At 40.2% G+C, this 56,819-nt stretch overlaps 1 protein-coding gene across 3 annotated transcripts; it reads right to left on the bottom strand.

Moving 5' to 3' along the window:
* Positions 1–2,348: 2,348 nt before the first annotated feature.
* Positions 2,349–56,210, bottom strand: slc8a2a (solute carrier family 8 member 2a). 3 transcript variants are annotated; one of them, XM_036580081.1, is made up of 14 exons: positions 56,062–56,210; positions 28,397–28,726; positions 26,895–27,032; positions 22,343–22,570; positions 21,118–21,399; positions 18,817–19,260; positions 16,730–17,076; positions 11,247–11,350; positions 9,313–9,330; positions 8,986–9,098; positions 8,353–8,436; positions 6,339–6,438; positions 5,827–6,099; positions 2,349–4,080 (listed from the first exon to the last, which is right to left on the bottom strand). In XM_036580081.1, exons 1-14 carry the CDS (start codon positions 56,164–56,166, stop codon positions 3,704–3,706), a joined length of 2,943 nt encoding a protein of 980 aa, XP_036435974.1. In that variant the 5' UTR covers positions 56,167–56,210; the 3' UTR covers positions 2,349–3,703. The 3 variants fall into 3 exon arrangements, with proteins under 3 accessions (XP_036435974.1, XP_036435977.1, XP_036435978.1); XM_036580084.1 differs by lacking the exon at positions 9,313–9,330; XM_036580085.1 differs by lacking the exons at positions 8,353–8,436; positions 9,313–9,330.
* Between the last annotated feature and the right edge of the window lie 609 nt (positions 56,211–56,819).

The following is a 56,819-nucleotide window of genomic DNA, read 5'->3' as shown; positions in this document are numbered from 1 at the left end:
TTTTATCGCAGTTGTCTTATTTCTGATTTTTTGTTATTTTTTAATGCAGACTTTTATCGCAGTTGTCTTATTTCTGATTTTTTGTTATTTTTTAATGCAGACTTTTATCGCAGTTGTCTTATTTCTGATTTTTTGTTATTTTTTAATGCAGACTTTTATCGCAGTTGTCTTATTTCTGATTTTTGTTATTTTTTAATGCAGAGTTTTATCGCAGTTAACTTATTTCTGATTTTTTGTTATTTTTTAATGCAGACTTTTATCACAGTTGTCTTATTTCTGATTTTTTGTTATTTTTAAATGTAGACTTTTATCACAGTTGTTTTGTTTCAGATTTGTTTTATTTTTAATGCAGACTTTTACTGCAGTTGTTTTGTTTTTGACTTTCATCACTCTGTTTTGTCAATTATTTTGAATTCCTTTTTTTCATTTTGAATTTTCAATTCATGTAAAAGGTTTCAGCAAATTACAAACACTGAACAAAAATAGGAAGTGTGTTTTGGCTTTTTAAATGAGTTGATATCACAGTGTAAAGGATCCTAATGTTAATGGTGACCAATGGCTGATTCTAAATACAGTAGATGGCTTCCTAATGGGATCTAAAGATGTCCTACAGAAAACTAGGAGTCTCTATTGGAAACCATTAAGCCAATTACCATTTTAAAAGGCAAAACCATTAGGTTTTAATCCTAATGGTTTCTACTGGGTTTTTTTTTCAGCAGAGGAGAAACTTAATACTTAAAAACTCAGGCATTAGACAGAGAGTCTAGAGTCTAGAACCTATATACATGCTTACTTTCTGTGAGGGAGCTTTTACAGTCATTAAACTCTTCTGATGTCTGGTTCCTATCAGCACCACTGTGAACTATTCTGACTCACTAAGTTTCTCAACAGCAGAGCATTTCATACCAAACTACTCTGAATGACTTTTTACAGGTCAATGACTGAAATATAGATATATATTTTGAAAAATCAGTGAAAATTGATGTTAATGTGGTATTTTATGGAAATTTTTTTGATGCCACTAGAATGCTTTACCTATTGGCCTAACACAGTTGTAAACGTGCAGATGGTAGAAAACACAGGACTCATTCACATCGTACATCACTATCGTTTATGAATTTATTATGAAACATCTGTCATGTCTTTCATTTTAAATGAAATGAAAAGTACAGTCAGGATTTTTATCTTGGCTGTCTGAATTACCTGAATATGCCTGTGGATATAACAGCTATAAGAAGAGACAAGCTTACTTCTGTGAATGTTTTTACTCAGTAGATCCATTAATGTCGACACATTTACAGTGATACATTCATTTAATCAAATAAATATTATAATTATACCACATCAGGAGTGTCAATAATGGAATAAATAATCATTTTTTTGAGTCTTCATGTCACGAGTCCTCAGTGACAGCAGCAGTGTTCAGATTTAAAAGTCATTTGAATGAAATGTCTGGTGGTTCCTGTGGAGATGCGTACAGCTGACCGTGTCCAGGTACAGCAGGCTATAAAACAGTGAGTGTGAGTGTCCGTATGGATGGGGTGAAGGATTAAAGTCAAAGTTCAGAGCTGACAGTTCATCACCCCACAGTTTCACTGAGGAAAGCAGACACAGTTTGCCTGAAAGCTCCTCCTTCTCTCTCATCACTGTGTGCAAAACCTTCTGTCCATATTTTCCAGCAAACCTTACAGACATACAGTCACATGCAAAAGTTTGAACAGGCCTGGTCAAATAGCACGTTTTGTTGATTTTCTAAGCATAAACAACTTAAATATGGCATTTACAGCTCACAATTCACAAGTATTTATATTTAGTTTCGCATATGGGAAAAAAAAAACATAAAATACATAACGTGCCATGACTTTTACACAGGCCATGTTATATTTTATTTTTTATTAGGCCAATAAAGAGTTTTGTGCAGTAAAGTGTGCTGTACAGTGTGCACAGGCATGTTCTCTGTAGAAGGTGTTTTAACTTATTTTCACTCAAAAATCAACAAATCAATGAATGGGACCGGGGGCGCTTAAACTTTTGCACACAATATAGTGTAAAAATGTTTCACAAACATTAACGCTGATTATATTCTTCTTCTTTCTGTTTTTGTATTTATGTGTTAGTGCACTGTGTTAGTGTGAGTGCAAGCATGACGTGAGGATTCGAGAGGATGTACAGTATGTGTGAATATAGTGTATATATAATACAGGTGCACTGGGGCTCTAATGTTAATTGTTTTGGCTTCTGCATTACTGATACTGCTGAAGGCTGCAATATGCAAATGAGCCCTCTAATCAGTCAGAGATAGTGTGTTAGAGTGTTGTGAGCATCCTGACCAATCACAGCTCCAGATGAGTCAAAGCAATGCAGGCCATTGTTTAATCACAGGATGGGTTTTTACTGTATTGCAAGGCATATTGTGGTATGTAGCAATATAATGGCTATAGTATTGCAATAATACTGAGGCAAGAAAATGGGTGCGTGTTATTTAGGCTAGTATTTCCTCAGCATTATTTTTAGGTTTATTTCTGGAAGGACTCTTATTGTAAAGGTGGAACTAACCTTTACGGGGGCTGATGGCTTAGGAGGCAGGACGTTACACATAAGGAATGTAAGGCAAGCTGTAGCCACATACAGCAGTGAGTAAAGCCCAAAATGTATGCGGAAACAGTGTGTTCCTTCGTCGTAGCGGAAAAATGTAAAATCTTTTGCTTTTCTATACTAGTACTTTACTAGTAATTGTAAAGATGCTCTGTCCATGTTGTTCAGGTCTAAACGTGTGCATCTGATATTCCATTTTGCAGTCATACTGTTATTGAGATCATTCCGCCAGCGGAATGGAAAATGACTCACATATACTTAATGCATGTAATCAAAAAATATTTGCTATAACTCTGCTAATAGATTAACTAGGATACTGTTGTCTCTCTGTGTGTGAAATGTGGCTCTGTGTTGAGCTGCTAGTGAGCAATGAGGGTAGAAAGGGAGAACCACAATTGTACATTTCTTCATATGAAACAATTGTGTACAAGAGCCGCAATAAATAACAGTATTTAAACACAATAAAAACACATTTATAAATGTTGCTTTCGCACTAAAAAGATGGAAATCCAGTTCGAAATATATTCCATCAACGTTACTGAGGAACAAAACTGAGAGACCTTCATAACAGGTGGAAACTGGATTTTATAGCTATTGTGAAAAGAGTTAATGTGGTCCAACAACCATAAATCATTTTTGGGTCAAAATAAAGCAAGTCAGTGTTTAACCACATCAAGTATTCACCAGGGCGTTTGAATATACTGTAAGGTATACAGGTATACAGTTTGCTAAGTGAAACAACATAAGTGCTATATAATCACACTATGGTGCTTTATCCAGATGTAGATACGGTAATTGTGATAATAGATTAAAACATACTGGTGAACCCTTGAGGTTATATGGTAAATGATCAGCCTGCATTATTTTGATCAAAATTATTTACATGCGATGGATCATGTAAATGCCTTAATTCATAAAAAACACCCAAAGCAACTCTGTGATTGGTCTAGACGTTCACAGCATTTAAGAAACACTGCACTGACTGATTCCAGGGCTCAGTTCTATATGCAATATCAGCACTGCAGTCCTGAAATATCAGCACTGCCAATAACACCATAACAATGAACACATGCCGTACTGTGTAGCCCTAATATTCCCGCGTGTTTCCTCAGAAGCCTGTGATGTGACAGTACGCCTCCAGGCTGGAGAAGGTGATGTAGAGCAACCACAGGCCGAAAAAGAGCATGGTGGTCAGAATCTTCAGGGCTTTGGGCCCGCCCAGTTCTCCGCCCACTGAGGGCCGTCGCCGCAGCATCAAAACGCCCATGTTGATGAAGGCACAGATGGTGAAGAGTGTGACTGAGAAGGCCAGCGAGCCGGGGTCCACCTTAAACGCCTGACCTTTGAACTCCCAGTACACGGCGGAGATGGACCAGGCCACTCCGATCCCCAGGAAGACGTTAACGGCGTTGCTACCAGTTACATTCCCCACCGAAGCGTCTGCGTACTGATCCTGAACCGCAGCCACTTTACTCGCAAAGGTGTCTGAGAGACAAAAGGAGGTGAGGAAGGAAAAGGGTGTGAGAGAGAAAGAGAGAGATGTAGGCAGAGGGAGGAATAAAGAGAGGGTATGGAAGCAAGGTGGATGAAGAGAGAGAGAAAAACAAGGGAAAAAGGACAAAGGAAAGAAAGAAATGAGGGCAAAATGGTCAGAAAAAACGAGAGCAAGAAACATAATTAGGTTTTTTCTCTCCATTAAAGAGGCAGTCAAACAAAAAGTCACATTTATTTTCTCATTACCCCAAATATGTAGCTAACAATTAAAGCAAGTTTTAGTTTCGCAACTCCGGCGTCTGCCTATCAAAGAATCGGGGGGTGTTTCGTCGCTCAGTGTTGCCAAGAAGTACTTTGGCAGGAAGGGGCTGTTTGACCAACATGCAAAATAACCAGCTACAGACGTTTTTGCATGATGTGTAGGTGCAGGTGATTGTCAACAATGTGCTAGAACAGAAATAAGATTTTCCCCCTAATTTAGTCGTATCCAATTCCACCCACTAGTTAGGACTCCCCAGTCACACAATATCACCAGCACTAGGAGGGCTAAAGCTAGCACAGACTTTCTCCGAGGCCTGTTGTGAAGAGCCACCACACTTTTTTGAACTGCCGTTAACGCAACGCCATTGGACAGCCGAATACGCTTGGAAAAAAGCGCCAAGCGCCAGTTCTGTTACGTCAGCTAACAGATGCCTGTGCTGGCTAGCATCATGATGAGTGATGGAGGGAGATGAGGGCCCATGCTACCCACCTAGAGAGCGAGGCCAATTGTGCTGTCTTGGACTCCCAGCCGTGGTTTGCTTTAGCATCACCAGGGATCAAACTCATGATCTCCTGATAACAGGGCTAACGCTCAAGTGCCTCTCAAGAGCCCAGCTAAAACTTTTGAACAAGAACTTTTAACATATTCTCCTTTCACTATTCCAAAATGGAAACTAGCTAAAATTCCACAAACACATGTTGGGGGCTCCCGAGTGGCGCAACCGTCTAAGCGTTGACTCTATCATCAGGAGGTTGCGAATTGGATCCCTGGTGATGCTACAGCCATCCGTGGCTGGGAGTCCAAGAGACCACAATCGGCCTCGCTCTCTCTGGGTGGGTAGGATGGCCCCTCCTTCTCCCTCCATCACTTAACTTGATGCTAGTCAGCGCAGGCGTCTGTTAGCTGATGTAACAGATCTGGCGGTTGGCGCTTTCCTCCGAGCGCGTTCAGCTGTCCAGTGACGTTGCGTTAGCGGCAGTTCGAAAAGATGCGGTGGTGCTTCACAGGCCTCGGAGGAAGCTTGTTTTAGCCTTCACCCCCCCTAGCGTTGATACGATGTGGGGTAGTCCTAACTAGTGGGTGGAATTGGAGACAACTAAATGAGAAGAAAAATTGGTTAAAAAAAAAAAAAAACGTCATAAACACAAATAAAAAAAAATGGTGTCTGAATTGTTGTTAAACCCCACCAATTAGCATGAAGTTAATTGCATTCCTAATTCACTGAACACTTGTTTCAAAGTAGTTTAGTAATCTCTAATTGAATTGCTACAGTGGTGGCTAACACTGTATGACACACTGTTATCAATAAACATGGACCAAAGTACAAGTTTGAGGCAAGTCAGTACTGGTGGGGTCTAAACTTCCCCCACCTTCTTTAAAACTAAAGAGACAAACTTCAGATACCAAACAGGTCTTAGTTCATTTTTGGCCAGTCTATTACTTTAATCCCCACAGGCACAATCTCAAACCCACACCTGGTATGGAGGTCCCCAGGGCGACGAACACCACGGCAGTGACGGTGTCTTTGAGGCCGACGGTGCAGCCGAAGTGCGAGGCCAGGTCCCCGATGACGGCCGTGAGGAAACCGATGACCAGGATGGACACAACGAAACACGCCCAGCCGTTCCAGTACTCCGTCGGAGGAACGAACGCGAACAGAACCTTCCAGAACACCGTCATCACGTGCATAAAGTAATCACAGCAGGACGGCTGCCGGGGCTCCGCCCCCTCCTCCTCATCCTCCTCTCCTGTGAGTTTACATGATAAATCCATCTGATCATTTAACTCACTTTCAGCTGCAACCAGTATGAAAAGTGCTCTATAAATAAAGTTAGAACTACTGTTATTATTACTATGTAATTAGATTTCATATGAATAGGCTACATTTAATTTAAATACATATTTAAACTGAACGCAGCCCATAGTAAACAACAAAATAACTGTAGACTAGAACAGCCACATAAACAAACATGCAAAACACGTTTACCTGCACTGACAGTCACAGCTTCAATGAACTGCTCTTTCCATGAGTGTGTGCCGATCACTTCAGCCAGGTTAGTGTCCTTTATCAGGCGATCTACAGTGTTCTACTCACACACACACACACACACACACACACACACACACACACATTAGTGTTGAGTGATCACCCTGATTTAACCTACTCACTTTGATAGGTGAATCATTTAACACAAATTAAAGTGTCTGAGCACCGACAGACGACTGAAAGAAAACACACCCACACAGCCTGAAGAATTCTGGAGAATAAACGGATCAGTGAGAAACTGAATGGAGGGATGAATGAAAGACATTAGCAGAAGTGAATCCTGTCATTGAAACCAGAAAGAATGAAAGAAGAGTGTCATAGGTCGATCAGCACTTTTCACACCAGTAAACACTTCACTCTCAAAAACGATGTGTTCGTTAACAACACAGTTTTAGTGTTATCGCTGTTTTAGTTCTGGTCAGGCTTTTTTTGTTCTTCTGCTGCTAAATATTTACACCTGACAGGTAGATCTGCTTCACCTACCAGACACTGTAGCTGGTTACCCGACATTAAAGCAACACTGTGTAAGATTTGGGGATTTGGAGACCTCTCTGGTGGAAATGTGTAATTGCACGCAACTTGTGGAAGAACGTTTTGTAGTGTTGGCTGTGCTTTGGGGCCCCACAAGTGGACGAATCCAACTCTTATGAGTGAGTTTAAAAGAGGAGTTGAAGAGAACTCAGTCAAAACTTTGTGACAGATGTGTCTTCTGAGGATGTGGGTGAATTATCTATGATTGTCATCATCATCATCTTCATCACCAGTACAATGTTGATTTAGCATTTGAGACCTAAACATCAATTCAGACCCTCTTTTTGTGCCTGTGTGTGTGACGTTAATACATGAAGATATAAATGTGGTCTGAAAAATGCCCCCCCAGATTATTTCAAGCTTTAGAGCGGCACACGCAAAACATACTTCAGTGTTCTTTTTTCTCTACACTCAGTAATGCTACTTATTTCAGTTTTAACCTGAAATTGTACACAGCGCTGCTTTAACTCCTTAAAATCAGCTTTGACTGATGAGAACGATGTTTAAGGCAAAAACAGAGCCTTACATTTCAGAGGAAACATTCAAACAAAAACCTAATGCACATTGGGTTGTAATTAACTGTAATTTTGCTATAAATAACTTTAAATATTATTCTAATTTAGACCGATAGTCAAATCTGCCTTTGTGGATTCATTAAGGGCACAGCAGTTAAAATCAACAAATGAATAGAATTATCAAACAAATCCATTAAAAACACAGCTTTATCAGCACTTCACCTGCAGTAACATTCCACAGGAAGGCCCATGCTATCATAATAAGAGTCCCATATAGTTCTACTATTAAATGTAAGTTTACTGTATTTCATTAAACACTACAATATGTAAACACTTTGCATATTAAACTATATTTTTATACTACTATTACTATTAATACTATACTAATACTACTACTACTACTACCTTTAAAAATAATAACAACAAATTATTATTATTATTATAATCGCTAACTGTAGTAGTCTGTGGTAACAAGACTTTTATAGTACTATTACTATTAATGCTATACTAATATTACTCAATAATAATTATAATAACAATAATAATAATCATAATAATAATAATTATAATATTTTTTAACCGGTCCCCCTTTGAAGAAGACCACTTTGCTGGTGGCTCCCAGATAATTTGAGTTTAAAACCCCTATGTTAAAACATCAAACCTGACCAGAACAACACAGCATATCTCCGTCAGAGACTCCATCACTGGAACATATATATGACTGAGTTTATAGTAACAGAAAATGTTTTGGCCGAACTATCACTTTAACTGGACACACATCTGTTTTGAGAGTGAGTTGAGGACTCTGATTGGTTGGTGCTTTAATCTGACAGTCCAATCACAATGTGTTGCAGCCGCAGGTGTGACTCGAAAGCATCCAATCAAACAGAGTGACATCAAGATCTGACCAATCCATGAACACTTCTCATGCTGAGGGGCGGAGCCTCCTGTACCGGGTCTAACGTGCCGTTGGGTGCCATTCCCTGACGGATCTACAGGAGAGGACGACGAGGTTTTGTTAGCACTAACAAACATTCAGATGACAATGACACACACACACACTAAACACACACACACACACACACACACACACACACACACAAACACAGACACACACAAACACACACGCACACACACACACACACACACACACACACACACACACACAAACACACACACACACTCACACACACACACACACACACAAACACACACTCACACACTCACACACACACACACACACACTCACACACACATTATACACACATGCCAAAAGACTAAAATGAGTTATAACTTCTTGAACTCATGGACAAAAAACAGTACTATTTGAAATAATAACCAGATTTTCATGGTTTCATTAGTTTTCAGTTATTTGGTTCTGATTTAGCGGCACAGCAGAGACCTCTTGAGTCCACACCAGCACAGAACTTGGCTCTACAGTGGAAAAGAGGTCTTTGTTTTACAGGGTGGTTGCCAGATCTCTCCTATCTCGACTGCAGACTTCACTATGAGACACGACTTATATTTGTGTGTGTTTGTACCTTAAAGGCCATGCTCTCCTCTATAATGACCTCCAGTCTGCTGTTCTCACCCAGAACAGGCTTCCCCATCTCAGCTATTCTCCTCGCCTCCTCCTGCTCAGGAGGAGGAGCACCTGCGAGAGAAAGTGATTGAGAGAACGACAGATTTGAAAAACAGAAAGATTCCGTAACTGTAACATACCAAAAATATAACTATCTTATTAATCTTGTCATTATTGTTACTACAGTGTGTGTTAAAATAGACACTAAGGGCTAAAACGAATAGTGTAGTACGAGTGAGGAAGTGAGTGAGGTTAGTTTATCGGTAAAGGTTAGTGATCGTCTTACCCTGATTCAACAGCAAATCTGCAGCAAAACACAAACCAAGCAATAAAGCAATGAATCAATTAATCAGTGAGTTGATTAATTAATCAATCAACCAATCATTAAGCATTTAGAGTTCTGATTAAACATGCAATACATACACACACACAAATACACACACACAAATACACAACACACACAAACACATACACACACAAACACACATGCAAATACACAAACACATCCACACCAATACACACACAAACACACACATAGAAACACACCTGCTCACATACAAACACACACACACACACAAACACACAATCATATACAAACACACAAATATACACATACAAACACACCCACTCCTATACACAAGCACCCACACAAACACATACACATAGAAACGCACCTGCACGCACACACACACATACACACACACACACACACACACACACACATGCAAACACACTCACCTGCACACACACACACAAAAAACACATCCACACCAGTATACACACACACACACACATAGAAACACACATACACACATTTAAACACACACCTACACAAACACACATGCAAACACACAAACACATCTACACCAACACACACAGACAAACATATACACATTCAAACACACACACACACACACACACACACAAAATACAATAACAAAAACAAATACTAGCAGTGAGAAAATGTACTAATTGTCAAAAAATGTCAGTTTTCAATGTTACAAAAACAAAATCAAACCTATAATCTTTGACACAACAAGAAAAAAACAAAGTAGTGTTCATGTTGTGTAAGCAGCACAGCAGAACGGTCACCATTACTCCTGTAAACTCCAGGTGAACCTTCCTGCAGCTCCTCTGCTGTCATATGGGGGTTTTGCTTTGCCTTTCTGCCCAGCATGTGAGCAGTTCTGCCTGAGACTCTTCTTGCTTTTTAGATCTTGCCTTGATTTTCACAGTTACCCTTAACTGCCATTTCTTACTGACAGTCCAGACAGTGGAAACTGCTTTGATATCTTTTTAGCATTTTTCAGCTCATGGTTCTTCAGTGTTAGGACAGGATTTGAAGAGTCAGAGAATTTATTGACATCAGCTGATAATTCCTAATGACAATTAAGGCTCAATGAGTTAATTAAGTTCTGAGAACTGGAGGGGTGTCTAAAATGTTTTGTGCACTGCACAATTAGTGTTTGTTTTTTTCTTTTTTTATTAAGTCAAATATAAAGTAACTGTTCCATGGCCGAGAGTCCAAGACAGCACAATTGGCTTCGCTCTCTCTGGGTGGGTAGGATGGCGCCGCGTCTCCCCCACATCACTCAATATGATACTAGCCAGTGCAGGCGTCTGTTAGCTGATGTAATAGAATTGGTGGTTGGCGCTTTCCTTCGAGCGCGTTTGGCTGTCCAATGACTTTCGAAAAGATGCAGTGGCGCTTCACATGAGGAGGAGGCCTGTGTTAGCCTTCGCCCTCCAAGTGTGAAGGTGGTTTCAAGTGATTGGAGGAGTCGTAATTAGTGGGTCGAGCTGGATACGATTAAATTGGGGAGAAAATTTGGGAAAAATCCAAAAAACAAAAAAGGAATTGCGCATTAACAAATTAAATGCTGCAGAGGTTGTGTTTGCTTCTTTTTGCTTCGAAAAACAACAAAATATGTCATTTGGCCAGAGGGGTGCAAACTTTGGCAGACAACAGAACCACAAACACACATGGATGTGCACGTGTGAAGCACGTTTGCAGTTCAGCTGTGCAGTTTTACTTCTGAAACTCGAGACAGCAGACAGATAAGTGTGTGAGCGGAGTGAGTGAAAGGTTGCAACATGAAGCTCTCGACAAATTAAATCTCACTCACACACTCGTCCATCAGGAGATTTCAGTCTCTCTCCCTTACCACACACACACACACACACACACACACACACACACACACACACACACACACAGACCTGAAATTCCTCTCTTGAGCCACTTTGGTTCTTCCAGAACGATGTAGAAGTTTTCCTTTTTCTCATATTCCTGGATGTTGATGATGCGCACCTGTAACGTCTTACTGCGCACACACACACACACACACACACACACACACGCACACACACACACACACACACAGAGGCAAGTGCTTATTTCCTCAGAGCGTAACCCCTGAAATATTAACTGAGACCCTGCCACTTAAATCACATCACAGCTGAACCTGCATCAATACTTAACAACACAGACGGTGAATAATTTAAACGCACACATACACACACACACACACACACACGTGCACACACACACACACACACACACACGTGCACACACACACACACACACACGTGGGCATGTAACAGTACGATGCAAACACTGTAATTGTTCACGTTGCCAATTAATATTAGTAAAGCTGCGGCACAGAATGTGGGTAAAACTTTCCTATAAGAGCTTCTCCATAGAGCAAACTTATGCAATGCCAGATTGGCCAGTATTTATCCAGGAACCCATCATGGCCTCGCTGGGGTAAAGAACCTGCCCGCCTGCTACATGTTTTCGGCCTGCATGAAGTTTTTGGGCAGCTGTTTTTACCTCATAATATAAATCCCTGCCCACTGCTAACAATATTTGGGGTCCCAGGAGAATCCCTCTTCTGTAGGCCCGAGATGGCTGACGTAATTATCTGTGCTCTCCTCTTGGCTAAGAGAAGGATTCTTTCCAGGTGGAAATCTGCCACCCAAACTCACATGCTCCTGAGATTTGAGCTCTCAGAAGATTATATTCACCCTGAGAGGAACTGAAGACATGTTTGACTGCGTCTGGCAACCATTTATGATCTATTTTAAACAACATGTCCAGTTTAACCCTTTAAAATCCTGGGCTTATGAAATACTTAGGCTTATTACTCAGTAACTACAGGCACTCACCTTGTCTTGGTGAGTCACACATGTATGACATGTACCATACTAAACAGACCAGACAGCACATAGACTATTAACAAGTACTGAGCTAAGGAAAAAGTAAAATACATTAAAAAGAACAAAGAATAAATAATAATAATAAAAAAAAACAGCCAATGTGAAAGGAGCTCAGGAAATATACATATAAGATCTGTACATATGCAGATATACACTGAATATTGCAGAATATGAATATAAACATGGCCCAGGCCATTTAAGGGGTTAATTTGCTATATTGTTATTTTATTTTTACTTGTTTTTTTAAGCAGTGGAATATGCAGAGACTGGGGTGGGGGGCATCTCAGGGATTGTAGAGGGAGGGGTAAATGGTGTGAAGCTATTAGGGCATCGATACTATTGTAATGTTTAAAATTGATGAATAAAAAATGTCTGTAGAAAAGTCAATTCATGAATTTATTTTGCTCTGAGCTCATCTAGTTGAACTTTAGTTTCACAAAACAGACGACCGCCTATCGTAAAAGAATCTGGCACATTTAGTTGCTTAACGTGGGCCAAAATCCACCTACTCTGACAACAAAGGTAATTTGCTTGGCTGTTTATTCTGTGTTTAGGAATTTTGCCAATGAAAACTAAAATTTTATCAAGATGAACCCTTTATCAAGATCGAGCTGAAAAGCTAAACTAAAGCCTTTACACTATCACATGAACCGCTCCAAAGAATGATGCCACACACCTGACTTCAAGAACCCTTCCTGTCCTATTTATCTGTACGCTAAGAGCAGCTGCCTCCTGGTTTTCAAGTCTATTGGTAGAGAAAACGTGCGAAATGATTCATCTCTGTGCAATTTTTCACGGCCGATCAGGGCCGTATTAAAGAAAATCCTGTAAAGTCTGAGATCATATCTTATCTGCAGTGTTGTCATGGCAACTTTCAGTTAAGACTGAAGTTAGGACAGAAGCCATTACAGAACAACAGTTCTTAAGTCAATAATCTTATTTCCAGATAAGAAAACGGTATTGCAGAAACATCCTAAGTTGCCAAAATATCCTAAATATTTTTTAACTTTAAGATAAACTCGGAGCAACTTAACTTCTGTTTTAACTGTGTTTCTATTGTTTTATGCAGTGATGGGCAGCACAGTCTACTATAACCAGCATAATGACACTACATTTATCTACACTGAAAACGGTGATTTGAGTTGTGTTCGTGTGTTAATGTTGATGAAAACTAGTCAGATAAAATATTACAGTGATGGTGGTGAATAATGAGGAGACAGAGCTGAACGGGTGTCTGTTTATTAGGAGGAATAATGTTAGCACGCTCCGCTTAAGCATTTAGGAAACTGAAACTGAAACTGCAGAGCGGAAATGCTCTGAAAAACAACACAAAGCGCTGAAACAATATTCTTAACTTTCAGTTTAACACGCTTTAGTTTAATTTGACTTTCTTTACACCAATAATGGTAGCTGACGTTAGCTGGCTGACGAACTAACTTGATTACGTGTTTACGTTTCAGCTGTGTGCATATGGTCGGTTGCTAGGTAACAGACACGACAGTTGATTGTCGACCTCAATCGAGTAAGTTAAGATTTCCTAACTTGAGATAGGAAAAGATGCTGTAAGATAAGATTCTTAAATTAAGATCAGATTTGCTTCTGTAATATGAATTTGTGAAAAATCTTATCTTGACCTGTCAAATCTTAAGCTAAGACAAAAACATAAGAATTTTCCGTAATACGGCCCCAGAACTGTTCTTCTGTAATAGCTTCAGTCCTAACTTTAGTCTTAACTGAAGTTGCCATGACAACAAAGCAGATAAGATATGATTTCAGACTTAAGAATTTTCTGTAATATGCTTCTCAAACTGCTGTAAACTCCAGCCTTCATACCTAACACCCCTAACCACTAACTTTGCTCAGCAATGCTACACTGCAAACACTGCTAGCTAGCTTTCTAGGTAAAAATGTGTGCATTTGAGAACATTTAGGAACAGATATTTAGCCAAATGGCAGACTAAACATCATAGTTATGCAAGGCTGTCAAATTCAGTAAAAGCCCATATACATGGAAACGGCCTACTGTATGAACAAATATTTGACTTCGCTTCCTCAGTCGTGACAGCTGTATCTGGCCATGCAAACCTGGCTAGCTACCTCTGCAACCAAATGCTTTAAATTGCGAAACAGTAAAAAATCTAGGCTACTTGTTGAGCTAATAAACCTATTTAGCAAATTAAAACATTGTGAAACAGCAGAAAGGAACATGTGAGAACAATGCAATGACTGTATTTGAAATGATTAATATAAGTTACAGCAGTTTGCCTTTCACCTGATCCAAAGGTGCCAGACCAGCCCATTTAACCCCAGATTACTGATGCAATAAAATGAATAAAATGCATACATATTTAAGCACAGAAGCCCAGTGTCACCTAAACATTCTGCTCTTCAGGACTGTAATAGATACAAATATAAATATAATTTCAAATTATCTGCTAAAACTAAACATCTGTCTAATGCCGATAATTAAGTTGGCCTCAGTAAGTGAACTTTCTGTTCTTGGTTTATTCTACATTTTTGTACTGTTTTCACTGGTCACAGTTTTTGAGCTAGAACCTCAAAATTTTGTAGCAACGTTAAGAGGGCATTTGTGCTTTATTTGGACCGATTGTATGTTCGGTCTTCATACAGTATTTGTTCAAGCACAACTTTTTTCCATATGCAATGAATGGTGGATTGTTGAGAAAATTGCCACAAAATGCCCACAAATGATGGCCACAAAGGACACCTCACACATTGGCCTACCTTTACTTTAGCAACCACCTGAGATACTATAGCAATGGCCAAGCAACACATTAGCAACCACCTGGGATACCATAGCTATAGCAAAGCAACACCTTACCAACTACCTGGGATACCAGAACAACAGCCAGAGCAACACCTTAGCAACCACCTGGGATACCACAGCAATGACTAAGTAACACATTAGCAACCACCTAAGATACCATAGCAATAGCCAAGCAAAACCTTAGCAACCACCTGGGATACCAAAGCAATGGCCAAGCAATATGTTAGCAACGACCTGGGGTACCATAGCAATAGCCTAGCAAACACCTTAGCAACAAGATTTCATAGTATAAGCTTTGTTGAGCCAACTTAAAGTTCATCCATGAACTTTCCCATTCTAGCTTTTTTAAAGCCATTTTCTGACACAGATATGATTCCGATGTCATTGTGCATCCCAAAAACACACCCTATGCAGATCTACCAGCTAAAACAGTGTATCCATCAGCAGGGAGGCGCTGACAGTCATACATGACTACGTGAATGAAAGCTAAACACATTATAAAAGCAGTAAAGGGAACAGGATGTTATGGTTTCTAATGTATTGTAATGGCTCCATTACTGAGAGAAAGTTTAACAAGGCTGCTGCTTTCAGTGTTTGCATCTTTAATGGGAAGAAAATCCGTCCCACCCTAGACGCTACACCATCAATAAAACACACACACACACCGAACAAACTCTCTCACTCACTTTCTTTCACTGTCCATTACACATACAGGAAAGACCTCTATGCACTTACGCAAATGTGTATTATGTTATAATTTTGTCATTTTTGACTGAACCTGAGAGATAGAATCATAGACAATGTGGAAACATGAGCAGCTCATATTCTTACACAAAACTAAATCACTAAATCGAACTAAATCAGTAAGTCAGATTAAAACACAAAGATAAATCACTACATCGACCTAGAACACAAGGAGAAATCATTAAATTAGCCTTAAACACAAATATATATCACTAAATCAATCGAAATGCAAGATAAATCACTATATGAACCTAAAATGCAAAAGGCAAATAATTAAATTGGTCCAAAACACAAAGATCACTCACTAAATTGGACTAAAATGCAAAGATTTGCCACTAAATTGGCCCCAGGATGCAAAGATAAATCACTAAATCAGCCTAAAACACAAAGATAAATAAATAAACCAGCCTAAATGTGAAGATATATCACTAAATAAATCTAAAAAGCAAGATAAGTCACTATATGAACCTAAAATGCAAAAGGTGAATCACTAAATCTGCCCAAAACACGAAGATAACTCACTAAATTGGAAAAAAATCATTAAATCAATGAGCTCAATGTCTCGAAGAATGCAACAGCTGATTCCTTCAATTTTCTCTGAAATGAAGAATGTATTTCTCTTCCATGTTTGAAGAATCTTACTAAATGTGACAGCTTTTATTGACGTAACAGCAGTGAAACGCAGGCTTTCTCGGCTGCATCTTTCACTTTGAGACACAGCTACTGTGAGAGAACGGCTAGACTTCTTCTCCCTCACCGTTCAGTGAGTAAAATCAGCCCCACATAGTTTACTGAAGTAGCAACTGCGCAAAGTTTTAGCTTTTGCTGGATTCACGAACTGAACATTTAATCAATAATACCTCAAATAATCGCTATCAAAAATGTGTTTGATTTCGCTAATTATCACCAGGCCTATACCTCAGCACTTGTGTGTGTGTTTGTGTGTGTTTACCAGGTCTGTTCGTTAGTGAACTCCAGCTCTCCTTGAGTTTGTTCGTAGTCGACCCCCTGGCGTGCTGACCCGTCCTCGGTGTGATACGGCACAGTAACGGTCCCACGGACGCCCGAGTTCCGGTTCACAGGAATCTCCACCACACCCGAACTCTCAGCCACCCGCAGCTCCCGCTGTCCAAATGAGAAGATTCCCGCATGATCATCGTCAAGGATTGTCACCGTGGTAACCAAAGGCTCCACCAATCGCGCGGAATCTGTGCTGGCCCCGCCTTCTTCGCGCAGGTTTGAAAGACGGACAAGGAAATGCTCGTCCTCTTCAAAAACCTCATCGTCTATTATTCCCACCTACAGCAAACACAGAGGTCATCAGCACATACAGTATATAGTGTCCACAAATGTTTCAGCTACTTTAAGGTGCGTGTATTGCTGACAGAGGTTTTTAGTTGATCATGCACAGCTTGTATAGTCACCACAGAATGGTATTGACCAATAGAACGCGAAGCACTGGAGCAGCCTTATTAGTGCTTTAATCAGGCCTTATTAGAGCTTTAATCGGGCCAACAGAACTCTGTTCAAACAGGACCTGGCCCGAAGTACAACAATACTGTAGCCGTCACTAGAGTAGGAATAAATACTTTTATTTTATACAAAACAGTGTAAAATAATGTGCTACAGTAAAATAATCGGCTGTCCAAAAGTTGAAATTCTGCTTTAACAAATTTCTTTGTCAAATAACACTCTACCCAAAACCTTTGGGACAGACTTGGGCCAATATCTGACACTATTGAATATCACCACAATTTAAATAAGTGTCAGTATTAGAAAAATTATTGTTCTCTTTCACGTGTTGTGTATTTAAAAAAAAACTATTTATTTACCTTTTATTTAACCACTCCTTTGAACAAACGATTCTAATTTATAATTAGCTCTGAAACGCTAATTATAGATTGCATTTAAAGGACCCATATCAGGAAAACAAATTTCCCTCACTTTTTAAAGTATATTGTTAACATTTTATGTAAACATTGTGAAGTTTCAGTGTCCATACTCTCCATACTGTCTATAAGTACCATTCTACCAAACTAGTTCAAACTGCAGTATCACAGAAAAAAAAGACTTTACATATTTATAAGAATTATGCTATGATCTGTTTAAACCCATTATTTGAGATTGTAATAACCTAAATATTCTATATTATTTACAGAGTACCTTCTATTTATCTTCTATTCTATCTACACTCACCCTTAACTTTACATTTGTGAAAATGATACTTAATTTTTGGGTATTTTTTCAATGTTACTGATTTTTTTAAATTTTGTGAGGTTGAAATATTTTAAAATATTTTTAGTTTAGTTTTTATTTTTTAGTAGTTCAGTTTAATTTTTAAATAAGAATGTGTTTTAAATTACAGAAGAACATTAGTTTAATGTTGAGAAAGAATGCTTTTTCTCACTACCGAAACACAGAGTTTTAGTAGGCGGGGCCTTATTTTAGCCACACCCCTCCACTTTAGAGCATGAAAGTGAGACTGCATCCCTGTCCCTCATGGCCACATAGTGAGCAAGTAGATCCTGTTGTTTTGAAGTAAATGTGTCCCAAAGTCTTAAAAAAACCAGTGTGGAACATTAAGAAATGTCATTACTGAAACCTATTTTCTGCAATTATTTAAACTTTTTTGTGTTTTAATGAAAAGTATTATGAATTTATGTATGTACAACTCTTCAAAGCTGCATTTGCTAGTCATGTACTGGCTAGCATTTTTTAATTCTGCCCAAAATGAGCTAAAATTCTCACCACCGAAACAGTCACTACTGAAACATTTGGCAAAGTTTAGGTGGTGTAATTATTTTGTGGTTGTGACAAAATGAAATGTTTTAATAAAATAAACATTATTAAGGCACAGCGTCACTCAAAGCAACAGGATTTCAGTCTAAAGTCAGTTGAAAGTCTGACTGTGAACTAATCAGGTAGAATAATCCATTAATGAACACATTAAATATGTACTATTTTTATTTAACTACAGGTCAAAGTGGAATCACAAATCACTGCATTGGGTTTTGTGTTTCGTTTGATGCATCATCCCACCTTTATCTCCTTCCTCGTGTCTCCAGGTTGAAACACCAGCGTCCCCTCGCAGTATTCATAATCCGCTCCGGCGCTGGCTGACCCATTCTCTGTCCTGTAATCCACATGGAATGTTTTTGAGCCGCAGCCCCCCTGCAGGGTGACCCACAGGCTGACCTCTCCACAGCTCTCTGTGCACTGGTACTGCATCTGCTCGAAGGCCACGTGAGCGCAGGTGGCCAGGTCGTCCTGCTGGCCGCTGGTGGACGCTCTTTTGGCCTGTTCGGCCGCCGCATGTTTCTTTAACACGTTTCCAGCGCCGATCATCATGCGCGTGGCCTGAACTCGATAAAACGCCCGGCTCTTCCGCTGCTTCTGCAGGGTGGAGTAACTGGCCATCTCGATCAGCTGGTCCAGGTCTTTGTCTGGATGTTTCTGCCGCAGCTCTCGCAGCATCCGGATCACCTGCAACAGCACGTACAGCATTTCCACGTTTCAACAACATAGCTTCAACCAGCAGTTTTAGTAATGTTTCAGAGACTAATATCCAACATCTAACTAGAATCTAACATTTCAGCAACATCTAAACAATGTTTCCATAACATCTAACATTTCAGCAATGTGTCTACAACTTCTCATCAGTAACCTAGCCATGTTTCAGTAAAGTTTTAGAAAGGTCTAGGTCATAGCTAACATTTCAGCAACATCTAAACAATGTTTCTTCAACATCTAAAATTTGAGCAATGTTTATTCTAATCGATATCTTAGTCATTCAGTTATGTCTTAGAAACATCTAACTAATATCTAGCTTTTCAGCAACATCTTAACAACATTTCTGAAACATTTTTGAATGAAAGACATTGAGTCGAAGTTCTATGAACGTTGCTGAAATGTTGAACGTTAAAGAAACGTTGTTAAGATGTTTATATAAGGTTAAGGTGTTTATATAAGTTCCAAACAATTTCTTAATCATTCAGTAATGTTTCATTTAACTAACGTCTTGAATTTTCCACCATTTCAAAATAATGGATGGAATGATTGGTGACTACTGTGCTCATAAACTGAAGAAAATGTTTTGTCAATTGTCAATCTGAAAAATTGATGTGGTAACAAGCAGACGTTTTTTTTTGAGGTGCAGAAAGGTGATGCAGATAACAAGTAATTTAAGCACAAAGTAAATATAAAGTAAAATCATATAAAATGGTCAATCTAAAGATTGATTGTGAAGATGCAGACTGAGCCATGCTTAAAGCTTTGGAATGCATGAGCAGCATTGGGAGCATGTTATGCATTATAGCTTTGAATCCACAATTAATTGATGTCAGAAATTCAATTTAAGTAATTAAAATGCAGTTGATACTGGTGGAAATGAAATTGGAAATGAATTCTGTTTCATACTTAATTTCTACTCTAAAAAATGATTCCAAAAATGTAAAATTAAATTTTTACTTATAGGAATTATATTCTAGCTTGTGCAAATTCAAATAGTTTATGGCTTTTTCCAGTTTATTTCAACAGAAGGATTAAAATTAAAGTAAAAATTGAAATTTGAAAAGTTTACAGTTTCTATTTTTGTGAGATTTTATTTAAGTTTAAATTTAATTCATACAGCTTTTCGTACGCTTCACATGCTTTGTTCACCACAAATAGCTATTAGGGGCATTTCTTTATGTAAATGAGCCATACACAAGCAGAGCAGTGTAGTTTATCATCAGTAATTGTGAACAGCTGTGTGCACATAAATTTGATAAATGACACTTTTCCAGTGCATACTGGTGGTTGTTGCACACAGATATAGAACATGTTCTATGCACACTTTAATAAATGAGACCCCTGTGCTTGTGTAGGGCTTGTTTACTTGCTTGCCTTCAGGCCATGTATTATGTATCAGTACTCTCAGTGGTCTGCAACAAAATGGTCAAAAATTGTTTAATTTATAGCACAGCGGTTCAAATTTATATAATTTCAATTTGATGCATTAATACAGATGTCAGTTGATGTGTGTACTCATACTGGTGTATACTGAGTATTTTACAATGGCTTTGCATGCAATTCAGTCAATCAGATCTTAGAACTATAACTGTATATGTAATGCAGTTCGTTTACAGTAGGCTATGGTTGCCAAGCAACATTATTCAAAGATTATTCCATGAACAGAATCAGTTGATGTCTGCGGCCAAATGTGTGTACATATTGAGTATCTTACAACAGCTTTAAATGTGGTTTAGCCAATCAGATTTCATAACCAGAACTATTTGTTTTGTAATCCATACTACAGGACTTCCATATTCATTTTTATACCAGTAAACCTCCAGTGCTTACCTCCTCTCTGTCCTGCTCAGGTTCACTGACAGCCTCGATGTTGACGATGTTTGTGGTGGAGTTGCTGGTGGAGCTGTTGGGGTTGCCATGGTATTTTCCCTCCATAATGATATCGATGCCTTTTGGCGCCAGCTCGCCCTCCGTCTCCACTATGATGCCGTGGCGTTTTTTGGCACGGTAACTGCGGTGCAGGTATTTGTAGAAGAGAAGACGGCGGTCGGCGATCCATGCCATCAGAACACACACGGGGAAGAACATCAGAGTGACCAGAGCCTCCCACACCTGCAACAAATGGTGATGTGAGGATCAAAAACCTATGCTAGGGGGCTCCCGAGTTGCGCAACTGTCTCAGCGCTGACCCTATCATCATGGCCCTATCATCAGGAGATTGCGAGTTGGATCCCTGGTGATGCTACAGCCATCCGTAGCCGGGAGTCCGAGAGAGCACAACTGGCCTTGCTCTCTCTGGGATAGTAGGATGGCCCCCCCTTCTCCCCCCATCACTCAGCGCGATGCTAGTCAGCGCAGGCGTCTGTTAGCTGACATAACAGATTTGGCGGTTGGCGCTTTCCTCCGAGTGCGTTCAGCTGTCCAGTGACGTTGCGTGAGCAGCAGTTCGAAAAGATGCGGCAGTGCTTTACGGGTCTCGGAGGAAGCCTGTGTTAGCCTTCACCCTCCTAGCATTGATAGTATCGTGTGACTGGGGGAGTCCTAACTAGCGGGTGGAATTGGCGATGACTAAATTGGAGAGATAATTGGGTTAAAATCCAAAAAAAAAAATCTATGCTAACACCTCAGATATTCTAACCTATGCTAATACCTCAGATATGCTAACACATCACCCAAATGTATCATTACCAGATGGAGGAGAAAATGTGAAGCTAAGGCTAGCCAGCCTCTTATTCCAATTTTCCTTTCCACCTTAAATGGAGCAGCAGTTATATGTTACTGCTGCTATATTTAAGGTGGAACGGAAAATTTTAGGATGCCAACTTCAGCCTCGTAAAGAAAACACTCTACTTCTCCTCACAACATTTGGTGCTGAGCGAAACAAATGAGGCGCTCCGTAGGGATGCTGATTTGCACCTCTTTTCGGGTTGTAAAGTCCACCTCTATTCAGCTGTGGATCCACATTTGCTGAGTGATGGAGCCACATTAGAAAATCCTCTCTCGCACTCATTTAAGCCAGAAGGAAAGAGGCACAAGATCAGACTGACCCACTCACCTGTACGACACCAGGCGAAATAACAGCGAGGATGAGGTAGAGCCAGATATAGGCGAAGATGCTCCAGGAGGCGGTGATGAAGAACACTCTGAGGTGTTTGATCTTCCTCACCTCACCGTCAGGAATCACCCACACACAGATTCCGATGATGACGAACATGTTGAAGGCGGCGCTGCCCACGATGGTGCCTGGACCCAATTCACCTGCCTCAAATCCATGACCGCATACCTGTACAGGTAGACACACCTTCAATAACACACCCAAACACCTGCCCACAAAGTAGAACAGTGGAAACAGAGGGAGAGCATTCTGGAACAGTGTGAATGGTGGAGAACATTCTAGAACAGAGAGAACGGAGAGAACAGAGGAGACCAGTGCAAATGGAGGGAGAACATTCTAGTACAGTGTACATGGAGGGAGAATGATCTACAACAGCGTAAATGGAGGGAGGAACATTCTAAAACAGTGTGAATGGAGGTAAGAACATTCTTGAACAATATAAATCATGGGAGGATGTCTAGAATAGTACGACCCATGGGAGAACATTCTAAATCAGTTTGAATGGAGGGAGAACATTACAGAACAGTTTGAAATGTGGGAGAACATTCTAGAACAGTGTAAATGGCAGGAAGAACATTCTAGAGCAGTATAAATGGAGAAATGAACATTCTAGAACAGTATGAATGTAGGGACAACAGTCTAGCACAGCGTGAATGTAGAAAGAACATTCTAGAACAGTGTGAATGTAGAAAGAACGTTCTAGAACAGTGTGAATGGTTGAGAACATTCATATGGATGTCCCAAACCAATCTAAAAGACATATTTTAATAAATCTATATTGGTTAAATGATCAAATTCCAATCCTTACGCTGTTTTACCTTCTTGCCCTATTTACACAACTGTCACAGAGGTAATAGACGTTAATGGACATTATCTATGACCAGCAGCAGTTCTGTGAGGAAGCTTTTAGGGCCACTCACTTCAGATGTCCTGTCACCACCACTGTAAACTGTTCTGACTCTGTAGGTTTCTTAAAAACAATATTTAGGACCCTGTATTTAAGGATCTGGGACATTCATAAGCGTGTCCACACACCTTTAGGTTTAGGGTCAGAGTAATGTATAGTAGAGGGCAGAAGACCATGACAGAGCAGAGAGAGGGCAGTATAACCATGGTACAGGACTTTGGAGGTAGAAGAGGGCATTGGCACAACAGCAGCATGGCTTAGGAGAGCTAATAAAAGGCAGACGAAATAGAGGAAAGTCCAGCAGTGGAGAGAGGAGTCCAGTCGCAGACAGTAGAGAGCAGCAGAAGTCAGCAGAGGGCAGTAGAACACAGAACATGGGCAGCACAGTACAGAAGACAGGCTGTAGAGGGCAGAAGGGGCAGCAGAATACAGCAGAGGCCAACAGAGAATTCAAATTCCTGTAAAATGGAAAAAGCCTTGTGAGCAATTATACAAAGTAGATACTAAAAGGCTCCTGAGGTTAACAAGTATCTACAAACACTTGGAAAGTTTTGTTTCCTAACCTCTCTGCAATTTTCCGAGGGTATAAAGAGTTAATGATTGGTAGGAAAGTGGATGGAGATGCACAGGTGTCACATTTTCCCTCGAACAGATTCAATCAAGCTGGTTGGGCTTTAACTGGTTGTGACACGAAACAAACGGCTTCATAAATCTTTCCATGGTAGTCTATCATATGAAAAAACTCCTCAAAGGTCTGACGTCCTGACCTGAAGACACTGACCCAACGTTCTCCAACAAACACCAACAGTCCAGTGTTGGCAGCCTGATTTATATTTTTCCAGAAAAAAAACATTAAATCAAAAATCCAAGAACACAATGCATTGGGAGAACATTCTAGAACACTGCAAAGAGGTGGGGGACTATTCCAGTACAGTATGACTATGGAGAACCCTCTAGAACAGTGTGAACAGGGTACAACAATCTGGAAGGGTGTGAATGAAGAGAGAACATTCTAGAACGATGTGAATGAGGCAGAATACTACAGAACACTGGGGATGGGGAGAACATTCTAAAACAGTGTGAATGAGGCAGAACACTACAGAACACTGGGGATGGGGAGAACATTCTAGAACATTGTGAATGGGGCAGGGGCCTGGGTGGGCCTGGGCCTGCCCACATTGACCACAGGCCCACCCAAAAAATCAGCAAAGAATGTTTATAAAGCCAAATTTTTAAAGATGGAATTTGATTTGCTTTCTCTAAGTGCTGTCACTGTATAATAGCCAATCAAATGATTTTGCTCTCTCAACCCTCCAATCACTGCACAGCAACCACTGTTATCCACCATTGCCTCAAGCCTTCAGTTCATTATCAGTCTGCCAGTATTTAAAATTGAAGCCTCAGCTGTGGTTAAAAGATGTAACTGCAAAGTGAGATTCCGTCACAAAGAGTGTGTCGTTTCTATGAATATAACCTCGTCAGTTTTCTGTCATCACTAGTTTGACTACAAAGGCTGCAATCAAACGTTAAAATATAAATATTGTTAAGTCCGCTGTGTTAATATGATTTTGGCTTCAATGATTAGGTTTAGGTCTTTGCACATCTCAGCTGACTGATTTTATAAGTCGGGTTGTTTTTGGGTCTCCCTGCTGTGGCAGTAACATAATGCTTTATACTAGGATGGTTAGCTTTGGGCTTTGAAGCTTGCTGTGTTGTTTTTCCTCATTGTACATCTCAGCTGTTTGATTTTAACTTTGTTAGTTATGTTGTGTTCACTGGGCAAACATGCCTCTGGCAAGTGGACGCATGCTTTCTCGCCTTTATAGTAAAGGGTGCTGCAGTGTTTGTTGAGCTTACGTGAATCCAGTATTCAGTATTCCCACAGCAAGGGGGGAAGCCAATGCCCTGACAGAAATTTTGGGGTGCCCAATCGGATTTCAGGGAAGGCCTTGGCCACCTGAGCCACCCTTTTAGAACTGCCTATGGTGATGACTGCATGGCTGTCAAGAATAAGCCTGATGTAAAGTGACAGTGTGAGAGCTGTATGCACTAAATTGGCCTACCCTCTCTTTTAAGAGGCCTACTCAGAAATGTATTTCTGCCTACGCCACTGAAACGGAATACAACTTTGTAGAACAGTGTGTATAGGTGCTAAACTCTGCAGAGCTGTAACCTGGAAGGAACCCAGTTTGACACAGCTGATGCTACAAAAAAGCTTTATTCAGTTGAGGCTTGTGAATTGGTTCGACTGATTGTTTGAAAAGAACCAGTTCAAAGGAGTTGATTCATTCACAGATACAGAGAGAGAGAGAGAGAGAGAGAAAGAGAGAGGGAGAGAGAGGGAAAGAGAGAGAGAATCAGTTGATCATTGTCAGGGGGAAAGTACCCTCTGGATAAACTGCTTCTTTTCAACACCTCTGAGAAGCAGACAGGCCTCCCCTGTGCGACATGATAGAGCTCATCTCGTGTTAATGAGTAGGTGGATCTCCAGCTTAATGAGAGTTTAGAAAGTTCTCAGAGAGCAAAGGGTGCATGAATGTGTTTTCTATGTTAGTCTCTTAATGGAGACCAAACCATAACAATAATGGTAAGAGTGCTACCAAGTGAGTAGTGAATGTGTAAGGAAGGTGCTCTGAGGATAAGGATCCATGATCCGCCCACAAATTCCCTTTCAGTAGCAACTGTTGCTAGATTAGACAAGCTTTATAGAACATTGGCAAAAATCCCATTCATACTAAAGAGAACGGTAGCCTTTATTTTGAAAAAATGCTCCTAAACTTTCCTTCTTTCATAATTGTTCTTTTTCTTTCGCTATCTGCTCACATGGCTACAACACTATGAGTCAGCTGCTGGCCTCGTCAGCTCACTTTAGATTGGACGTCACTTTGAAAATGTAAACCAAAAAATCGACAGCAGAAACATCTGTTGATGATGTTTTAATAACAACACGATCAATAATATCAAATAAATACTACGCTACCAAGCTGGACTATGTTCTAAATCAGAGATGTCCAAACTTCTTTCAAAGGAGGCCAGCATGGACCCTATCAACATTCCTGAGGGCCAAAATACTATTCATAAAGTAGAATATTCTGTATTGAAAATATGAAAACAAAAACAACAAACATATGCAACACGTAACATTTATTGTACAAATTACTAAATTGGGCTCTGACAAGCCCCGCCTCCCTTAGTTACTGTTACTATGTTTTTCAAACTTTTAGCTCAGACCACTTTGTGGCATCTGTAGCGTTTGTGCTAACAGAAGTTCTATTGTTATTGTGCCACATGTCTTTATTATTAGTCCTGTCTTGGTTGTGATTGGCTGAGAGGTGTGTCAGTTATTATTTTGCAAACTGTCAATCAGCTTTAACGATAGACAGTTTTTGGGACAAAACCCCACAAGGACAGTATTACAAGAGCATGGATGTGAGTATGTGAGCGTGACTGTTCAGTGAGTGACAGTATCTCACTAGAAGAAGACGCAGATGACCCGGCCGGAGCGGTCAGTGCGTGTGCATGTGTGACTGACAGTATCTCAGGTGCAGATGACCTCGAGGGCATAAAGTGCGTATGTGTTTGTACCTCTATGACCGACAGCAGTATCTCGGGGGCCGAGGAGCCGAGGGCCATCAGCGTGAGATTGGAGACGGTTTCGTTCCAAATCCGCACCGTCATCACCGTCTTCTCTCCGTTCACACCCGTAATGGTCACCTGTCTTTCCTACAACACACAAACAGAGGTATAAGAAGAAACTTCGAAAATCCCTGTTGGTAATAAAGAGCTTTAAATGAATGTTACAAGTGCGAGTGACGCAACTGTCTAAGTCAGGGGAGCCCAATCCTGGGGCTGGAGATCTACCGCCCTGCAGAGTTCAGATCCAACACACCTGGCTCTAATATTCAGATCCCCCCTCAAGATCTTCATTACCTGGATCAGGTGTGCTACCTGATCTAAGTGTAGGCCCTATCATTGAGCGATTGCTAGTTTGATTGCTGGTGCTGCCACAGCCATCCGTAAGTCCAACTGAGCACAATTGTTACTCTCTCTGGGTCGGTGGGACGGCCTCGCCTCACATCACTCAGCGCAATGTTAGCCAGTGCAGGTGTCTGTTAGCTGATGTAACAGAATTAGCAGTTAACATACTTTTCCAAGCATGCAAGCATGAGTTGTCCAATGACAATGTGTTAGCGGCAGTTTGAAAACATGGCGCTTCACATGACTTGGACGCGCATGCTAGCACTGGTAGTATCATGTGATTGGGTGATTCGGGGGAGACCTAGCTAACTGGAAATGGACACAACTAAATTGTCGACGAAATTGGGGAAAAAATGAAGAAAACAAAACAAAACAAAAAAAAACAAAACAAGGAGGCATATGAGATGCTAAGGTTAAAGAGCATGTATTCCATAAAACGATTCTCTTTTGATGCTGCTTTTTAAAACAAATTTAGAATTATTTAATTTTTTTCGTTTTTTGTTGATTTTCTTAGTGAAAAAAAGTCCTCTACAGGACTTCCTCTACAGTGCACACACTTCTGCACATTTTAATGCACAATTACTGTTTATTTGGGGGAAAAAAGCATAAAATATGGCCTGTGCAAAAAGTTACGGCACACTTTATATTTCGAAACTGATTTTAAACTTTTAAAATGAATAGAAGTTTTGCGCTAAAATTTGCAGAAAAAAATCATCTGTCTGTTCTCTGTATAGGGTCTGTTAACTTATTTTAACTTAAACAATAAAAAATAAAAAATAAAAAATAAACATTTTTGATTTAAAGCTTTTGCATATCGCTGTGTTGGAACAAAACCTTGTATCTCCAACATCATAACTTTACAGAAAAAGGAAAAAACATATTCTACTTTTAGTCAAACCAGACTTATTTCCAAGCAATTTTGGGTCATTTCTTTTGGTCCATTCATCATGAAATTTATACACAATGTAAAAGACAATGGGTATTTTCAAATTATGTCAAAAACTGAAAAATGACAAAAATGGAGATGAGAGGTTTTGTTCCGACAGCAGCGACATGACTGTAGACAGACAGAAAGCCTGGTGGCTGAAGGTCTAACTTCACTCCGCTACCTGTGAGGTGATGACCTCGATGGCAGCCATGAAGCGGTCAGCGATGATGGAGACGCCCAGGAAGAGGTAGAGCAGAGACAGGAAGTAGATGATGGCCCTGGCGACCTGCTCGCCCAGCGGGGGGTTTTGGGGCCACCAGACAGGAAGCAGAATCCCGGGACTACACTCCACCTTCTCTCCACAGCTGCTGTTCTTACCACACACGCTTACCCGCACACAGAGCAGGAGAACGAGGAGGACAGGGGCGAGCGGAGGAAGGGCCATGACCACAGAGAGAGAGAGAGAGGAGAGAGAGAGGAAGAGAGAGAGAAAGAGAGAGAAAGTCTCCTCCTAGACAAAGAGAGAGAGATAACAATAGTTAAGAAGTGTTTAGAAGTCATTTCTGTTGTTCTGCTGTACTTTTTTATCTAATTACACAGTTAAACGATCACAGAGTCACGTGATGAAGTACATTCAGCTTCGATCATTCGATTTATTTTCTGTATCGACAAGAAAACAGAATGTTTCCATTTTATTTGTAGTGTAAATATGTAAATGCACAGTTACAATCATGAGTCACATTTACATTCAGCTTAGCTGCCTTCTACACACTCAAAAAAGATGGTTCTTCAAGGGTTCAATATTGATTATATTGGTTCTTTGCATGATGAAATGGTTCATCAGATTAATGGAGCATGTACTGTATTTGGCTCTATATGGAACCTTTTTGAAAATGGTTATTGGGGCACACTCAGAGTTCGGGGCCCACCTTCCTGCCGGCTCTCGCGGCCATCATCGGGGCCCAGGGGACGGACACATGCCACAGTTCTATATAGCACCAAAAAGGGTTCTTTTGATTGTTACAAGCTTGACATAGTAACAATACCAGAACCCTTTTTGGTGCTACACAGAACCGTGTATTAAACATTCTCTCTCTCTCTCGTTTCTCTCTCTCTCTCTCTCTCACTTTTCTCTCTCTCTATGTCTCTCTCCATATCTATCTCACTCTCATTTCTCTCTCGCTGTCTCTTTTCTCTCTTTGTCTCTCTCTTTTCTCTCTCCATGTCTGTCTGTAGTTTCTGTCTCTCTCTCTCTCCCCTTTCCCTCTCTCCGTGTCTATCTCTCTCTGTTCTCTCTCCATGTCTCTTACTTTTCTCTCTCCATATCTCTCACTCTCATTTCTCTCTCAGTCTTTTTTTCTCTGTGTCTCTCCATTCATGTCTGTCTGTCTCCTGATTGTCTCTCTCTCTCTGTCTGTCTCTCTTTCCAGGTCTATTGCTCTCATTTCTCTCACTCCCTCTTTTCTCTCTCTCTCTCTATCTCTCCTTCTCTCTTTTCCCTCTCCATGTCTATCTCTCTCTCATTTCTTTCTCACTTTTTTTCTCTCTCTCTCTGCTTATATCTCTTTTCTCTCTCTGTCTCTCTCCTATCTCTCTTTTCTCTCTCTCTGTCTCTCTCGCTTGTTTCCCTCGCTCTGTTTCTTTTGTTCCTTTTCTCTCTCTATGTCTGTCTCTCTTTTATCCCTCTATTATTTCTCTCTCTCTATTTCTCTCTCTCTCTCTCTCTCTCTCTCTCTCTCTCTCTCTCTACAGTGTTGTGAAAAACTATTTTTGCACATTTGTCATGTTAAATGGTTTCAGATCCTCGTACTAAATACAAGACAAGGAAACACAAAACACAATTTTCAAATAATCATTTCTTTTATTGAAATAAAGTTTTGCAACACCTACATCACAGTGAAAAAGTACTTTATCACAAACTTTAACAACAACAACTGGAACCAAGCGCTTCCTATAGCCGGAGATCAGTCTTTCACATCGCTGTGGAGGAATACTGGCCAGCTCTTCTTTACAGAACAGTTCCTTAGTTCCTGCAGTTCCTTAGATGTTCACCCGGGTTCTTTAGTGGCTTTCTGGATGAGTTGTTGTTGAGCTCTAGGAGGAATTTCAGTGGGCCGGTCACTTATGGGAAGATTCACCAGTGTTCCATGTTTTCTCCGTTTGAAGACAATGGCTCTAACTGTGTGGAGTCCCAGTGCATTAAAATTGGCTTTGTAACTCTTTTCAGACTGATATATTTCAATCTCTCATCTCTTCCGGAATTTCTGATGATTACAGCATGGTGTGCTGCTTGTTGAGACGTTTTAGATCCACTTTACGTCATTGGAAAGGTTTTATTTACGTGATGTTTACATTTAACAGGGCTGGCAATGATCAAGACTGGGTCTTTCTAGTTTAATCGATCCCTGTTATCAACTGAAATTTGTCAATTGAGTAAATAAGGGGGCAATTACTTTTTCACACCAGGCCAGTTGGTTTTGGATGTGTTTTCTTCTCAGTCAATGAAATTATTTATTTAAAAACTGTATTTTGTCTCTCGCTCTGATCTAATATTAGCTCCCCCACTTTGCACTGAAGCTTGAAGGTATTGTCTGTGTGTGTGTGTGTGTGTGTGTGTGTGTGTGTGTGTGTGTGTGTGTGTGTGTGGTAGAGATTGACAGAGGGATCGTGAGTCGTGAGTTGAACACTGTGGCTCATATTTCACTTTCCAAGCTCTGCTATGGTTACCTGCACTGTAACACTAAACCACCTGCAAAAATAACTCAACACACACACACACACACACAGAAACACACACAAAGCATTCTTCAACTCCTCTGTTAAGAACAACCTCTGTATCCACAAAGAAGATAAGAATCAAGTTCACATGGCTCATGAATCAATGAACCACTGAATCTTTGAATCACTGAATTGTGGGGCATGTTGAAACAAACAGTTCAATAGAATTGGCTCAGTGAACTGAATCAAATTTCCTGTCACTTACGCCCCCCCCGCCCCACCCACACACATACACACACAGCATTACTTGACTCATAAACACACTCATATCATTCTCACACACTCTCTCACACATATATACAGCATTGTTTTAAAGTGGTGGTCCTCAGGGACCTTCAGACAGTTCACATTTGTGTAGGTAAGCAAAGTGTAGGTCTAGTCCAGGGCCCGGCAACCCAAATGTTAAGAAGAGCCATTTTGTCCGTTCAAAAGAATTTAAACCACCTTGGAAGTCACAACATTTTATGTCCATTTTACCATCTTGGCTGTAAATATGTCTCAGTATGTGTTGATGTTCTAGTATAGGCTAACAAATTTAATATAAATGAATATCCAGACTTACTTTGCTCTGCTTTAAGCTTTAGCTCAACTATAGCCACTTTTCTCACATCTCAGACAGGAAACTTGTCCAAAAGTGTTATAGTTTCTTGTAAAATGTCTCTCATTGTTCAGTGGGTAGCGCTGTCGCCTCACAGCAAGAATGGCCTGGGTTCGATTCCCGGCCGGGTGACCAGGGTCGTTTCTGTGTGGAGTTTGCCTGTTCTCCCCGTGTCTGCGTGGGTTTCCTCCCACAGTCCAAAGACATGCCGTCAGGCCAATTGGACATGCTGAAATTGCCCCTAGGTGTGAGTGTGTGTGTGAATGTGTATGTCTGTCTGTCTGCCCTGCGATGGACTGGCGACCTGTCCAGGGTGTATCCTGCCTTCCGCCCAATGACAGCTGGGATAGGCTCCAGCACCCCACCGCGACCCAGAAGGATAAGCGGTTTAGATGATGGATGGAAGTCGCTTCTTATTCGCCAGCTTCTTGTTTGAATTTTCCCGTTCCATGTTAAGGTAATTGGTGCACCATTTAAGGTGGAACGGAACAATTAGAACAAGAAGCTGGCGAATGAGAAGCGACTTCAGCTTCACGACTTTTTAGTGTTTCGTCAGTTTCTCATTGTAGATTAAATGTATCAGGAAAAAAGCTGGAGTGAGTATAATTGCAAATAAGTCTGTTCGTCTCCAAATTATCGATGTTCATCTTAAATCTTTCTCTTTGCTGTTTCGTTAGCTACCGGCTAGATAAGATAAAGGTGAATTAGCAGTTCTACATTAACTCCAGCGTTTAAGACCATTTATTGTTAAAACTGTGTTGAACGATCAGCAGAGCTTTATTTTACTGCAAAAGAGAATTATTTTATTATTACCTACAAATCTAATTCTGCTGTGGAGCCACAACAGGGCACCAAAAGAGTCGCATGTTGCCACTGCTGGACTAGCATAATGTTACAAAATACACTGTTAAAAACTTGATTTGAAACCTCTTGATTTGAAACATCTTCTTTATTTTTATATTGCTTTATCTTTGGCTTTTGTCCCACCACATACAGTTCTATGCAAAAGTTTTGGCACTCCTAGCCAAGTAACTTGTTTTATTGATTTTCTAAGTGAAAATAAGTGAACACGTCTTCTACAGAGAACACACTTCTGCACATTTTGATGCACAATTACTGTTTATTTGAATGTGTTCCCCTTTTGAGTCTTGGTTCCTCTCAAGGTTTCCTCCTCTTACCTCTCTAATGGCAGTTTTCCTGCCGTTGTTACCCTTGGAGACGCTTATTTGGGGCTCAGACCTGGATTTCTGTAAAGCTGCTTTGTGACAACACCCAACACAAAAACTATCACATAAATCAATCTTGAGTTGAATTGAATTCTTAGATTGGAACCAAAACATGGTGGGACTGTCTGGGGGGTCTGGCGGACCACTTTGAGAACCATTGCTTTAGAGTAGGGCCAATCCTGGGCCTGGAGATCTACCACAAGAGTGCAGCACACATCACTCTAATGTTCAGATGCTCCTAAAAACCTTCATGATTTGGATCAGGGTGTGAGATTGAGGTTAGGACCTCCAGGATCAGCGCTGGACACCCCTGGTTTAGACGCATAACAATAACAGAAAACAGCTTTTCTGAGCTGTATGTTTTAATACGGTTATGATGGAAGTGCTTTTGGAGGGTTTATCACGAGTACCAGACAGTGTGTCGGCAAAAAGCAGCAGGTGTGCATTAGGGGGTCTGTCTGTTCAGTGTGAATGCACAGCTTTAGGGGAGTATCAGATATGTGTGCGCGAGTGTGAGTGTCTCAGGTTACCGCAGTGATGGTGTCTCTGTCCGTCAGTGTTGGCGATAAGTGATTGGTCAGATTGGTTTACACACCAGGCCCTGACAACTTAGGGGGAGTTAACACCTTTTACCGGTTAATATTACACACACACACACACACACACACACACACACACACCCAAGAGAGAGAGAAAGTGGGAGGGTTACATGAGGAGAGTGTGCGCACAAGAGAAAGAGTGAGTACACAGGTATGAGTGATATATACCCTGTTTTTGCATTAAAGCTGGCTGTCAGAGCTGCTGTTTAGCCTCATTGCATATGCAGTTCTAGCACTTGTAGAAGTTTCCCTCTCAAAGTGCAAAATACTCAGAGGAGATTATTATAATAAATGTCTTTCTCCCTTTTATCAACACTAGCCACGTTTACATGCAGCCTAATATTGTGTTAATAATCCAACTAATATCTCAATCAGAATAGAACACGTCCATGTAAACACCTCAGTTGGAATAGTCTAGTCCGATTGAGGCCATTTGGAATACAATTTCTATCCGGTTGAACGAGGTGGGTAATCCTGTAAATAATCTGTTAAATAGAAGAATAATAACCATATAAACGCCTGTATCTGATTACATTCCCTATCAGAAAGTTTAAGTTCGTTCTGATCATGTGCGTCGCGTCATAGTGAAAGTTTATAATATTCAACATGGCGGAGCAGAAACTGGTCTGCAAAGGAGACGAAGTTTATGCTCTGATCTTTAAAAGACGGCGGTGGGACGGACGTCCAGCTTATGTGTCTCAGATCACGACGTCTTCCTCTCAGCCTTCTTTAATAAGGACATGTGAAGGACGTTTTCCTGAGTCTGACATCATTTTAAAGTCATTAAAAACACAAGCGCTGCTCACTGCCACTCATCTCACTCTGACTGGACTCACATGATGCTCGTTGTCATGGTAATGTCTACACTAAGCGGTACTCTATGTATGTGTGTAATTTTGGATCGGATTACTCATAGTGTGAATGTAAACAGATTTCTATTAGATTGTTGAGTAGAGTGAGCATATAAACACACACACACACACACACACACACACACACACACACACACACACACACACATTCTCTAGCATATAAACATCTCAGTCTTAATCTGATTGGCAAAAATCTTTTTTGGAAAATCTTATTTTGCAATTTTGGCACTAACTTGGCTGCCAATATTGCTGAGAGACAGAAAAAGGAGAGTTTATTTTCAAATGTAACTGGAAAAAATGAACGTTCACCATATTACTACTCTTTAAAAGAAATAAACAACCAAATCATTTTAGTAAAACAGTGTTTTAAACTGTATTTTCCATAACTAGTTTTTATTTTACACTCATCAAAGTCTCTGAAGAGCAGATTTTGTCTAAGTAATGATTTGATGGTTTTCTTTCCCAAACTTTTTGCTCTGAATTTTTGCATTACTAAAGCTACTTATTACTTCATTCACATTGTGGCTTCATGGTTTGATGCACTGCACAGAACTAAGAGCACTCGCTCACCACAAGTTATACACAAGTATACACAAGTCATACTGTTCCCAACTGAGCAGGAAGCTCTCAGTAAATTTAAACAGGGACCTGAACATCTGAAGTTCAGCTCAGCTGAAAACAGACAGTCATGATATCTTATTTTCGCACAATAATGATGTATCATGTCAAAATAATCATGCATGTTTGTAGAAACTAATAACTTGTTTTTTAGTTGACCTACTAAATCAAAATTTGAGAGAGAAAAGACATTATTTCAGTCTAATACTTACAATTTGAACCAGAATCAGATGATAAAAGACCTTTTGGCTGCATCCCAAATCACACACTTCTACACTTTCCATGCTACACTAATGAATGCATTTCTAATGCACGGTGTGCTTCTTAGTGCCGTTTGAGACACAGCTATTTTGTTCGATGTGGCAGAATCAGGCTTCCATAGAAAAAGCATGTGAGTTAAACACTCAGTTATATTGCGCTGTTCATATGTAAATTATGAAAGTGTGCCTGTGTTTATTTGCATGGGCGTTTTTGGTAGATAAGCCACAAAATTAGCCGCCTTCACCGGCGCAAAGCGTCACAAGTCTGTCAGCAATTAACGCCCGTTTTAGAAAATCTGCCCCTTAAACTCCCCCAGACTATTATATCACCTTAAGGCTTTTTTATTACGTTATTATATACTACATTGTGTGCTACGATGTCTCATTACGATGATCGTTCTGAAAAGCTTATTCAAACAAGCAACAGATGCTACAAAAGAGTGTATTTGTGTGCAAAGCATGGATAAGTGTAATGTGGTCTAGTTAGGGCATCATCTTGATTCTTATTCAGGGATATTTTGAATGCGTCTGTAGACTGAACACACAGACAGACAGACGTGTCTGCTGTAACTGAGCCCAAGCACTCCGTGTCCTGGCTGTCTCCGGTGAGCAGCCATCACTCTGGTGCGCATGCGCTCACAGAGATCTGCTATCAGTATCACTGCTCTATAATCTCACCTGCACTCTCTCTTTGTCTCTTCCTCCGTACAGGTACCTGGCTAATGCTGCACAAGCATGGCACAAAATAATGAAATACTATTACATGCAGATTAATAATTGACTGCAGTTGTCGTACTCCATTAATATTTGTTACTTTCTTTAAAAAAAGTAATCACTGAGTTGGCCTATAAGCACTCTGAATGTTCTCCACAAGGGGGAGCTATTAGCATTTCTTCAGGCACCACTGAAAGAGAGGAAACCCACACCAGCAGAGTTTTTGTGAATGCATGTTTGTTTATCATTATAAATTGCATGCAAATGAAATAAAATCCAATGTTTACTATTACAAACTGTGTGCATACTAAGTAAAAGTGTATATGAAGTAAGACTCATATTTCTGTGCTTTTTTACCATGATTTTTTTTTTAATACAAAGTATTTTCAATGCCTTCCTTTTTGTTCTTTTTCAGTAAAGTATTAAGCTTATTTGTATTATTTGGGCTAAAAAAACACAGATCAGTGCTGATAAACACTGACCCAGGACTCCTCCTGCCTCTCAGCTCTAGTGTCACTACTAGGTTTTGCAACAACAGTCATCATTTTTCTTCGTTTGAATATTGCTCAAAATATTGTGAGAATTCTCAATAGTGACACCTAAATGTCTCTGCTGGACTGAGAAAAGTCCACCAATGAAAAACATCCAGCGTCCCGTGACCACTGATGAAGGACTAAACGATTACCAAAACAAATTTTGCAACAACAGGTGAGCTATTGTCCCTGACCTTTCCATCTACAAGGTGGACTGACAAGGTAGGAGTGTCTAATAGAATGGACAGTGAGTGGACACAGTGCTGTGTCTGATCCGCTCATACCAGTGCAATACGCACTAACACACCACCACCACCAGGTCCATGGGGGTCCTGACCACTGAAGAACAGGGTGAAAGGGGGCTAACAAAGTATGCAGAGAAACAGATGGACTACAGTCTGTAACTGTAGAACTACAAAGTGCACCTATATAGTAAGTGGAACTGGTAAAATGGACAATGAGCGTAGAAACAAGGAGGTGGTCATAATGAAGTGTCTGGTTGATGTATAATAAATAGCTCATTATGTGAAGCTGTGTTGAACCTGATGCCGCTGCGAGCTGTGGCAGTAAAAACCATGCAAAAGTGACAGGTAATCTTGGAAACTAAAGGCTTTATTTATTTACCACATTAAGATAGACAGTCTGACTTTAATTAGCTTTGTTTCTGTTTTTTTGTGAGGCTAAAAATTTACGAAATTAAGTCGTAAGTCTTGAGTCTGAGGCGAGTTGCGAGTCAGTCAACATGTAAGTCAAGTGCAACTCTAGCCTGAGACACTAGCTTGACTCCACCTCTCTGACATCCAACCAGCTACTTTGATACCATGCAGTTGATGCAGTAACTACACAGTGGTTGTTTGTTCTTTATTCTCTCTGTTTAATTGATCTAAATCTGCCTGTTCAGTTTCACCCATCATATACCCAGAAAAGCATGTAGTGATGTAATATTTTATTATAATGACATCACCTATTGACCATCCCTAACTTCTAGCATGTATCATAACTATAACTGATGCAACAGTTTGCTGTTTAGACTTTCCCCTATACTAAAACACCTGATTGAACTAATAGATGCCTCAATAATTTATTACCGGGTTGAATTAAGGGTGGTAGTGTACTGAAAACACATAACACAAGACCACAGTCCAGGACTGGAACTGGGCCTATTCATTAACTCCCTTTCAGCCCATGTAATGGCGCGGGTCATTGTGTTCCTTGTTGTCTGCTAATTTGTTTAATGTGGTTGTGAAGGCAGGTCTCCGCAGTTAGCTCTGTTTTCTAGGCAGACAGAAACACACACACACACACACACACACACACACACACACTGATCTTAAAAGCTAAACGTAGAGGCTTGTATTATTAGCCATTACAGTTTACTGGAAGTCGAGGCTGTATTGATTGTTTAAAGTGACAATTTGGCAAAAAATCAAATTCAAAGACAACTTTTCCCTTAGCTCATCGCTCAAACTGTACCTCACACGTTCTTCTACCTGGAGCTATGAGGCTAATGGAGCTAACAAGTATAATCATATGTATACATACCTAGATGCCTCGTTGTCTGTTGTCCTCTAACTGAGACATTTGCATGTCCACCATGTTGGAGCGGTCAAGATCCGCTTGTGAACAATTTCACTTGTATTGAGAGACGATGAGTCTCAGGATTAAATCAGCCATAACTTCTTTATTACTCAACCGATTTTCACCAAATTTGTTTGGTTATAATCCTCAGACATAGATTAATCTAGGCTGCATGGACTCTTTTATTCGTTTACTTTTATTTCTTTAATGACTGATCGTGCTTATTAGGACTAGCAGAAAAGTATTTAGTCTGCACCTGATGTTAAAAACTGAGTTTAGCGCTCCGGTAGAAACATAATCTCACACACATCAGGAAATCCATCAAGGTGTGAATCACTTCTAATCTTAATACACATAAAGACAAAACAAACCCCCCAAAACACAGTAAGAAGGACGAAGCTAAAGTTGGCTTCCTATTTGTCAGCTTCTTGTTCGAATTTTCCCGTTCCACCTTAAATGGTCCAGCAGTCACTTTCTGGTGCCTGAAGCTGCACCATTTAAGGTGGAACGGGAAAATTCGAACAAGAAGCTGACAAATAAGAACTTCAGGTTTGTCTAAAAAGATGTTAACGTTAATCTATTGTGAATATATACACGGATTAAGGAATGCCATAATTTACCTAGCTAAAGCTTTAACCATCGTTGTAAATAAATAACTACTACATAAAGTTAAGATCCTCTGAATAGACTATTAAATGAAATAGGCCGAATGTAAAACAAGAGGAAAAACAATCACATCAACAGGTTCTCTGTGCTTCACCAACCACACGGCCATATCTACACATTAACATCACACAAACAATACGCACCACACAAACATGAGCGTGGATCGCTGGGTCCCCTACGTTATATAATCTTATCCCACTTTCTGAGTGCAACATTCTTGAAACCTAACCCTGCTCCCACCACTCAACTGTAAAATCAAAGGGGTTCACTATGAAGTAAACTCAATGTAGCCAGGTTTCCTTGAAAAAGCTAGATTCCTTAAACCAATATTTCCATTTAGGCTCAACTGATGTCACAAAGGTACATACCAGTACTACAAATGTGGTCATCTTCATTATGTGAACATTGGATTATTCCTTATCTTTAATATCAGAGAGAACAGATTTCAACTAATGACACTTGAGTAACCCATTAAACCTTATGGGCTGGTTTCATGGATTTGGATTAGGCTTAAGCTTAATCTGGCCCCAACCTTTTTACAAAATTATTAATTTCCTTAAATTAATATATCAGTTCTGTTTTGATTGTAATATGTAATGTATTACTATCATTACTATTAGCCTAACTCTCTATAAGCTTTCTATCACTTGAGCAATATTGCCAAAGTTCAGCCTTTTCTATCTCAGAGTGATGCAGAGAAACTTGTTCATGCATTTGTTAGAAGCAGAGTTGATCACTGTAATGATCTTCACACTGGTCTTCCTAAGAAAACAATACATCCCTTACAACTCGTACAAAATGCGGCAGCACAGATCCAAACAAAAACAAAAACAAATCACTACCGTTTTAAAAGAACTGCACTGGCTGCCTGTATCGCTCAGGATAGATTATAAAGTTCTGCTACTAGTTTTTAAGGCTCTAAATGACCTTAAAGCACTGCTTACATCACTGAGTGTTCCAGCATGTGATCTTAGATGTGCAGATACTGACCTTCTGCAAACACCTTCTGTAAAATACAGAAAACACTGAGAGGCTCGTTCAGTTAATCTGCTTCTAAATTGTGGAGCTCCATTCATCTTTTATTAGACAGTCAAGCTCAGCACTCACTTTTAAGAAGCATCTGAAAAGTATCTCTTTAACATAGCATTTAATTTCTCATGTGATTCTAAATTATTACTTACAATTTCTTGTATTACTCTTAAGCTTTATCACCCTGTCTGTAAAGCACTTTGAGCTGCCACTGGCATGAAAAGTGCTATATAAATAAAAATTATTATTATTATACTATTATTAAATTGTTCCAGTGTTCATATGATACATGTGCTCATTTTGACAAACTGCAATTCACTACAGGAAGTGTAGGGGGTGATATGGCTTCTTCGGTTTCACTGCATCCTAAATGAAGAAACCGCCAGTCACACAGACAGAACTTAAATGATTAATTATAGTTAGATTAATCAATTAATTGTAAGTTCCAGCTCTACTACACTGTCAGAGCAGATCAGAATCATGTTCTTACAGTAATTCTTCACTACTACCTGTCCATCATAATCACATATTGTCGATTTAATATGCTCTAATACTATTTGGGATCAAATCTTGTTGCACATTAAAATCTTATTAAAAAAGTCACACATTTTCCTTCAGCAGTACAGTTAACATCTCAGAGATGTACGGTTTTGTTACCACAAAGGCAACATATGGGGTTTTATTTGGAAGTGTTTTGGTACTAAAAAGACCCTTACTGATTGATTCTGTGCTCTGTTTTGGTGTTCCAGTTCATTTCACGGTAGAATTAGACTATTGAGGCTGTTTCAGCCTTGACTTGTATTTGAGAAATCGGGCTAATGTTACTTAAAGCATCTGGTTAATTGGAGCTTGCTAATGCTAGACACGCTTGGCTCAGAATCAGTGGTGTCAGACTGCAGGCCTGGACGGCTACAGCACTCCACACAAACTGTTTTCACTGCTCTAACACTGCGGTTTCAACTCATCAGCTCATTATCAAGCCTTTCATGAGGCAAGTCAGGTGTTAGAACAGGGAAACACTTCTGCAGTGCAGAGGGAAGTGCAGAATCAGCAATGAAGAATGGGGTCTGTAAGATACATACATTAATAGTGTGGAGAAAAATTTCATCTAAACAATTTTCTTTTTTGCCTCAAATGTAGTTGATCAACCAGGTTTGGTGTCTGAAATGTGCTTCTTTAGTTTAGCTATGAGGCTAATGTAACTAACAAGCAATGGAAGCGTAGTTGGCATCCAGGTAGCATTGCTCAAACTGCATTAAAAATCATCACTCTTACCGCAAACCACACTGAGTTGTTAAGCAATCTTTAATAGACCTTCTTTTATTTATAAACACTGTATGATTAACTGTTATCTGCCATCATGGTTTGGCACAATCATGGTATAATCATGGCAACAGTATGTTGCATGGCTATAAACAGTAGCAGCAGCCATCTTAAATTTCATGTTCTCTGAATGCTTTCGTACACTTGGGCTGGGCCTACGCTACACAACTTTTAAAATCTTGTTTGTCAGAGAATCTAGTTCGTCACACAATGGCAGTTGACTTGAAATTGTACAGAAAGTGTTTTGACCTCTGAATCCAATAGTATAAGCATGACAACAGCTCTTATCTGCCTGTGTTTTACACGCAGCTCCTCTGTCTCCACTCTGCTGTTTAGGCGGTGCGCATGCATGACTCCTTGCCTTTTTCTCCTCTCTTCTAGCTCTCTGACAGGCTCTTGTTTGATCACTACAGATTTCGATCAGAGGGCTAAAGATTCACTCTTTTCTCCTCTCACACTACCAGATCATCCGTGCTGTCAGTCACTTACGATCGAGCTCCACACCATGAAAATCATTTCAGACTTTAAAAATTTGACACAAGGGGAAAATCAGGGGTAAAATTGGGCAAAAAAAATAGTGTAGGCTCAGTATTGAATGCATAAGTAAACGTATTTGAGACTATTTAACAACTCAGCACTTTCTTAGGCAAGTATGTGATGATTTAGGCATGTGATGCTTCCATTACTAGTGAGCTACCTGAGCATCAGGTCCGGGCTCTGTGCAGGCCACTGGAGTTCCTCCATGCCAAACTCATCAATCATGTCTTTATGGAGATTGCTTTGTGCTTTGTGTTTCCTGCTGGAACAGGAAAGGATCTTCCCCAAACTGCTGCCATAATGTTGGAATCATATAATTGTCTAAAATATCTTTGTATGCTGTAGCATAAACATCATCCATCATAGGAACTAAGGAGCCCAAACCCTGAAAAACAGCCCAATATCACTCCTCAACCAAACTTTACTGATGGCCCTATGCATTTTAATTAGGATTCTCCCAACCCAGAGTCATCAGACTGCCAGATAGTGAAGCATAATGCAACACTCCAGAGAACATGATCTTAGATCTGTGCGCAGCTGCTCAGCCATGGAAGCCCATTTCATGGAGCTCCCGAAGCGCAGTTCTTGTGGTGTCCAGAGGCAGTTTGGAGCTTAGTGTAGTGAGCGATGCAACAAAGGATAGGCGATTTTTCACATGCTACACATGTCAATACTCAGCAACTCCGTTCTGTTTGCATGTTCCACCTCTTCGTAACTGAGCTGTTGTTGCTCCTAGATGCTTCCAATTCACAATAACTGCACTTACAGTTGACCAGGGCAGATGTAGCAGCGCAGAAATTTCATGGACTGACTTATGGCAAAGGTGGCATCCTACGGCAGTGCCGTGTTTAAAGCCTCTGAGCTCTTCAGTACGACCCATTCTAGACAAGTTTGTCTGTGGAGATAGGGGGTGTCCACATTCTTATGGCCATGTAATGTACATTAGCCTTGCTGCTCCAGGCCAGTGCAGAGCTAAATAAACAAACTTCAGAAACCAAATATGTCTTGGCTAACTGACTAAATGAAGGTTTTAACACACTGAGCAACCAAAATCCTCTTTTTTGCCCCATATGCAAACATACTTGCCTTTTCATCGCCTCCATAGCCTCACTTCACCTGTACAACCATCTATCCATGCAATAGTACAACCTAAGTTATTCTGGGATCAGGCTACAGCAGGTATCTGCTGATTAGGATGGCATTGTGCCATTGGGAAAGTACAGAGAAGAGAAGAGAGAGTGAAAATATGAGAAAAACAGTGAGCAGAAACAAGAAAAGAGAACAAATCCACATAGTAGAGAAAGAAGTCGGCAAAAAGGAGACAAAATACAGACAGCCAGACAAAACAAAAGCCAACTAGACAAACAAACCCACCAGACAGATACTGAGACAAATACAGCTGAACGGATGCGCACACTCACACACACACACACGCACACACAAATTAAGCTGGTCAGACGGAGGGAGCTCAGGTCCTGTGGTGTGCGTTACACCTGCCACTTTCTCTGACCATTGCGATACGGTCACTCTAGAAGGAGCCGCAGTCTCAACTTCAACTGCCTTTCGCCACAACACGGACATTATACAATATTCAGCACCGCAGCAAGACAATGAAGCTACACACACGCACACACACCGATACACACACATTCTCAAACACAAATCATCTGACAGACGCACATTTATATTTTATACGCAGAGTCTATTGGAAGGTGACACCCGCAAAACTTTGTAAATGACATAATTGGACGGGTAAACAGGTAAACAGGCCAGTTGGCTGCCCTGTAACTCTTAGTGTACAAACAGCTACTCTTTCACAAAGAGTCACAAATGCTTTAGGTTACGTTTCATACCAGTGCCATCAGGAGAAACGGAATACAGGTAACAGGATTAGGTATTTAACATATAAAAAAACATGTAAGCAATATTCAGTAACAATACTCAGGCACAACTGACAGACCTCACTGTTAGTTACCAGGTAAGCAACTGCATTAATGGTAATCCTTGCATTCTAGTGTCTCGGTTAGCTTGATTTCATTGTGTAACAGGGGTAAGTTCACTCAGTTCAACTGCAATTTGGCTAACAGGCAGCATGCTATATGCTAAAAAAGCTCTGCTAAATTAGCCTCAGGCAAAGATATAGGCATTTTTATTATTTATTTTGAAATATTAAACAATATTAAACTAATTAAAATTAATCCTACTCCAGCAGTTCTTTTAGAAATCAATGTATCTAGTACCAAGACTCGATATCACCACCCTAGAGCTGGGCAATATGACAATATTTTTCATTATTGCAATAAATTACGTCACAGTAACTCGTAGTATGCTCTTCTGATCATATCGTGGCTATCATCAGTACTTAAAAACACTGACCAGCTGCATGTTTCCTTACAAAGAGAGCAAGTAGTCCTGTATAACTGAATTTACTGGATCACAGTGAAATTCTGAATATAAATAACTGTATTCATAATTTTGATAGTGTTTTTTAATCGTGGCCTTTTTTTTTGTCCGTTTTAACTTATTGAATGTCAGAAAAAATAAATATTGTGACATCCTATATTGTCAAAACGTCTTTTAAGTATCATAGGGCTGAACAATTTGAGGATAATATCTTCTGACCAATATTGTGACTGTAATTTAAATTGCGATTGCTTTCTGTAAAGTAAGGTCCAGGCTTGTTATTTTGTCTAAGAAGACCAGACTATCCACTTTTTTCTGGCTTGAGGCCTGAATTCTACCAGTTAGTTGTGGTCCTGTTGGGTGTTTGATTGCTTTTGACTGTTCAAACTAATCTATAGTCAATTTCCAAGCTTCATGTTATGTTAAAATTCCCTATGTATAAAAATTCTGGCCACATTGTTAACAATATGGGCTTAATTAAAATTGCAGCTCTTGCAATCTGAAAATTGCACTCTGTCAAATTGGGATTCTGATATAAAAACGATTAATCTTTCAGCCCTAAAGTATCACTATATTACATTTTTGCCACATCCCCCATCTCTACACCACACCTCAATTCAACTTGAGATGTGTCTGTTACCAAAAAAGTGTGTCCTGATCTCAAATCAGATTCCTCACTGTTTATACTCCACTTAATTACCAGATACTGATCAGAAACAGTCCTTCTAAACTAAGACTGAATCCTGGCCCTGTCATTAACCCTTTAGAAATCCAGGCTTATTACATGCTACGGCTTTTTATTTAGTAACTACAGGGGCTTCAATGCAAACTGGTTGAGCTATTCTTAGGTTATAGGGGTGTGTAATAAAACTTTGGGCCCACCGGCAGGCCCTGGCCTGCTGAGATCATCATAGTCATTTTCACTTATAGGAGGGTTTGTACTGAAATGCTGTGTGGACACCAGGCCTGGACTACGAGACAGGGAGAAGCTCCCCATCACTACTAACAACAGAAAGAGGAGCAGGAAGCTGTTTGTAATCTTAAATCTTTCGGAGTGTCAGTAACTCGTAGAACTCCATTGGCCTTAATGTGGACAGGTTGAATTACTGTAGTTTGGGTGTCAGTGAGGGAACATTTACTGCTTAGTCCTGACTAGTTGTACTTGTATTAGTTCCAAACAAGTAAAATGGGAAAAGGAGACTATAAACAGAACATAGACAGACCTGATTGGACTGAACTGAATTGAAGTGATGTTTGTGTATAAGGCTGAAGATTTCCTCTGTGTCTGTTGTGGTTGATCTGCTAATGGAAGATCTGTTAACTCATACAGCACATAAACACAAATCAATATCGAACCACACTCTTACTAACACACCCCATGAGTTCATACTTAGGATTCTCACACATGGAGCCCAATGGAGCCCAATGATCTATTAGTTGTCTGTAAGTGGAGTGGCAGCAATTTCTACTGCCTGCTTCTTGCTCACTCACAAGAGAGAAAGTCTGTCCACACCTTATTATTCATTCTTATGATATATTTATTTCATATGTTCTAAACGTCTGGACAAGACTCTTAGCACTTCACTGAGTCAGGGGGTCACTTTTTGGGGCAATGCTCCACCAACAAATAATAATACCCACTAAACCCAATTTCATACATGCTTCTATAGTGGCAAGCATCAAAAAACAAAGTGAAACTAAACTCTGCCCAGTATAAAAGGCTACATTGATTAAACACTGAGAGTTTGCACAAATTAGCAAACAGATTTCCTTAACGGGTAGACGTTGCCAGGCCTGGATCAGCAAGCTATCTGGTTATTTGGTATCCCTATCTCGCTACCTTTTTTTTGGTGATTAGAGATTTTTTTATGATATCACAGCAGGTTACATGAATCCTATGCAGCATCACAATGGCAGCAATCAAACTGCAGTGTTGGGCATGTCACCGCTATAAGCGTGTTTTTTCCAATCAAGTCAAAACAATTGCAGGATTACACACACATTAATGAGACCGCAGGTAAATGTTAACCCAACAACCAATGCAGCATTTCCCAATAGATCATGCATCCACACCTGACAAGCGCAACATTTACCCTAGCAAAGATGACAAAGTAAAATCTGATTGCTAAAATGTACATAAAGACAGAAAAAGCAGCAAACTTAAAAACCCAAATCATCAAGTATCCTGGCTAAAGCATACTGCAACAGCTCATTTATATCTTACCTCTGATGACAGAGCAACATTTGCAACTTTTTGTGGCAGCTGACATTTTATATTTGGCTTTGGAAATGGGCATCATATACTGTGCCAAAGTCTCACTTTTACAGATCCCTTGGACACATCTTTTGAATATCAGTGATTTTTTTTTGCTGTGCCTCTAGTAAATTTCCCACTGCGAGTCAAAACAATAGTTCCAATTTTCTCATAATTGCTCACAGGTCTCCATAGTGCCTCAGGCCCGTGAGCATGCTCCCATAAAACCCACTGGATGATCCAGGCCTGGACCTTGCGCTACACCCCCACCCTTGATTTACTGCTGGCACTAGGCGTGTATGTAATTCACCGGTATTATTAAACTGAATATTAGGTAAACATTGAATGCTACACAGGAATTTTCTGGTCAAATGCACATTCAAATGCACATAAATAAATTAAAGTCAATTGTGCAGCACAACGGACAACATGAGACTAATTCTCTATGATGTCTATAGAGTTTACAAATTACAAACAATGTGAATTTACAGTATAATCCCCACTGTACAGTTTCAAAGGGCAAATTATGTTTAGAACAGTATCATCTGGAGCAGTGGTTATCGAACTGGTCATCAGGGACCCCCAGACCGTCCATATTTTTGCTGTATCCCTATGTATTGCTGTGTGTTGCAAGGTTGGAGCAAAAATCTGAGCCATCTGGGGTCCCTGATGACGAGTTTCAGAACCACTGTGATCAATTTCAACACAAAAAAATCATGGTTACAAATATGAAAAAATATGTCTCCTAGCCACGCAAAGAGAAAATTTTATAATTAGAACTGCAAAAGTTAGCACATTAATAGTGCAATAAATCATTAACATCACACATTTTTACACATTTTGCTAGTTTGACCCTTCAGACCATTCCTAGTTTCACTCTGATGCTATGACTGACTCTGTCACTGCAGCCCAAATACAACTTTCCAGTTCCATTAATGGCTCTCTTGATAAAATGTTATTTCCAGCTACTACAATGCAATGAATTTGTTTTTGAGTAATACACAGCCACTGCTGCACAGTGGAAAATGAAATTGAAATAATGAAAGTAATAAATACGTTCTGCTGAAGCTTATTCAGTCATAAAGCCATGACAAAATGATGCCATGACACTTCTTTGAGTAGGTAAGACAAATGCAATTAATTGTGGTTAACTACGCAAAATAATAATATTAACTGTGATTCATGCTCCAGTTATAACACAAAATCTTTTTCTTTAAAGGGAACTGGTGAAAAATAAGACAAATAAGAGAGACATAACAGAAAACAAGAATTCTGGGTAGAACCACCCCGAGTTTTACACTGCTTACATCATTTAAGACTGTGAGTTGAAGAAGTGTGACAATTGAGAACTAATAGTCATATCAGCCAGTAAAGCACTGTTTGATTAAAGTATAATATATATATTTATTTTATTTTAATATATTTTATAATATATAAAATTACATTGCTCATTATCAGTTATCTATTATCAGTTAGCCCCCTAAAGTTTGTACTGTATCGGTCACAGCATTTTCATATATATAAAGCAGTATCGCTGCAAAAAAAAAAAAACAAACAGTATTACCGCGGCCTTGTGGGTTCTCGTGTGGGCCTGGGCCGTTGCACTGAATGAACAGCATGATGGACAGGAGTCACACAACTTCACTTTCACTGATTGAAATTAAATGTAGGTCCAACTGAAACGACCAAACAGTTCAACAAAACCTGCGTGGTAGCAATGGCAGTGAGTTCACAACTCGACTCGGCTGCAGAGAGAGTGATCTGCACTCTGAGCAATCTAAAAAGCCCTGCTTGGAAACACTATGTAAGCTGCAGTTAGCCTACCGTTCCAGCACCAGCAACCTGAGGGCACATCTCGAAAATATGCACCCACATGAGCACGACCTCCATCGAGTTCTGTTATGTAAGTAGTTACGTCTCTTGCTGTATTGGTTTGCCCTCTTACGAACTTAATGCGCAAAAATAGATACTGAAATGTGTTTTTTTTTAAAGAATAATCAAATGTCATTTCTGCCCAATTTTGACAGCACGAATGAGTTTCTGTGGGTGAATTAATGTATCAAAGTGTTCATGTAATCTAAAAAAGGTCATTATTTTGGTTGTTCTTTACTAAGTCAGATATAAATATAGGGCAAGCCATATTGCAATCACTGTTAATACAAGTATTTTGTAGATATCATGAACACATACATATAGCATCATCTACACCATCCACTCAAAACCTTGGATGCCTCCATGTTATCTGCACCTAAGTCTTTTAAACTCAAAGCACTGAAGTAAATTTGGCAACAGAGCCTTCTGCTCCAGCCCTAATGGCTACAACAGATCAATAAGAGCTTTCAGGCTTCCAAGTACAATGTCATCCTGCTCTAACACTGATCGCCAGGAGCTTTCCTAATGCACTCCTGAGAGTGAGCGCTGATCAGAGGGATGTTGCATCTAAAATCATTAGACACTATTATGGAATTGATCTCTGTGAGAGTTTATGGATACAGCTCCATACGCAGCATTTAGGACGGTCAAATCTGAACAGTGTACACCACAGTAGCAAATGGACTACAGTCCAATCTAATGATATTTACTTCTTTATTTGGGATCATGTGTTTGATAAATAAGTGTTTCTATAACTCTGTTGTAAAGCTTTGGTTACTTGGACAAGGATTAAGTCTAAGCTTGGGCTGAACAACTTCACTTCCACAATTGTCCCAGAGGTAGTTTGCTTCTTTAGTTTTGTACTGGAGCTATGAGGCTAACGTAGCTAACAGATAAAGGGAACTAATGTGGTGCCAGTTAGCTTCATGCTAACTGCATACCTACATGACACACTCACCTCAAACTGTGTTGACTTGTTCAGTATCTGATGAGGTTTCTGGCCCTGTAGGACACACTGTTGTGTCTAAACGTCGACAAAAGTATGTAGCACAGCTAAAAACAGTAGCAGCCAGCTTAAAGCTTGAATTTGTCCATACTTATCTCAATGCTACGGCTAAATGACGAATATAAGTTTCCATAATTTATTAAAAACAAATTAAAAAAGCAAATTTCAGACACCAAACATGCCTTAGCTGGATGATCACAGTTGGAGTACGAATGGAATTGTGTGATTTGATTAATATAGGCCTTTTTTCACATTTCCAGACAAATGGTATAGTCTTGTGTGTTTTGCTGTGTTCCCTCAGGGCCACAACTCCAAACAAAAAACAGCCATACTTGAGATTGACAGCCAATCCGAAGGGTAGAGGGTTCTAATTTTAAAGCAAACGCCAGCGTTCATGTCTGCAGCCATCGCTTTGCCGAGATCGATGTTTATAAGACTCCATCAGGTCGATTCGTGCTCAGATGTGGTGCTATACTGTGCTGTTTCCTTTGGAATAGCTTTTAAAAGCCCAAGATTTGGGAATCTGTCTATTCAAGAGCAACAACACAGCTCAGAACAGTTTACATCCAGGATAAGGAGGAGACAAGTCAGCTTCTCATTCAAGTTTCCTTCCCACCTTTAACGATGCAGCGGACACCTTAAATGGCTTGCAGGCACCAGAAGGTGGAACAGAATATGTCTCATCCTAGACAACACCTCTTCTAGCCACTCCCTTCTGGTAAAAGAATTAGGGCCATTAAAACCAGCACAGCCAGACATGCTAACAGCTTTTTCCTCAGAGCTGTAGATCATCAACCACAGTGAACGCCTCACACTTTAAACTTAAACTGAACGCAACAGACCCTCTTACTGTATTACAGTAACCCCTCTGTAACATCATAACCTCTTTTGGACAAATGTTACTTTTTTTAGAAATGTTCATTTCATTCTGTAATATTCTAATAATATGTAATATGAACTGTAATATACAGTATAACAGTTATTTTATTATATGGCTCCTCAGACTTGCATATCGCTGCTGTTTTGTATCCCCATTTTTGGTTTTTCAGTTTTTGACATGGTTTGAAAACACCTGCTGCCCTTTATGTTGTGTGTAAATTTCATGATGAATGGACCAAAAGAAATGACCCAAAACAACTTGGAAAAAATTCTGGTTCCATTGACATTAAAAGTAAAGTATTCACACATCTCTTTGACTGTCTTCACACTTGTCCTGAATCTGGTCTTATTTTGGGGAGGGGCTCATTATCTGGTTTGCTTTCACACACAAGACGTCCATCTGAACCATGGATCAATTGCGCAGATCCATACGTCACTTTTCTGTGTGCAGGTTAGTAAAATGGTGGGCACTAGGTTCATCCATCTGCTGCTTTTTATTATTCTGTCGTTGGAGTGCGGTTCTGCTGATAGCAGCGAGGTGGAAGCCAGTGACATGGCAGAAATGACCAATCATTTTAGCAGAGCACCCCTTTTAAACTACATGTAGGAAGATGTGCTCCTTGATGACCACTGCGATGTCAGCTCTGGCCACTGTGAGAACTATTTCAACGTCTTTCATAACTGACATCATAACTGAGGGCACCAACAAATCATTGCAGGCCTAAAACGTACGTTAAAAGCATAACTTTTGATTTTTCAACACTTTTATTCTATATTTTTCTATTGTTATCAGTCACTAAAGCACAATTTGACAAAAACTGATGGAGTCTGTTTAAATTTGAGCCATATTAAATTATATCAGTCGATGTTATCAGTGATAAGAATTTTCAGCTCCGGTATGGAATCAGAGAGGCATAGAGTGCAACCCAGTTTCTCTTCCAGACAGACACCCAAACACTTCACAGGATCAAACAAACGGCCATCATGCAAATAAGACAACAACCCACTCAGCTCCATTATTACTGATATTACTACAGGACCAATGAGCCTGAGAGAGAGAGAGAGAGAGAGAGAGAGAGAGAGAGAGAGAGAGAGAGAAGAGACAGACATGGAAGAAAGAGCAAAGGCAGAAAGAGAGAGAGAAAGAGAGAGTGAGATCAATGAAAAAGAGAAAGAGAGAGAGAGAAAGAAAGAAAGGAAAGGAAAAGGAGATAAAGTTGAAAGAGAAAATATGAGGAGTGATAGAAGAAGGAGAGAGATCATGAAAGAGACACACACAAAGAGAAAACGAGTGAGAAGAGAGAAAGAAAGAGAGAGAGAGAGAGAGAGAGAGAGAGAGAGAGAGATCTTTACTTTGTTAAGTCTGTGTCTTTGTTAAGTCTCAGATGTACCAAGACCTTTTGTGTACTGATGAGTTTCAGTTGGTCAGTTAGGGGGGTTCAGTCCAGTGTGTGTGTGTCTGGGTGTGTGGTATACAGTAGACCCCCACAGCTCGTTGATGTGCCGTTAGAGCCGAACACACACTGAGTTTTATGTTCCAGTGCGGCCTGTTACAGATCTGATACCTTACAGTCTCATCAACTCACAACACAGAGGACTGACGCACTGTGTGTGTGTGTGTGTGTGTGTGTGTGTGTGTGTGCGTGTGTGTGTGTGTGTGTGTGTGTGTGTGTGTGTGAGTGTGTAGGTGTAGTGTTTGAGTGTGTGAGTGGGGGGTGGGGTTTGTAAGAGAGACACAGAGGTAAATGTTGCACATTGAAACTACATTTGCATAAATGTGAGACTAAGAGTGAATGCTCTGTTTCTGAGAGAGACAGAGAGTGAGGGAGGGAGAGAGAGAGAGAGAGTGAGGGAGGAGAGAGAGAGGGAGGGAGGAGAGAGAGAGGGAGGGAGGGAGGGAGGGAGTTGGCAAATGAAGTAAATGAATATAAAGCAGTGGTGTGGCAAAACATTGTGCATTGTGAAAAGGTTCTTCAGACTGATGGAGAATGTGTTGTAGATAGTTCTATATAGAACCCTTTTCAAAAAGGTTCTATATAGAACCAAAAAGGGTTCTTCTATTGTAACAAGCTTGACATCTTAAGAACAGAAGAAGCCTTTTTGTTGCTATACAGAACCCTATATAGAACCATGTACAGCACATTCTCCATCAATCTGAAAAAAAGCCTTTCATGATGCAAAGAACTCTATGTAGAACCATTTTCTTTACCAAAGAACCCTCAAAGAAAAATCTTTTTTAAGAGAAGCCTCTTCATAAACAGTGTCAGTGTTTGTTTTGACCCTGCATGCTTCACCAGGTTCAGCTCGGATTGTAAACTCTGAAGAACATCAACTGTCAGTTTATCGTTAGCAGAAATACTGAAACTGACATTCAGCAACTTTCACACAGTGTGGAACATAAACTGTGACTGAATTCATCTGTTCATGTATCGCGGTAAGAACTCTTTCACCAGATTAGGGAGGTTTTACTGTTTGGGAAAAGCTCCGCCCACAAGCTGAAATGCAGATTTTGATTGGTTCTGATTTTGACTTGTGTATGGAGTTAAATCAGTGTCAGCAGAACCTGAACCTGAATTCATGATTCTGAACCTGAATTCATGATTCTGAACCTGAATTTGTGACGCTGAACCTGAATTTATGACGCTGAACCTGAATTCCTGATGCTTTTTATTGTTTTGTATTTATTGTTTTACTGTTTACTCGTACAGATATAAGCTGATGCTTGATTTCTTGTAATATAATAAGTGATTCGATTACATCTATGCTTGTTTGCTCTTCCTGAGTACCCTGGATGTTTCCCTGAATTTCTTGAGCTGAATTTTACAACCTGAATTTCTAGACCTGAATTTTACAACCTGAATTTCTCGACTTGAACTTTACAACCTGAATTTCCAGACCTGAATTTTACAACCTGAATTTCTCGACTTGAATTTTACAACCTGAATTTCTCGACCTGAATTTCCACACCTGAATTTCTAGACCTGATTTTTACAACCTAAATTTCTCAACCAGAAAAACCATCAGGAATTAAGGTTCAGAATCACAAACTCAGGTTCAGAATCATGAATTCAGGTTCAGGTTCTGGCGACACTGATTTAACTCCATACTCGTGCCTATAAGAAAATGGTCTGTGTAATTTAAGTAAAGAAGAGATTGTTTACAATGTAAGCTTCTTTAACTCAATCAAAATGTTGGTGGGGCATCGCCCAGTACTTTAATAAGTGGTGGGTGGTGGAAATCCTAACAACCACCTACAAGACCTGAAATAAAAACCAAAAAATTATTCCACTGTGAGAAGACGACTCAGCGCTGTGGGTCTGAAAGGATGTGTAGCTGTCAAGAAGCCTCACTGAGAAAAGGAGACGGACACATCAAACAGAGAAGCTGAACAACGGACTGACCACCCCAGAGTCCAGACCTCAATGTCACTGAATGTTTTTGGGATTATTTGGATCGTGAGAAGCAAAAAATGTAAAACCAACCCCTGCTAGAAACACCAGCATAGACCAGCATGACTGGTCACCAGCAAAACCAGTATATGTTGCATTTTGGATGCTGGTATGCAGGTCAACCAGTGAGACCATACTGGGTGACCAGCTAAACCAGCACCAGAGCAGCACTGTGCTGTGTTTTAGGGATGCTAAATGCTAAACCAACTGCTAAGACTGAACTTCATTAAACAGTATCTCCTATTAAAGTTTAGCAACTTTTTTGAATTTATTATAAGATTCTTACAGGAATTCCTTTAGGACTACTACGGATACTTTAATGAGGGACGTATCCTCCAAACCTTGAACCCGAGTTGAACTCCATCTCCAGATGTACAGAAGCTGCCCTCATGCTGGCACAGAGATGGTCACACTTGTACAGTTTGTCATTAAAGGATGCCAAGCGATGTAACAAAATATTCAGTTTCTTTTTTTCCATTTCGAAAGACAACACCTTTTCAGCTGCATGAGCTGGATTACTGTTTAATCAGCTCCACTGGGACTTGACAGAGACTTTGACCACACAGCTGTGACTCTGATGTTCCAGTGCAAAACGAAATGCTGCAGCAATGTGTGACGGAATCTGCCGATGCTAATTTTACACTAGCTGGTCAATTAAGCCATACACACTGAATCACAACCAAGTTTAGCACAATGAGGGAAAATGCAACAGAACTTGTTCTGCCTGCGATGAAATTTGGTGTATTTATGTTCAGGATCGTCATCTAACAGCCCCGACTTTACTTTTCTGATTGTACGCAGTTTTCATACTTTTATTCCGAATCAATTTTGGATTTTATTAAAAAACAGTGGTGACCAAAACACTGGCTTTAATACAATAAGTGAGTACAAATGTACTTTTTTAGCCATAAACTTTGATCAATTTGAGTGTTTCTGTTGGTTCCTGATGCTTTTGTAATGTGTTTTGGCTTTATTTTAAAGGCTAATATCACATTGTACAGGGTCTTAGTGCTTTAACAGGTGACCGTTGGCTAATTCCAAATGCATTTGATGGTTTCCTAATGGGATCTCAAGGTATTTTAAAGGAAACTAGTGGTCTCAGTTGTAAACCATTAAACCAATTCCCATTAGAAAGGTTTTAAACCTGATGGTTTATAATGATCTATTTTCAGCAGGGTGTCTTCAGAGAACATATGGACCATTACAGATATAGATATTAATGCCCTGCTGAAAAAAATGATATAAACCAATAGTTCCTGTTGGTGTCCAATAGTCACTAATGGTATTTTGTGTTTTCCTGATGGGTTAAAATCACACTGTAAATGATCCTAATGGTTTAATAGGTTTGCTGAGACAGATTATAGATACATCTGATGGTTTCCTAATGAGATCTAAAGGTGTCCTACAGGAAACTGGTGGTATCTAATGGTAAGCCAATTAACATTAGATTAAACCAATTCCCATTAGAAAACAAAGCCAAGTTTTAATCCTAATGGTTCTAATGGTCTTTTTTCAGCAGGGTGGGTTACATGACCCGCTAGAAAAACCAGCACATGCCAGCACAGATGGACACCAACATCCTGTGGCCACGACTTAGTAAGGCATGGGAATTAAATAATTAAGTTGTGACCAAAGCTTAATAACGCATGGGAATGAGATCCTAATGTGTGGCCATGACTTAGAAACGTGTGGGAATGAGATCCTAATGTGCGGCCTTGACTTAGAAACGCGTGGGAATGAGATCCTAATGCGTGGCCACAACTTAGTAAGACTTGCTCTCGTACCCATGTCTTACTAAGTTGTGGCCATGACTTAGGATCTCATTCCCACGTGTTAATATGCCGTGCCCACGCATTAGGATCTCATTCCCACGCCTTACTATGTTGTGACCATGCATTAGGATCTCATTCCCACGTGTAAATATGCCGTGGCCACGCATTAGGATCTTATTCCCATGCCTCACTAAGTCGTGGCCACGTGTTAGGATCTCATTCCCACGTCTTACTAAGTCGTGACCACGCATTATTTTTATTTATATGAGATGTCTCCAGCAGGGCACTACAGTCTGGTCAACCAGCTACAGTCTGGTCAACCAGCATGACCATCCTGGGTGACCAGCTAAACCAGAACTAGACCAGCACAAACCAACCGAGACCAGCACGGAATTCATGCTGATCTGTGCTGTTTTTTTCAGCAGGGGGGCTACATGGGAATCCCGCGCGCGCTGCCATGCACAGTCCTTTCATAAAGCGCTGCTATTAGAAACCGATGCAACACGTGGAGGGGAGAGGGACACTTTCAGCAGCTGCTAAATAATAAAGAGACACCGAGCCACGCGCCATTAACATCCCGCGCGCCGAGTCAGCCCGGCTCAACAGCAGCACGGTGGACGCACGAGCGCGAAACCCGCAAAGCGTGTATTGAGTGTCCTAAAGGCAAAACACCAACAGCAATCAGCATGCGCGCGCGTTCTGTCAGAATATGCATGCAGTAAAAAAGCGCGCGCGCATCTGTCAGGATGTAAACACCGCGTAAAAAAACTGCCAGTTGTTTACATGCTGACAGATGCACGCGCGCTCTTTGCTCGAGGGCGCACCTATGCACGAGGCAAGAGAAGCCCTGATAAAGTTTCCCGCTTTCAGTCAAACTCACCTGGTTTTCTACAGCAGGTGTGCTGGCGGTGGCGCGCGCATCACGGGGAGCAGAAGCTCGAGGAGGTTTTTTCGTCCCAAAGCTGCTCCAGCACAGCCTCACCATCAGCCTGCCTGGATGTGAATATCTCTCTCTCTCTCTCTCTCTCTCTCTCTCTCTCTCTCTCTCTCCTTTACTGTCTTCCCTCCCCTCTCTCTCTCCTTTACTGTCTTCCCTCCCGTCAGAACAGCATCCCATCCAGAACAAGCAGCGCCGCACGCGCTGCGCAACAGCGACCCCCAACGGCGGCTATGAACACTGTGATAAGGCAGGCTGACCACAGGCACTCAGACCACCTTAAACAACCCGGGACCCTAATTTTCACTCTAGCGTAAAACACTTTTAATGGTTTCTGTGTTCTACAAAACATTGCAATACCTCATTTCCAAAACAAGTTGGGAAGCTGTGCAGAATGTAAATAAAAATACAATGCAATGATCTGCAAATCACGTGAACCATATTTTTTAAAGGAACATACTACAAAGACAACAAATCAAACATTGAAACTGAGAATTTTTTTTTGTTGTTTTTTGAAAAATATATGCCAATTTTGAATTCGATGTCAAAAACACGTTCCAAAAAAGTTGGGACAGGGGCCTGTTTACTATTGTGTTTCATCACCTCTTCTTTTAACAACACTCTGTAAGTGTTTGGGAACCTGGAGTCTTTTACTACGGCGCAATGCTGCTGTAATATGTGCAGAATGTGGTTTGACATTG

This window comes from Colossoma macropomum, unplaced genomic scaffold (genome assembly GCF_904425465.1).
Source record: "Colossoma macropomum unplaced genomic scaffold, Colossoma_macropomum, whole genome shotgun sequence".
In the NCBI taxonomy this organism is placed as follows: domain Eukaryota; kingdom Metazoa; phylum Chordata; class Actinopteri; order Characiformes; family Serrasalmidae; genus Colossoma; species Colossoma macropomum.
This window is presented reverse-complemented; position numbering and strand designations above follow the sequence as displayed.

Excerpts from the sequence above, each read along its gene's own strand:
- slc8a2a (XM_036580081.1), bottom strand. The coding sequence starts at position 56,166 with ATGGTGAGGCTGTGCTGGAGCAGCTTTGGGACGAAAAAACCTCCTCGA. Across the intron at positions 22,571-26,894 it reads TACTGCTGTCGGTCATAGAG|GTATGCGGTCATGGATTTGA; the intron begins GTACAAACACAT and ends CTACCTGTACAG. Across the intron at positions 4,081-5,826 it reads CCTGGGGACCTCCATACCAG|ACACCTTTGCGAGTAAAGTG; the intron begins GTGTGGGTTTGA and ends TTTGTCTCTCAG.